We start from the raw sequence: 61,471 nt of genomic DNA, 5'->3' as shown, positions 1-61,471 counted from the left end.
GTTTTGTTTTTTTTTTTTTTTTGTGGTTGATAAAATAAATTGAATTAAATAATTTTAAATCAGTTTTAAAAACATGATTATTTTAAAACCAGCTTCGTACCGAATAATTTTTAATGGATGAGTAGCTTTTGAGAGGATAAAAGTGACTATAAATACCTTTATTTCAAGCCTATTTTAAAACTAATTATGTACAAGCTTTTTAGATTCTCCAAAAATCAAAAACAATTTTTTAAAAACTAATTTATTAAGTTTTATTTTATATAATTACTTCTTCACATAATCAAATCTATCTTTCTCCGGGTTTTTTAAATCACAAATATTTTTATCATCTTAATTTTTTTAGTCTAAAAATGTAAGAAATATTATTATTATTATTATTATTATTATTATTTTGATATTTTATATTCTCAAATTGAACATAATAAATTTTGAATTAACCAAAATTTAAAGTAAAAGATGACAATTGAGCAAATCCAAGTTAACATTTATGGATTGAAGGATCATGTAAAATTCTTATTCAAATGTTAGGACTAAGAACGTCCAATATATAAAAAAAAAATTAGAAACTAAATGGGTAATTATCTCATCAAAATTCAAAATTTTGTATTAACAAAAATAAAGTAAAATAAAAATAAAAATAAAAATAAAAATAAAAATAAAGTAAAATAAAAAATAAAAAACAACGCGTAAAAAGCACGCGCTGAAAACGTCTATGTTCGTCGGCATTGGCATCACCGTTGTATGGTCTAATCCCTATTTTGTCAATTCAGAATCAAAATCACTCTCTCTATTACTCTCTCTTTTGCTCGATTTCAACTCTCTCTATCTACCTGCATCCCGATCATTGACCCGCCAATTCTCCGTTTCCGCCACCGGAAACTCATCTCTCACGGCGGTGGTCCTCAAGAAACCGGCGAAGCCCACAGCCCGCCGCTATGACCGACAACCACCCTCGCCTCGATAACCTCCGCAGTACGTCTCAGCTTCTCCGAGAAGCTACAGCCTCCTTCACATCCAATCTCTTCACCTTTCTTTTTCTCTCTCTCCTTATCCTCTCCTTCCGGGTCGTCGTTGAAAATGGTACCCAATATGTCACCTCCTTCATTGATCGCGACCCTTCCCTCAAAGCTCTTCTCTCTCGCCTTGACATTGCAGGAGAGCAACGCCTTCTACGGACTTCCGAGGACTCGTCCTTGTCTGCATCTGTTGCCCGTCGCCAGCGCCGTCAGCGTCGTCGGCCTTTTCTGCATCTTACCCGCGTTGGAACCCTAGATGATGATATCTTCTCCGGAGATGGGGATGACGAGCGCGGCCTCTTTGGGACTAATCGGAATCACCCACCTAATGCCAGTTTTGTGTTTTTTACTCAATTCAGTTCGATCTCTGGGTTTTCGGATCTGGTCGTCGATGATGGAATTAGGGTTTCGGAAGTTGTTCGGTCGGGAGTGGGATTTAAAGCTCGGAGTTCTTCTTTTTCTAACGATAAGGAAAGCGCTGATGATCAGGAAGAAAAGGATAGAAGAATTGGAGGGGAAAATGTGCACCAGGATATGGATAGGCTTGTAGATTTGCAATTTTTTGTTAAAGGGCTTGAACTTGGTCGTCGGGACGCTGCAGCTCTGTTCTTCTTTGTGAGTTTTCTGTCTGCTGCTTATATCTGGGTGATGCTTGGCTTTCTTGTTACGTATTCATGGGCTTCGGGTATTGTATTCATTGCTGTCCTTAATGATCTAACGGAGAGGTTTGGTTCATTTGTTGGTATGGTATGGGATGGGTCAAGATTGGGGTTCAAGAGGCTTTCTGGGTTTATCTTGATGAGATGGGCTGTGAGAGACGCGCTAACCCAGCTTCTTGGGTTGTGGTATTTTGGTGAAATCGAAGATCAGTATTCATTTTTCAAGCTATTCGTTAGGTTGAAATTGATGCCATTTTCCATAATGTCTCCGTGGATTCGTGGTTATGAAAAAGAGATCTCTGGATTTCTGTTTGCCTGGTTTTTGCTAGATACTCTTGTCGCATTCATCTTTGCTGTGGATGCCTGGGTTGTTATTGTGGATGCAAGGCGGACTGGTAGAGAGATTTTGAAGGAAGGGTGTTATTTGATATTGACCATGTTAAACCAGGCTATTCAAATCAAGTGTTTGGAAGCCATCTGTTGTGGCTCTTTCTTGAGATGGGCTCTTGCAAGAGTTTGTGGAAAAAATGTTGCCATGTTTTTTCAGTCTGTGGGAGAGGTCTATTTCATGGTAGTTTGGCTTACCTTCTACTTTGCTGCTAAGTGTAGAGATGCCAAAGTGCAGGGCCAGAGGTTTGGCCGTAGAGAGTTGGAAGGTTTGATCGAGGGGCTTAGATAATGATGAATTGGCAGCTTTATAGGGGCAAGTTGCTGAACCAAAGGAAAGTTACTGGTAATTTTTCGTTGCTTTGTGCATCCCTTTTTTGCATTTCCAGATATCCAGCCGTATTTGCTTCTGTAGTGTCCCGAGCAATGTCCTCTGTATGTACCTTCTTTCTAGGCTGCATGCTACCTGTGTATATTTTACATCAGAATACTTTACAGGAATCATATCCATCCCGGTGGGATGCCTTGCTGACATCTGTTTTTTGGTGCTAAGATATTTAGGACTGTCCTAAGAATCTGCGCTGTAGATAAAACTATAGGCCTGTTAAGTATTTTCATTCCGTTCAGTATGGAGATTGAACTATATAGGCTTGAATATTGGAAAGTAGTGAAGGTTTCCTATTTGTCTGCTGGCATTCTTAGTATTGTTTACTTAAACTCATCTCTTAAATATTATAACTGGTCATGGTAATTGTCAAAGAAAGCTGCGTGCATGTTGTACACGCACAGTTACTAATTTACTAGTTATGGGCTTCCATCTGAATCAGAAGAAGTCAACCAATATGACCAGAAAGACTTGTAATTATTAATTTAATAGCTATGGGTTTGTATCTGAGATTCTGAGCAAGGTTAATCCAGTATCCTGGGTTTCTTTTTCTTTCTCTTTTTTTCTTTCTTTTTTTTTTGGGGGGGGGGGGGGGGGGGGGGTGGGGGGGTTGACTTGAATGATTATTAGACTGTTGTTGTATCGTTCGGGATGGGATCATTGAAGTTTATTGGACGAGGACACCACCAAGTCAAGTCTGTCTACATTTTTTTTTATGAATCTGTAACTTCAGGAATCAGAGATTAAGGTGAAGGAAGAAGAGGTTTAATCATTTGGTCCATGTGAGTAGTAATGATTTAAGGTGCTGTCGTGGTTAAAGTAAAAACTAAAAGCTGAGATTTTATCACAGCTCAAATTAGTTTGGGAGGGTTGGAAGTGTGATCCTTTTCTTGCTTTTTTTTCCCCTCTCAATATTACAATTTTAAATTATCTGAAGTAGAAAATTTTAGCACCTTTAGTTATGACGTATAGAGTACTGTCATCTGGGCTTGACAGCCTTGGTCTACTTGAAATTAGAGAAACTAACCTAGATTCTGCCGTTCTTGTAAGTTACCTTAGTGTTATTTAACGCTCAAGGGGCATTAAAATGCATTAGTAAGAGTCTTCTGTGTCTAAAGTGTAAGGCAAAAAATGATAGTCCAATAATTATGGTTAGGGTTTTTTTAAAAAATAAAAAAGAAGTCCGAAGCCATAACGCACAAGCCCAGTGCCTTAGAACGGAATAGGATTGTGCACGCTAAACCCAAGCCTTCTCAAGCAAGTGTAGCGCCTAGGCATGAGCCTTTAGAGGCTTTTTAAACATTGGTTTATCAAACTCCAACTACTCACAGTACTTCAACTTAATAAATATTCGTTGCTCCACAAGACAAATTAGTAGAAATACTGCAAATGACAAATTGAAATTGAATCAAATGGATCAACTATTATCTAGTGTAATGTTTTAGCTAACTGAACCGACCAACAAATATAGTTCAAACTAACAAAACTGACTCGATTAATTTATTTATTTCCAATTTGTGGTTTGCACCTTATATTTTAGTAGATTTTCTTTTGTTTGTTTGTTTATTATTATTATTATTTTTTTGGAATGGAGGAAATAGAAATAGGAAGACATCGGATTGAATTGATGGAAATCTTAAATTTATCTGTTTGAGTTTTCATGGAAGGTTTGAATTTGTTCAATTCTCACCAACCAAACCACGCGTGGGAGTGTAGGCAATAGAAATGCTTGGTTTTGCTCAACCGATCTGTTTGGTTTTCACATTTTCCTGATGTGTTGTGACGTGTGACTACATGGTTCACAGTTCACGTTTTATGGTGCATGAACTTTGTAAAGGACAAAGTTAGATATTTTTATTATCTTTCAAAATCAATGTGTGTTCTGTGGCTTGATTTTCTTGGAATCTTTCAAGTTCAACCACCTTTTAAGATGCCATTTCTCTTAAATTCGGGATAATTGTGGGGAAAACTATATATACAGTATAAACATATCTCAATTTACTTTCTTCTGTGCTGTCTAGATAGAAAATTTAAAGGTTTTTTTTTTATCACAAATGACGGATGAATTTTGCTGTTTCATTTGCTTTTGCTTAGAGATATTGAATCTGGGTTCTTGTACTCTGATTTTTTCAGTTGTGATCTTTTCTTTATCAATTTATGATTTAACAAATTTTCGATTTCTTGTAAAACTTTTACATCCCTCCCATGTGGGACCGACCATTTGAAGTTGAAATGACAAACCTAGTATGATATGTGCTACTCATTCGCAGGGTATGATGAGTGCATTAGATAAGTAGGACAAGCTACCAAGCTTGCTTATTAGATAATGTGATCTTCCTTTACAAACTAGGTTGAGTATATTGAGGTCGACCTAATCCCAATGCCAAAGAAAGGAGCTTGGGATTGTCCTTTAAAGTGGCTCAGCTAGATGCCTCCTCAAGTTTACCTTCCATCAATCTTCCTTGGTGTTTCCACCATCGGCTACATGCTTTACAGTACAATAAGAACACAACATCTGTGGACTAACACGTTGTACTGGCTCATACGAAGGAAACCAATGTAAGAGCACATTAGGGAAGAGGCGCGAGACCCAACAGGCATGAAATTCTGAAATGGAATGCTTTGACAAAAAGCATACATGTGATGAGATGATGGGGTATGTAAATCTAGCACAAAATGAGCTCATCTCAAGTGGGAAGACCATAGGAAAGAGAACATCCTAGTGAAGTGGATAGGTGATAAGCTTGATATCGGATGAACTCAAAACACATTTGAAAGAGGAGTTCAAACCTGCATTTTGAGGAAGGGGTGCTGTATAGCCTTAGTTGAACATCTAATTACTCTTGAAGGAACAGTGATCCCAAGGAAGTGCAAACATGCTGTCCTCTAAAGAAGATTTGACTTTCCATGCTAACATGAATTTGATCCAGTGAAGAAATTCTAGAGAGTAGACATTTTCCTTCACAAAAGATAAACTATAAATGCCTTGTTAGGCATGAGCTCATCTTGAAAGAGGATCGGAAAGAGTGGCTTACACCTAAATAAAAAGGTGTCGAGCTACATAAGACCCAACAAGTTTGAACTGTGCAAAATGAGGATGTTGTTAAGATAGGATAGAATTGCGCCCTAAATGGTCATGGATTCAGAACAAGGAACCTTTGGAAAGAGAATGCTTGCTTTTATAAGAAAGAGGGTGATGATTGATAGGCTGTTGCATAGCCTCAACAACGGATGAGCTCCTCTCGAGGATGAAAATAGTAGAAGCACTCTCCCCAAAAGAGGTAATGAGCTGTGATAGGCGTACCTCCATAGGCTCAGTTAGGAAAATAAGCGAGGATCTAGAAGAGAAGAAACTTTCGCACGCAGTTCAGTAGTACATACGAAATTCAGAACCGTTCACTAAGATATAGCCATATCGAGGTAGTGATATTTTCTTTGGTAAATGCGTTATTGAAGTACTTGATGACCCCCTTTTGGAGAACATCAGAGAGAAACCAACGCAGGAAAAAGGGAAATGACCCCAAATGAAATCCTAGCATTAGCACCCTACAGTTCAACACAGCATGTATAATGTGAGCATTCTCTAGCTAATGATGAATATTTGAACACAATAAACCTAGAAGACCTCCCAGTGGGGACTGAAAAGTGGCTAATGTGGGGAATTTTGGTACAATCAACAATTTTGATAGGGAATGTACTTTTACTTTCAAATTGAGGAGATGCTCTTTAATTGAAAGGCATTATGAGCACACACCATTCCTAAGTGTGCAAAGGACGTCTATTATTTTCTCACAAGTCATGATGCCCACAGCCGCATTACACTTGGTTAAAAGTATTTATATGAAAAATTACTGCAATAATGGCAATACCTTCATATGCTTAGGTGAATGGTAGTTTGACTTGGTATACTTTTGATTTAAGATGGCAGGTCAACTTTGAAAAATATCTCATTTTTAATAGTATGTAATTGTTTGTGGGTACTAAAGCAATATCGTTAATAACTACATACTACAATGTGTCAAAATTATCCTTTTTATAAGAAGCAAGTGTTAGATTACCATTGAGGCACGCCGTGCTTCTACTTATTGAGTCCCTTGAACTATTTAACGTTGACACACACCAAGCAAAAAATGAAGAAAAAAAAAGCTCTTCGTTTAGGTTTTATTAACATCTTCAATGATACTGAACACATTGGTAGAAAGCAAATACATGTTCGAGTCCTATACGATGATTCCTCTTCAAGGTCAAATTTTGTCGAGGATTATAAGGAAATGGAACTAATATAATAATGATAATAATTTCTCAACATTCTTGTTTAATATTCCTATTTCTTTCTTTTGACTAATGGGGGGTGGAAGAACAAATCATTGACAAGTTTTTTATTTAAATTATTATTTAAGTTTAAATGCAGGTTTCAATGTCGGAGTGATATTTCATTCATAAATCAAATCCACGAAAATGATTTGGTTTCAAGAGAAAATATTCAATTCAACAAAGTTAATTTCCACAAAACACAGACGGTCTATATTGAAAAATGAGATAATTGCAAATATAGCAATTATATTCAAAATAATGAAGTATATAACAACATTTTAAAAAAGTTGCAAATATAACAAAATCTGTCAAAATCTATCAATGATAGAAATAGATCGGTGATAGATCATGTAACAAATGTTGGTCTATCAATAAACCATAAGAATCTATCAATGATAAAAGTCTCACCGATAAACTTTGCTATATTTGCAATTTTTTAAAAATATTGCTACATACTTAATAATTATTCTAAAATTTGTTACCCATTATAATCATCCAAGAAAAATTATCAATTTCATTGAACGAATAATCTTTAATATAGTTTTCAAAAAAGAAAAAAAAAGATAATATTTAATTTATTAAAATTTTAATAAGACCTTGATTTAGTATTTGTCAATTCCTCCTCCTTCGATAATGTATTAAAATGCTAAGATATCATAAATTACTTCGATTTTCATGAAAAAAAATGAAAAGAGAGGTTGCATCGGCTATGATTCCATTATCGACTATAATTTCAAGGATCTTTGAACCCTAAGGGTGTGTAAATAATCATACTTCTAACGTTTGGACACTACTTTATTTGGCTTTTGCACACCTTCAATCAATGTAAATTAATCATTAAATGTACCTTAAAAAACCATCCCATGGTTTATATTAATATGGTAGGAAGTTACCAATGCCCTGCAAGAGTAGTGAAGAATTACTTTGTAATCCATTCATGTAACCTGCAAAAAATCTTAATAAAACATAAATGATTTGATAACATGACTACTCAGTAACATGAAAGCTTGACTAAAAAAGAAAAAAACCCTATGTAATAATCGCTATTATCTTGGAGAATGCCCCATGGTAAGAGTAAGGGTTTTTACAAGGGATCGTTTTCCATCTTTGTACCAAGCAAAACTTGTTACCTAAGAACGTCCTTGAGATATAACCAAGACAACGATGGACTGTCGCCCCATTTTCCTTTGTGTACTGGTTCTGGTAACATTGACAAGGATTGTATCCTCGTTTAATCACCCGTTGTCGATAGACCTCGAATCTTAACATCGTAGTATACTTCTTCAACTCTTCGCAGGTCATACTTCATGCCTGTTGCAATGGAATGATTCATATGAGAAGATCAAATGAAAATGAAAATCACGGGATGAAGAAAATGATAGAGGATTTGGATGTAGGGCAAAACCCATCGCTTTGACTGCAAAAGCTAGAGCGGCAAAGTGGCCATGGGAGCCCCCACAAAGTGATAATGTAAGCCCAACGCACAGACAGTGCGCCACAATTTGAAAAACCTCTCCCTGTGGAATACCACGCCACCCCTAACTCAAGAGGGAAGCGCTCGGCCTCGGGCTACTTTTTATATGAGAAGATGAAATGCAAAAGGAACATGAATAGACACACGTGTGTGTAAACAAAGATCATACCATCAAATTTTTTGCGGAGAAAATCATTTCGAAGATTAAGCATACGGAAGGCTGCATGAAGATCGGTAAAAAACTTGAGCACCTTTCTTGGACAATCATAGTCTCCAACTGTCACTTGGTTGACAACATATCGTGGCTACAAAAAGGGTTAACACCAAATTTATTATAAGTTATAAATGCAAGGACTTAAGCATGATAGATATTAGATAGCATCTCAAATGGAATAACTCTTCAACTATAATTGAACTTTTTTGTAATCCTGATATAATTATTTTCTTCCAAGTCAAAGTATCAGTACTAAAAGTTCTAAAAATTCTCACCAATTCATTGGACATGAAACATATTCCTGCAAAATAAACAAAGATATCCAAATCAGCAACCCAACATGGCTAAATTGTAGAAGAATCGTTGGAGAGAAAGCATACTGGCTCGGAACTACAGAGCTCCGTTGCATGAAAATTGGACACAAAAAACTCTACATAAACTACCAATTCGAACTCCACTATCAAACCAACATATCCTTTTCCTGTGCAATGCTCTTTACAGAAATCAACCACATCACTAATTCTCCTATGCCATATCTCTAAATTATTGGAACTTGATTCTTTTCTTATAAACATTCATTAATTGAGAGCAAAAGTTATTGTCAAAACTGTGTTAACACAATACACCATTAAGATACTGGTTCTTATCAGAAGAAAATGCACCATCATCACCAATAAGGAAGGCAAAAAAGAAAACGGGTGATGCATTAAGAAAACGGAAGTTTCCTTCCTTCCAAGAAGGATTATATATCACAGATCCCCACACATTGAAGAAATGGCAGTTATTTCTCTCAAGAAAGACCACAGGTTCACAAAACTACAAAATAAACATGGAAGGTAAAAGAAACCGGTGTTTACAAATTACAAACTGCAAGGTTTGCTTCATAGCAATTAGCAACTTGCTTGCCTAGGAGCTTCCGTATAAAAAGGATTGCCAGAGTGACGTGCTATGAAACAAAAATTTGTGATTACATATAGTGAAATAGACAATAGAAATGCATTATAATATAAAAATAAAGTATAAAACTAGCAAAAATAAGTATGTGTGTAATAAAAATACTCCAATGCCTCAAATGTCAAGAGAAGATGAAAGAATATATATATTAATATTCCATTTCTTTATAAGAGGCCCAAAAGTGATAAAGGGGGAATCAAAAGCAAGAAAAGGAAACTAAAAAACAACTAAGTGCTTGACAGAGAGCATCGTCAGGCACACTTTTTATAACCTCTAAATACGTCTCATTGAAACTTGAGGTAAGAAATATATGAAATTATTGAAAGCTCACCAATAAGATAGTCTTCAACATCCAAATTGAAGTCAGATTCATTTACTGCAATTAGACCAAAAAAACAAAGTAATGAGTTCATTTCTAAGCTTGCCATTTCAGAGTAGACATAAAATAGGCAGAGCATATTGATGAAATCATGAACAACTCAATAACGGCAGAAAGTTCTAAACACAAGGATTCAATAATCAGTTCCCTTTGTTCCACACTGGTGAAAGCAATGATATAGAGAAGAGTGACTAGGGAAAAGTATAAATTAGAATATTATTTAAAAGTAAATACTGAGATAACTTATATAGTTAAGATAAAAGGTAAATTGCACTATTGAGGTGAAATAGCAAAAAAAAAAAAGTAGTAATTATGCATGACGCAAAGCTTTTTATGGACAAATTCAATAGACTAAAATATGAGGTTTGAATATCAATGCAGTCAGGGACTCAGGTTATAGACTAAAATATGATTATGATGATAGGCAATTCAATCATGACACAAATGCAGAAGAGAGACAACCATCCTATAAAGTTCATTAAACTCAAACACTTAATTTAAAGTCAAATGTGAAACGAAAAGAAATACATACGCCCAAGTTTTTCCTCGGCTTCGGGGTGCAGAAGAAGTTCTCCCGTTTCTAGCCAATGAATAAAAGCAAGCAACGAAACAGCTGTCTGTGTCTCACTCCTCCAGTCTCCGTGATACCTAAATGAAAACGTAAGGAACGCACTAGCAACTTGCAAAAAACAAGATCCACACAGCAATATGAATCGTGAAAGAACATCCAAGAAAAATGTAGACCACGAATAGTAATCTCACCTATAGTAAAGACCAGGGCTCTCGCGAAGAATTTCAGCAAGTTGCTTGTAGAACGACTTCAATAAACCAACCTGCGCTTTTGGCTTCTCAAGAACCTCTACACCAGAAAATCAAGGAAAATAGAAATTTCATATTTGAGTAATCTGACCATAATGAATCCCAACCAACTACATTTTGGTCTCATGACTCAATATATCGAAAACAGGAAATAGAACGAAAGAGAAACTCTTCATCTCCTTCAATAACCAGAACCACACAAACAAAATCCTCCAAATCACAGAAGCATTTCAACAGCGAATTTCAGTACATCATCATGCAGATAAAAATTCAATACCAGGAGTGAGACGAGACTGATGAACCAGAAGCAAGCTGGCCTGTATCAACCTCGTGGAGGACTCGATCTCCATAGCCACACTTCGAATGCGGTCACGTAAGCTTCCAGAATCTTGAAGTTGAGCTCTGAAATGCTCGAATTGCTTCTCCACCGAAGAAGATGAGGCAAGGGCGTCGGTGTCGGCGTTAGTGCCAGCCATGGTGGAAGAGGAACAGAATGAAGAAGTACGGGTCGAACGGTGACGGCTGATCCGCAGTGGAAGACGAGAAACAGCAATGAATTGGAGGGAATGTAAGCAGAGAATTAGGGGATAGGTTTTAGGGTTTGGATTAGGGTTTAAGGAGTGAGAGAGAATAAAGTAAGCATTTCGAAGCGCTGAGTTCATCGTTCGACTGTGGCAGCAACACTGCTATGCTATTTATTGGAAGCTTTACTATTTTTGTAGCCTATGAGCGCCACTGTGACGAATCTCACATTTTTGTTTGTAATATCTATCTTCCAAGGGAAAAATGTTTTGTTTTCCTATCTAAGTTTTTGATTGTGTATATTTATTTCCTAGATTCTAAAATATTATAATTTTAATTCTAATGGAATCGAATTCTAAGTTGAATTTTATTTCAATTTGGTTCGAGATTTCAATATTTACAATTTTAATCTCAATTTTCACTTCATACTTATTATTGGTCCTCATTGTTGATGTATTTAAAATAATTAAACAAATTATAGTTAATTAAATTTTACTATTCTTCATCGTTCTTTAAATTAAATTTAAAATCTTACGTCATAATTATTTTAAATTAATTAATAAATATTGATCTTTGTAAGTGAGTATTTAATGAACAATTGAGGTTAAAAATACAACATCTTGAAATCTAAGAACTGTATTGAAATAAACTCAAATCTTAAAAGTAAATTGTAACATTTTGATATCTAGGGACTAAAGTTAAACTAAAATCAAAAGGACCAAATGTATAACATTTCGAAATTTTAGACTAAATTAAAACTAAACCCAAAATCTAAGGACCAATTACAAACCTCAAACAACTCACCTCCGCTTCTTCTTAACACCATCTTTATTTAAGTTTGGGTTATTTTGAACTATATCGAATTTAGCTCACAGTTCACCCCAAACTATACTTATATTGGTTATTGTTTAAAATATTTTACTTCAATTTTTTTGTTATCAACTCCAACAATTCATTCTCTCCTAAAAAAAATTAATAATAATAAAATAATTGAGTCTGTTTAACTAGATTTTGGAAGTTATGTCCAATAGATCATTGAATATTTATAGCTATGCTAACATAAGTACATAAAATTTAAATACGACATTTTGCATATCCTTAAAAATTGAAAAAGTAACCAACACTAAGATAAGTTCTATTTAAAATACCTTGGAAAGTTACTTATTATTTATTTATTTAGAAATATAATCTACCTTCTAAATTAAGATAATTGCGAGTATTTACAAATTTTTTTTGTTGACGTTTAAGGAATCATTTAGAATGCAACATAACAAACATGTTATTCTAAAACAATCTTATCACAAAGGCTATTATTTAAACTTAAAATCTACATCTTAATTGGTACATCCATTCATTCATTTTCACACATCTTAATCCACCATTTCAAAAATGCTCATTTTCTTTATTATTATTATTTTAAATAGTCATTTTCTTCCTAAAACTTCCCTTTCCAACTTTTATTTTTTTTATATTATCATATTTCTTTCATTCCAATATTGATTTTACTACAAATATGTTTTTTTTTTTCTCAAAAATAATATAAAATACCGATATTATCTCATTCTTGTCCATATATTAGCATGAGCACATCTTTGTTTATGTACAATTTAAATTTGTGTTTCTATTTGTTTCGTTAAAAATCGAATAAACTTTTAAGATGATAATAGATGTATTGTTTGCAAGACTTATAATATTTACCATGAAAAACTTTATAGTAACTTTATATTATCATAAAGTAAAAGAAAGTTAATAAAAATACAAACTTTTAATTTAATGTGTGTTCTTGATATGCTCCAACTTTTTAAAACGAAATCAACAAATTTAATAGAAATCAAAGTTTATTTTACGCCCATAAACTTCCAATTTTATATAAAACAATTTCGTAATTTTATATTATGAAAAACAACTAATTTATTTGACATAAAAATTGAGTTTTTATAGAAGCATTATGACGTCAGTTTTTATGTTTGTGGGACCCTTTGGACCTGAGATTGAATTGAATTTGAAGGAAAAGGCATATTATTTTTTCTTTTTTCCCTAATTTGATTATTTTCAATCAAAAGTCTCCAAAGGTCGGCCGCTACCCCACAAATCGTAGCCGTTTGATTTTCCACCTTCCATCCAGAGTCCAATCTCGACCGTTCTCTTCGCTTCCACTCTTTGACCATTGCCGATCACCACCGTCGAATACGGCCTCTCATATTAACAGCCATGGGTTTTTGATTAAGACCCTTTTCCTTTTCCTTTTTTCTTTTCCCCCCCTTAAACTAGAATTTTATCGATCGTATTCTTGGAATTGTAGTCTTGTTCGAAGCATGTTAATGGGCAGCCATAGCCAGTTCTTTGAACGAACTCGCTCAGCGTTTAAACGCCGTCGAAAGAGAGAACTATAGTGTTGTTATGTATATGTATATATATGGCAATTGGCATGAATTGCTACTGTTTATTTGATTTTTAATTTTTGCCCATTTTCGTTTTCAATGCGTTCATCGTCATCAGTGGTGTTAATTAGCTTTCTGTAATTGCACACTGACCTGTGAACCTCTTTTTTCCTGTACTACCCACCCATCTTGTTCGTTCGAGCTAAAAGGAGCTTTCGTTCGTGGTTTTTGATCGTACTTGCTGTGAAATTAAGGTAAGTTGTTTGTGAAAATCACATAAATGGATTGTTAATTAAATTACTACGAATGGGTTGCTTTGTGTTTGCTCTTAAGTATTCGTTTCTTGAAATGGTGGAAATTTTGGTTGTTTTTTTTTTCTTTAGTTGTTTGTTTGGATTTGTTAACACACTCAATATGGGAAAACTTGTATGTTTTTGCATCTAGATGGTTCCTTCTGGTTATGAATCGGATGTCATTCAGTGGGGTCTTCGTCTTTTTGATGGTGATTCAGTTTTTAATTCTGGGTATTACGGGGAGATGACAGCCGTAGATGACTATTACCCTGGGAATTATTATAGAGATCATTACAATTTAGAACACACTTGTGTGGAGAATGATGAGATTATTGCACGAACTCTGCAAGAAAATTTGTCACACTTATCAATTACAGACTCCTCTAGATGTCCATTTGAAAGAGAGGATCAATTGCGAGGTCCCATATACACAACTGCTTGGAATAATCCATTTCCAAGGAATAATAATAGTTCAGGTATTCAATAACCCTTTCTATTTCAGTGTTCATTTCAGTCTGTGTAGCGAATTTTTGTTAGCTTGAGGACATTTAATTTCTTACTGCAGAGAGCATTTCTGTCGAGGAAGATATTGAAACTATGGATCCTTCTAGTTCATGTTCTAGTCCTGGGGACGAGGATTTCTCCTATTTATATGCACTTGATGGTGAAGAACTCTGGAGATTCAATCAAGTGATCCCTGTTCCTGTAGGTTTGAATATTTAAAGCACCGCTTGTACCTATACCTATTTCTGCATAATCATTTTCCCTTCACATGTTCTTGGAGGTCTTCAAGATGTCTGTCTGTTTGTTTTTTGCTACCAGTTTCCATTATTTCTTGACTTTTGTATAACCTCCATATGTATTTTGTTATGGTCATACTGTGGGATGCAAGATAATGATTTGTTCTAAAGAAAGGCACTGGACATTTCTTTTTCTTTCTTATCTGTGGATCTTAAATGTTTATCATATGAACTCTGTGTACAGTAAAAGAAACTTTTGTGTGTAATTTCTACAGCTTGTTGCTGTAGTTCTTTGTGGATTCTTAGTTGTGACGATTTAATTTTTTTTATCTGTATGTTTTCTGAGGGTTCAATTTTGGGACTAACCCGTTATGTTAATTGAGCAGCATGTTCCAAGAATTAATGGAGAAATTCCATCAGTTGATGAAGCAGCTTCTGATCATGAAAGGCTGCTGGACAGGTATCTTAAAAATTTGTACTTGAAGAAATTGTTTTTGAAAACGTACAATAAGAGAAACCTGCTAGGCCATAGCCTTCTGTTTTTTCATTACAAATAGATTTCTATTTTCTGTCATAATGTTTGGCATTGCTAATAAAAAGATATTAGTATGATATCATTGTGCTGAATATACAAGTTCCCTCTACAATACTCTGTTGAATTGATTGATATTAGCTATTAAAACTGATGATGAATTTTCCTCTCAATTCAGATTACAAGTGTATGACTTCGTTGAACGAAAGGTTCAAGGTGATGGCAATTGTCAGGTTTGTTGTTCTCAGCTTTCTCTCTCTTCTTCCTTTCCTTTTCCCCAACTGGATTTATATTCATTTTAAAATAATGGTTATGGGTTCAGTCATATTCTTTCTGTATTCTTCCCCAGTTTCGTGCATTATCTGATCAATTATATGGAACACCCGACAATCACGAGCTGGTGAGACAGAAAGTTGTAAATCAGGTTTGTCATCCTAGAAAACAGAAACAATATACTTAATACGAATTTGTTTGGTTATCTTGCATTTTACCACAACTCTAAGTCTTCAATTTGTTTGTTTTCATGCCAAAAGCTTATGGCACATCCAGAGATTTATGAGGGATATGTGCCAATGGCATATGATGAGTACTTGGAAAAGATGTCCAGGTTCTAACAGTTGTGTTGTATCTTTGATTTCTTTTTCTTTTCTTTACTCTCCTTCAAAACACCATGTTAACCTTTTACTTCTATGAAGCAGGAATGGGGAATGGGGGGATCATGTCACTTTACAAGCAGCCGTGGACTCGGTAGGTCTACATAGAATTCATTGCCTTAATTTTCTTTCAACGAAGTTTTTTCTTGTTATATGTCAATATATTCTAGATAATTCCCTTGGTTATCTGCTATTGTATCTGTTGCTTCAAGAACATGATTTGGCATGCAGCTTACAATATGAAGTTCGTTACACATGAATTTCATCCTTGTCTAACATCGCAAGTATCCTCTGATGCAGTATGATGTGCAAATATTTGTTTTAACTTCTTTCAAGGATAACTGCTGCATAGAGATTCTTCCAAATTCTCAGAAGACAAAAGGAGGTAAAGGATACGTATTTGTAGATGACCGGTGATCTTACTATTCTCTTGATTTTTAACTTTCTCATCCCTCGCATCTCTTCTCTTCTTCCATTATATTATTGTATTCTGCTGCAATTATAATTCTCATCATCATAAAGTCATACACTTGTAATCTCGACAATGGTTTAATCCTCGGTTTTATTTGTCATTCTTCATTGTTTTTAAGTTTACTTACATGGAATACTTGGCTCAGGTCCTTCATTTTTCTTCCTCATCAATTTATTGGTCTTTGACTATAGCTATACCGTGCATTTGCAGTGATTTTCTTGAGTTTCTGGGCAGAGGTGCATTACAACTCAATTCATCCTCAGGGAGGTAAATACTATTCTCTGTTCTCTATTGTGTTTCCGTTGCTTGAATTGGTCGTCTGATAAAATAACCAAGAGCTAAGCCTACGAAATGGGAGAAAAAGAAGGAAAAGAAAGCAGACTTGTTTGCTTTAGCAACCCTTGACCCTTCTAAGTTATTCTTCATTACGAGGATGCCTAATGTATATTTAGTTAAATAGAAAGAAATAAAGTGACATTCTGTGAGAAGTTACTTTCATTTTTTTTTTCAAACATGCCAACAAGGCTTAGACGATTTAGGACGTCAATGGTTGACGCTTTCAAAACTTTTTGGGAATATTTAATATATAATATGTTTATCACCTTCGAGGCCTCAGCGATAAGGGACATATTCATAACTTTGTTTGTTTGAGCTTTTACTTTGTTCTAGCTTGATCCATTTTGTTGTTTTGATATTCATTCAGGTATGCCATCAACTGGAGATTCCCCACCCAGTGAGTTGAGAAAGAAGAAAAGATGGTGGAAGTTTGGAAACAAGCATTGATAAGCCCCCTACTGCCTCAGACTCCTAACTTTTTTGGTCCTGTTACTGCTACACATCTATTTTTCAAGCGCGATCCTTTGTTAGGATTTACATTCACCAATATTGGCTAATATTCACATGCCTTGAAGTCTTTTATAACAAAGACAAAGCACATTGATCTTTTCCTTCTTTTTCTGCTGTTGTTCCCCCATAATGCTTAAGCAGGGTTGTTTGTATTTGGTTATTTTTGTAGTTGTATACAGTTTGGTCTAATTGGTTGGAATCTTGAGGGAGAAACAGATTGTAATGATTCTTTTGACAGAAATGCAAATGTATTTCCCTGAAAGTATCAAGTTTTCTTCTTGATATCAGATATGGAAACAAATGGATTTGTCTATCATCATTGGAGACCGTTTTCCATTATTACAGTTTTACAGCAGAATAATACAGCGTTCCCATGTTGACGTTTTCCCTAGCTGATGGTATTAAAAAATTGACATCACTTTTCATTCATAATTGTACTAAAAATGGAACAAAATGATCTTGTTTTGTTCATCAATTCGAGTCGTTTTGGTAGTAGGGTGGTCTTGTTTGAATGAATGGTTTCTTTCGCCCACCCCTACACACTATAGATGAAATGGGTATAGCGCCCCCACCTCGGTTTTCTGTAGGGCGTCTTTGAACGTCTTGGGATTGTCTCATTGCATTTGAATAGCTCATAAACGCCAGTCTTCTCAAGAGAAATCGCCATATTGGATCCTTGAAGAGGCAAATATAATGCATTATGGGCTTTATTAAACTTCCTACCCGCTATCCTTGAAGTTTTTGCACTCTCTTAAAATAGCATCACAACTTTTCGTCAGCAATTCTTAGTTCAAAGACATTCAAACTTTAAAAAGTTGTAGCTCGTTACACCCAGTCTGGTCAAGTTTCAATGCAGTTGATGACACCGAAACTAAAATCCTGCCTCATGAAGGCTGGCGATCAAGGAAGAAAATATTCTATCATCAGGTATAATGCCTTGTGTGTTCATTTCATCGTATAATTTAAAAGCTTCATCAGCTCTACCAGCCTTGGACAACCCAGAGATCATTACCGTGTAAGTTACTTCATTTCGATTTAGTCCTCGTTGTGGCATTTCATTGAATAGTTCAAGCGCTCTATCCACATTCCCACTAGCACATTCCCAATTCATAAGTGATGTATATGTATATGTGTCTGGCATTAACCCCCTTTCTTTCATCTCATCTATCAGTTTGTATGCCTCCTCCATCTTTCCCTTCTTGCAATATCTTTGAATAAAAGTATTGTACGTAACAACACTAGGTACCTCCCCCTTCTTCTCCATCTCCTTCAACAGCCTTTTTGCTTCTGCAAAATTTTCTTCTTTGCCGTAAATGTCAATCAAAATACTGAAGCTCACTACATCTGGAGCCACTCCTCTTTCTTCCATTGTAAGCAATAGTCTCCTTGCTTCCTCTCGCCGATCCAATCTACAAAAACCACTGGCAATTATGTTACAAGTAAACACATCAATCTCAAATCCTTTTTGCTGCATGATATTCTGCAGCCTTAGAGCTTCGTCAATCATTCCTTTTTTGCAGTACCCATCTATCAATGTATTGAATATCACTTGATTTACATCAACCCCTTTGCTTTGCATGTCATTTACCATCATCTCAGCTGCCTCCATCTGCCCTGCCTTGCAGGCACCATTTACAAGGGCACCATAAGTGAATGCATTTGGAACAAGCCTTCTCTCAGTCATTTCATCAAACAGAACAAAGGCCCTCTTCATGTTCCCAAATTTACAATTCCAATTGATAAGGGAGGTGTAAACATACACATCAGGCTCTATTCCTTTCTTTAGCATTTCATCAAACAGCTTCTCTGATTCCTCAATTTTCGAAATTCTTGAATACCATTCAATCAACATTGTATATGTTGCTACATTATAATCCACAACATCCTTCTCCATCAAACTAAGAATCTCATTAACACCTCCCTCATCCTTAATTTCAATATAACCATTTAAAAGAGTATTATATGTGATAACATTGGGCTTAAATCCTTTACAGACAAGTTCATCCACCAAAGCTTTAGCCCTTACAACCTCCCCTTTCTTACACAGCCCATCAACCACAGCCGTCCACGAAGAAACACGTATTTCTATGCCCGAATCGACTATTTGGCGCAAGAATTCTACACATAATTCCATATTACCAGATCTCTTCAAAGCAAGTAAAAACTCAAAACATGATCTCTCCTCAATCTCAAACCCGTTCTTTCTCGCATAATCAAAAACCTCCAAAGACGAATCAAACATTCTTTTATCCATGTATACTCTAAACAACATATCACAAAAATTTTCAACAAATTTCGGCTCATTAAACTCACCTCCAATCGAAGAAACGATCCGCTCAACATTGCTCCAAAGATTTCCACCATTAACGATGAATTTCAACACATTTTTCATTTCCGCGAACTTGCGAGCTCGATACAACCTACAGACGAGGATTAAATGTGCCGGAAGATCGGGTTTACAAGATGGGTTGCGTCGGAGAAAGTTGAAGAACCTCAAACAGGACTTAGTAGGAACATTTGGATCAGATAAAATCGATTGTGTTACCCGCGAATCAAGTTTTGAAAGCAGCGATGGGGTCGTTTTGAAGGGTTGAAGGCCAGATTTCAGAATTAGCTTCGCAATGTTCGTGGCTATCGCCTGATTCGACATGGGATAGGAGATGGGTTTCAACCGACTTTGTGGTTTTTGTTATGAAGATCTTCTATAATGAAATTTAGTACAAAAATTTGAAGTGAATCTAACGGAAACTCTCTCTTGTTCATCAAACAGAGCCAATCTAGTTGAAGACCCAAGTTTCGGCGGGTACATTTGTGACAACCGCCGGCCGATCCACTAACCTAAAATTTAAGATTGATTTACTACTTGAACACTATTTATTAATTTCTTTCCTTTCTTTTAAAACAATAATAAAAGAGAAATTATCGAAAATAGAATATTTTGACAAAAATAATTATAAATTTTTTTATCTTTTCGTAGTTTATGATAAAATCTTAAATTTTAGCGAAAGCCTTAAATTTTAAATTGAATTATTCTTTTTAAGTATCAAATAGTTTTTTGTTTTGTTTTTTTTTTTAAATATATGGATTTGGGATAATGTATATCTTCGAAATTCATGGCATGAGTTCATTCTAATTGAATTATATGATATTAATTAGGTTCTTATATCGGTAGGTTTGTACAATCTATCAACACTAAAACGTATCTAATTACTAGATTTCTAACTTATTCAATTTTTTTGGAAAAAGTTTAGGAGTTATTTTGACTTCAAATTATATTTTATAGACTTAAGGGTTCTATCATGTTAAACTCATAAATTAACAATTGTATTGATTTAAACCGACTTTTGTAAGTGTATTAATTTACATTCTTCTTCATTTTTCTAATTTCAAAAAATCTAATGTAAAGCTTATAATTGTATCAACAATTTAATTGACTCAAATCATGTGTTTTACATGAAATTGATTTAAATGTAAGTTTACAATTAAAAAGTAAATGCATTGACAGTTCTCAAATGAACTTATAAATAAGTCTAAATAAATGTAACAAAGAGGGAGAGAGTTAGACATGAATAAAATTTATATTAATTCATAGTTTAAATGGACAGTAAGATAAAATAATTTAGGGCAGCAAAAGTGAAATGAAATATTTGTTGAGAATGTTATTTAAAGGGAAAATGGGTATGGGGAATTTATTATTTTGACCGAAAGAGGATGGGAATTTGATGGCAGGGTGGAAATTAAAGACCAATCAAATTGAACACAAGCGCACGTGTGGATACAATTATTGTTTCTCGAAAAGCGTGTACCAATTAAATATTTTCTCACTTTTTTTAGTTTTATTATAACGTTGTATGTATTTACCAATTTTAGGTTATATATATATATATATATATATGCACACATTTTCACAATTATACCTGAATATTATCAAAATATTGTGTGTGTATATATCCTTCTTAATAATAAATATTTCATATATATACTTTAAAACTTTAAACTTTGAAATTTTTAAATTGTTTTGTTAATTTAAATAATAGATATGGATGTAATAATTGGTCTCCTGATTAATGAAGTCGAAAGACCGTGAATTAAATATTTCCTAATTTTTAGTTATATTTTGATGGGTCACAAATGAATTTTTCAAGGGATGTTTGATAGAAATTTTTTTCTTTTTAACTTCATCATCGTGCTTTTTACAACTCAATATATGTAATAGCGAAAACCATCCAACTTTCTACTCCTAGAAAGAGAGATAAATAGTTAAAACACATCTTATCTATTTAGTTATTTTCGGTTTGACTAAATTTTTTTTGGAGGGTATTAGGTTGAGTAGTAAGAGTTAAATACTGTTTTTGTTTAGTCTCAAGAGGAATTTGAGACAATCCACAGTTAAGAAAAGATATCAATTTTAGTTGTATGTCTTATTAAATTTTTTGGTGCGATATTTCCTCTAAATTTTAACTCCATTTCTTGTTCAAAGGGTTGTCTGAATGATGTTTTGATAGGCAAAAGAATTAATTGCTTTGCTGCAAATTGGAAAGTGATTTGAAAATTACTCACAAGGACACCAATGTTTAATGATTGATGAAGGGAAAAAGAAAAGAAAGGAAAGGCATTGAAAATAAGAACCCTAGGAGAGGGAGTGGGGCCATTGGGGAGCTGAGCTTCCAGCTAGAAGCTTTGTAAATATTGTTTATTTATTAAAAGAAAAAATGGAAATTAGAAACCACTTTGGCTCAATATTCTATACTATTTTTGCCTTATATTTTTCCAACTCATTCCCACACTAAATTTTATTTTTCCCCTTTCAAAGTTTCTCTCTTCTCCTCTTTCTATAAATTCCACTCTTAAAACCCTTAAAACCCAAACTCATTTTCACCCCACAAAATCCATCTCCCATCAGCTTAAAACGCAGTCGTTTTCACGTAGTTCCACACCCAAAATCAAGGCCATATTTTTAGGTGTTTTTGGCAAATTGAAGGTGACGACCCACAGAAGGGAAAAAAAAAGGTTGATTTTTTCTTTTTAGAAGAAGAAGAAGAAGAGATGATGAAAGAAAGCAGCAGGTATTGCAGAAGGTTGAACAGTAGTAGTAATGGAAGAAATGGGGAAAATGGTGAAAATAACAAAAAGAATAATGGGTTTGAAGATGATAATGCAGGTGAGTGCAAGTCTTTTGGAGAAAAGTGTAACAATTTGGTGAAGAAACAAAGGACTAAATTTTATATTCTTAGAAGGTGCATTGCTATGCTTGTTTGTTGGAGAGACAGAGGAGAGTCTTAATTAGAGAAACTTTTTCTTATTATTATATATTTTTTTAACTTCATTTATAGAGTGAGTACTGTGTAAGATCATATGATATATATATATATATATATATATATTTATATATAGTGTTTATATATATTTTGTCCTTTGTTGGAATAATGTGTATGATATTTTATTTTAGTAATATAAATAATAGTTGTGATAGATTTATTTATTTATTTATATTGTTGTTGATTGATTTGTGGGTATGTTCTTATTTGGGGTTTAGTTTTGATTTCTCAACTGGGTTCTTTTTTGGGTGTCCTTTTTTTTTTTTCAAAAAGAAAAAAAATCCAATTATAGCTTTATATAATATTTTTCTACTTTAATTATCCTTCATTCTCTCTTTTTTGGCCTTTTCATTTGGGATGCCATTTTCTTAATCCAAAAATTGGCTCTTTATGTTTTGTTTGCAGATACATTAATTGGTCTCTTCTTTGTTACTTTGTTTGCAGTGTTTTTTTTTTTATTACGACGAATCATGTGAGAATTTAAACATCGAACTTTTGAAAATAATAGTCATTCTCGACTTTATTTAATCTCCTTAACTCTCTCTTCTCTTTATGGTTTCTTCCCATAGTCTCATCTCTCTGATCTTTTTTCTACTTTCATTTTGTTCAATCTTCTTTGTCAAGCTCTTTTTAATTGGTTGGTTTTTCCTCTTGCTCATATCCTCTCACAATTTCTATCTTTCAAAATAGCTACGTCAAGATATTTTTATCATCAACTATACTAAATATGTATCGAAAAAGTATTTTGTTTTGGTGTAGTAGAGATATGAAGAGCACATTAAGATGTATCTTTTTTTTTTTTCTTTGTTATTGATAAAACAATAAAATAACAGTCATGGATTTGTCCGACATACCTAACCATTTCTCTCAAACAATTATATCATTAACAATAAACCAAGAGCAAAGTTGTAATTATAATTGAAAAACATATAGGACAATAACAATAGTTTAGGGCACTTATAAATAAATGCAAATTGATTGATTTGATTTGAAATGTGTATATATTGTGAAGTATATATGACGATGGCAAAACACTTTTGTTCCCTCAAACCCATCAGCCACCATGTCCCATCCCCAACTCTCTTTCTGTACTCTTCTTTCTATAAATTAAATTGATTGATATTAATATGAAAAAAGAAAACTTAAGTACTAAAGTTGATTTTTAGAGTAAGTTCAGTTGTTCAAAGAGCAAAATAGAAGTTCTTGTTCAGAATAAGAAGTTTGAGATACGCACGATTAAACAAATTTAATTCACTGATTTATTAACTTCTTCGACATTACGACTAAACAACTCTCCACTACTTGTCAGAATAAATAAGTATGCTCACTTGTTCAAGATGCTACTTAGAACACAAACGTTATTCGTAGAATGCTAAATACAAAAATAAGGACATTATATTTTATTGGTGAGGTTATATAAAATATGTTACCGCAAACTCGAAACTAAAAGAGACAATTTTTGAGAAAAATATCACACTTCTCTAATAGTAAACTAAAACTGAAAACAAATCATAGGCTAACTCTTATTTTACTTTTATATTACTTGAGCTCACAACCTTGTGAATGAGAGATAACATACTCTTTTTCAACGGTCGATTTATCAAAACTCTATATCATACCATTGTAAAAAAATTTGAAAAGATATTATTTGAAGATGAGAGTTTTCGGAAGGTCGCCGACAGCAAGAATCGTTGAAGGGGTGAAAGAGATGGGAGTAGTGCGTACGGTGTTTTGGGTGCAAAGCTTTTTTCACCCCTCTCGTGTGGCATTCTAAATAAAAACACATATCCACCACCACACACTTCATATTCAACTCTTTTCCTTTTCATTATATTGTAAATTTCAATATCTTTCTTGGGTCCCATTCCAATTCTCCACCACTTTTCTTTTTTTCCTTAAACCCCCTCCTTTATAGCTAAAAGCTTCCTCTTTTGATCTTTACTCCTTTTTCTTTTTATTTTACTTTCAAGAAATTTTCTGATACCCTCAACTCATTGTTATTAATTAACAATATCCATCAGTATGCAGACACATAGACAAATTGGACACTATGTAGGTTGAAATAATGTTGGAGGAAGAAGGAAAATGAAGAGAGAGTAGGAGACAGATTTTGAGAGAGAGAGAGAGACATATGCATCACAAATACATTTTGAATTTGGCTGTATTAAAACTTTGTCTGACCAAACACAAAACCCAAAATTAAATATGAGGTTCTTTAGAAGTAAATAAGGAAAAATTTAGGGGGGAAAATTGAAAAAAAGAATGGGGGGGATAGTGTATGTAATGTTGTGGTGTGAATAAAAGAGGTAGGAGGAGGGACCCAATTGTAAGATGAACACGTGCAATCTGCAAACGTTGAAAAATGAAATTAAAAATGAAGAAAAAGGGCTAAAAAAAGGATTTTTATATAATTGAAGATCAGAGCTACAACTGGTGACAATGTTGTTATACGTACGAACCAAGCATGACCTTTCCTAGTGCCCATGCACGTGTGCTTTCGCATAAAAAGTCGGACATTTTCCCCCCTCTCTTCTTATCTCCCTCCATTCATAACTTTGCATCCCATCTTCACTAATATCATCAAACAATCCCTTCCTTTTACAACATTTAAATCTTAAAATAATTTTTTTTGGATATTGACTACGATTTCTTTGACTTTTTATTTATTTATTTATGTTTTTACTGATACTGGACCAAGGTATATATGATGGTTATTTAAGTAATTATAATTGAAATTTTTTAATTAAATTATTACATTTCTTACTAATTTTTTATATCATTAATTACATTGAGACAATTTGAATTTTAAAGTATTCAAGTTTCTTAGTATAAGGGAATAATTACCTATCACATTATGTATTTATACAAGTTAAGCTTGAATGTTCAATCGGAACATATTCATTATGCAGGATATTAAACAAAAAAAAAAAAAAAAACTTGAAATTTATAATATTCATTTAAATATAATACTTATAAAACAATATAACGATCGTTATTATAATAATTATACTGTCCCGTTTGGCTTTCTTAAAAAGTGAATATTTATAGTTAATTTATATTTATATATATTCAGTAAAATTTTGGGTATTATTATGGGTATTTTAAAAACAAATTCCAATGTAATGTTAAGGAATAAAATCATCTCAAAAATTTTAGTTCATCAATTTTAGGAAGAAATGAAATTGTTTATTATTATTAAACTCGGAGTCCGAACCGAATTAATTTACGTACTAAATATAAGTATAGAAAATTAATTTCCCAAATCCATCTCACAACTACAAATTATGAAACTTGTAGCCAAGATTAAGTAATCCATTTACCCAGAAAATTTTGGGAAATGAGGAACCACATTTTGCTGTCAAGTCTTATGCTATGTTTCGGGCACAAACATCAACAAATTTAATAATTCAATCTTCTATGCTCAATTTTCAAATTGGTCGGCTTGACTACGACGACTCTAAAACTCTCCCATACATTTAAAACCTGTTCATATGTGTTCTTTCTTAGAGTCCCCTTCAGTTCATGTTAATTTCCAGTCTCACCCTTCTAACCATCGACCCTATATGGCAGCCCTTCCAATAATAAAGACTGTATTATGGTTTTATGGTTTCCAGAAGAACCTGTTCATGTGAGGTGTTATAATGAACCCAACAAAGATGTTATATTATTATTATAAGCAGCTTAGGTGAAAAGAAACTCCTTTTGTGTGTCAAGAATGATTGTAAATGATAATCACATTCAAATAAAAACTGGATTCTGTCCAATAAAAAAGCGATCCATATGAAGTTATATCATACTACCAAGTCTAAAGCATAAATGGGGTTGGAATCTAAATGCCATACTAGTTATAGAGATCATCTTCATCAGCCCCACCAGCAGAAGTTGCAAATGGGTCGGATGCAGCTGGTGCTGAGTTCTGCTCGAACCTGAACTCGGCTCCAAACCCTCTTGACTGCTGAAGTGTTTGCGCAAATGCCTGGTATTTGCGGATGTCAGCATCACTGACACTCCTTCGGGCATACTTCATAGATTCCTCAAAGTGAGCGGCCCTGATCTCGGCCACTTCATCATCAGCATCCTCCTCCATTGCCTCGGGGTTCTCGCTTTTCCTTCTCTCCTTCTCAATGTCCTGCAAAAAAGCATTGATAATGATGATCACTACAGCTGGCTTTTGCGGTGGGGGTGGGGGAGGGGTTGGACTGCACGCATAAAAGAAAAGAAAAGAAAAGAAAGTTCATTCGAAAGTAAGAGAAAAACCTTCTCAATGTTTTCTCTAATTGCATATTTGCAGGCACGCTGACAAATTTCTGTAATATCAGCACCACTGAAGCCTTGAGTGTACTTGGCAAGGGCTCTGAGTTCCACATCTTTTGAGATTGGAGATTTCCTCAAGCAAGCCTTGAAAATCTGAAGTCGAGATTCTTGGTCAGGAAGAGGAATATAAATCAACTGATCCAGACGTCCAGGTCGTAAAAGAGCAGGATCTATAATGTCTGGTCTGTTGGTGGCACCAATGATGAAAACAGTTTTCTTTGCAGACATTCCATCCATTTCCGTAAGAAGTTGGTTCAGTACACGATCAGCAGCACCTCCAGCATCCCCAACGCTACTACCTCTCTGCAAGTATTGACAATGAGAAAAAAAAGGTCTTAAGAACCCGCCAAAGGAAACTAAGCTAATATTTTCATATACACGGTTTACTTTAATCCATCATTATTCCTTCTGTCAAATACTAAAAGGAAAAATGAAAAGATCTTCATCCATAAACATGGTAACGCACTTGTGTAGCAATTGAGTCAAGTTCGTCAAAGAACAAGACACAAGGAGCAGACTGCCGGGCCTTGTCAAAGATTTCACGAACATTGGCCTCACTCTCTCCAAACCACATCGTGAGCAACTCTGGGCCCTTGACGCTAATAAAGTTTGCTTGACATTCATTTGCAATAGCCTTTGCCAGAAGAGTCTTTCCACATCCAGGAGGGCCATAGAAAAGAACTCCTTTTGAGGGCGACATCCCAAATTTCTCAAACTTCTCAGGATGTTCAACTGGATATTGAACCGTCTGCATAAAATTCAAAAAATGAACAAAGATTATCTCATTGAAAAAAGAAGAGGTTCTGAAGAGTGATTGGAAAATAATAATAATAATTAACCTCTTGGAGCTCTCTCTTCACATTCTCAAGACCTCCAATATCCTCCCATGAAACATTTGGTACTTCAACAACCTGTTCAACAAAACTCAAGCCCTTAGGATACATCCGAACAGATGATCTGAAAGGTGGGTGAAATGCTAAGACATCGGGAGCACTGGCAGTCGTTTGAACATGAATAGTACAAACTACTTACTGTTTCACGAAGAGCTGACGGGTTGCTGGTTCCAAGAGCTGTCTGGAAATGCTCATTTGTAACTGCCATTGAATTGAGTATCTCAGCATCTATAGAGTCATCTTCCAAATCAATTACATCCATCTTCTCTCTGATACATTGAAGAGCAGCCTCAGTACAGAGAGCTGCCAGATCAGCACCAACATACCCATGCGTATCTTTAGCAATCCTCTCCAAATCAACCTGAATTATATAGTTCCACAGAATTTTATGAGCTCTTAGTTATCACTAAAAAATAAAAAGATCAAACGAACAGAGGAGAGAGAAGAAAAGGAAGAAGAAGAAGAAAGAAGAAAAGAAAGAAAGAAAGAAAGAAAGAAATTATAGGGGAACTAACTTCTTCAGCGAGTTTCATGTTTTTGGTATGAATTCGTAGAACTTCCAGACGCCCAACTTCATCAGGAACACCAATGTCTATTTCCCTATCAAATCTTCCAAATCTTCTCAGAGCTGGATCAATGCTGTTGGGTCGATTTGTAGCCCCAATCACAATGACATGAGCACGAGACTTCAGTCCATCCATGAGGGTCAGTAGTTGTGAGACAATCCTTCGCTCAACTTCCCCATTGGTCTTCTCACGCTTGGGAGCAATTGAATCAATTTCATCGATAAAAATTATGGACGGTGCATTTTTCTCCGCTTCCTCAAAAGCTTTTCTGAGGTTGCTTTCACTTTCACCAGCCAACTTTGACATGATCTCTGGTCCATTGATACAGAAGAAAAATGCACCAGTTTCATTTGCAACAGCACGTGCAATCAAAGTCTTCCCAGACCCAGGGGGTCCATACAGCAAAATTCCCTTAGGAGGCTTCACACCAATTGATTTAAACAGCTGCGGATGCCTCAGTGGCAGTTCAACCAATTCACGAATCTGAGCCATTTGTTTCCTAACACCACCAACGTCATCATAACCAACTTCATCTAATCTATCCTCATCCTCCCTTTTCACAGGCTCTCCATCACAAAAGATCTCAGTGTCTGGGGCTACCACACAGTATTCAGCTGGATCTGTCTCAATAACCTTGAACTCTACACTCCTCATTCCCCCCCTCACAAGGAAGAGATCACCCTTCCTCAAAGGACGATATGCCTCCAAGAAATAGGCTGCAAATAGAAGACAATTGGAGAGTCTTGAAATGGCATATTACAACATCGTAAAGTTAGATAAAAACGCAGACATGCAATTAGTGGGTATTACAAATATGCATCTTAGAGAACTGAAGAACAGATTGAAATCAGAAAGCCCAAGCCAAGATCATGCATGCATATGCCAATAATAGATATTATTATAAGATCAATGAAATGCTTGAAGCCCACGAGTGGGTTGAAAATTCTTATTAGAATGGGAGAGAAGAGAAAAGAGATAGGATGTCAAACATATGAAACCGCATGGGTATAGTTTATGAAGGAAGTTGAAGATAGGAAACTTACGTTTCAAATAAGCATCAAAAAGATTTCCAGTAACTCCTTCAATAGTATCATCCACAGGAAGAATGTGTACACGCTTCCCATACTTAACATCAGCACATTGGTGCACAGAGACAACATCACCAAGCCTAACCCTAAGATTGCTCCTCACGACCTTGTTCATCCTTATTTTAGGCTCATCACATGTATCATCAGCAAGAGCAATGCATATTGTGTCCTTCCTCTTTTTACCCTGAATCCAAAATAGAATGTAGAAATATATACAAATTAGTATAACTGAGAAATAATAATCACAGGTCCCTCCCATTAAAATTGAAAAGGGGGGAAAAAACCAATGATAAGCTTCAACATGTAATTATTTTAGAATCTATTACGAAAATTGCAGTAAGTTGAATAGAAAGATAAGCAATAAGAATAAGGTGTATTTTTTAGTTCAGAAGGTTCCAATACAATATCATAGGATTGACTTAACATCGCTTGTAACTTTTCATCCCAACCAAAGACATGCAAGCCAATATGAAAAGATAGAACCCTGGCCTAATAGATTCTGTTCTCTCACTAGGTTACCACCTTAAATTGATTGTCGTACCCATATTCACTTTGTACAATCAGATTTAACACACTCTATTGTGCTAACAAATGTAAGATAGTTATTCAAGTTCAACACATATCAGACACGTAACCATCAGAAACAGGTTTCTTAGGTGGTTCTGATATGGTTGATTAACACGTTCTAGGATACATCAAGTCACAAGTCTGTTCCTTTTGTTAATCCTTAATCGTACTGTCACATTTTTCATGTATCTAGTATGTGCTAAATCAAAGGAGTAAAAATCTTAAAAGCATTTAACACCGATAATAGCTTTATAATGCAGGTACAATCCTAAATCACAGAAAACGTAGAACAGTTAAAATACAATATATTTTCATTACAATTCTAAAAGCCAAGAAATGGCTAAAAAGCAAATAAAATAAAATAAAATAATACTGGGCCACATCTTCGAAATTCCCCACAATTCTTTCAAAACTTCCTTAACGTTTCCTATATATTTACATTGCCACCATTCCTCAACTTATTTTACGTCTCATAGATACCTGCAACTATAAGGAAAGATTAGTATGGCCCACTTACAAATTACCATCTTTGTTCTAGTGCAAAACATCCAAATTCCAATATCGTAGAGCTGATATCCCAACTTTCATAACCTATTTGATAGTGTATCAGATGGAGGACCCCGCGGAGAACCCACAAACAATTGATTGAGTTGAAATAGGTTAAGAATCAAGACTCGTATTCACAACGATTAGCAGTAAAATGGAGGAAAAGACCAAGAACAGTTATGTATATAAAACATTTCACTACCTAAAACGAATATCAAACAGAAACCCAAAAGCCCAAACGAAACTAAAATAAAATTCCCCATCGGGGACGAAAATGGTATATCCGGATCCCAAGGTATTTCACAAACTTAAAACCTCAAAGAATCAAACAGAAATTTGTAAATCCATAAGGGTTATACAAGTGGTAGCGGAAGAAAAAATTCCAATTAATCAGAAGAATGCAGACCTTAATGAGGATCGTATCACCACGGAAGAGCTGAAGCTTCTCCATGGTATCAGGATGAAGAGCGACAACAGAGTTATCATCGTTGATAGCTTCATCGACGACAAGACGATTAGGGGCCTTCTTCCGCTCCAAAATGGCGGTGCTAAAGTCCCTCTTGGTACCCTTGCTGGAGAAACACAAAAATCAAAAGAGAAATGGAAAAAAGAGTAAGATTGGAAAATGCGGATCTGGAAATGGAACAAGAAAGAAAAAGAGGCTTACGAGTCAGAGGATTCAGGTTGATTGGCCATAATCAGCAGCAGAAGTGGAGGGGAGAAGCAAAGAGAATCAAAAAGGAGAGAAATTTTCCGTCGAACTTAGCGATATTTGGGGAAAATCCTCACACAATTTGCGATATTTGTACCTGACGAAGAAGAAGAGAGATTTCGCCCTTTTTTTCTTGTTCGAAAAGAAAGGTTTTTCTTTTTTTCTTTTTTCTTTATTTTGGTTATTAAAACGTTTTCTTTTTCTATCCCCAACTAATTTGAATAATGTTTTCCACGTAATTTTAAACTAAATAATACACATGATAATCTTTTCACACCCTTTTACTTAACCCATCTTAATTAGGTTAAAAAATATATATATACAATTCAACCTATGACCTTACAAATTAAAAGTAAATTTTATTAACATAGTTTTTTAAAAAAATAAAAATAGTATAATGAATTCTAAAAGTAAAAAAAGAAAAAAAAAAACTAACGCAATTCACATTTTTTTAATTTGTACATTCAGTATATATATATATATATATATATATATATATATATATATATATATATATTAATCTTTTTACATATGTTTTATTTGAATTATCAATACCAATAAAATAGTAAATGAATGGAAGCTTAAGGCAAATCGTGCAAGCATATCAATTATGTGGTCAATTATTATATTGGATAAAAACACCTATTGCCTTTATTAAGATTAAAGGCTCTTGAATTTGAAATAAATAGGCATATAGTCTCAATTCTATTTAGTGACAAATTTATTTTTGGATTTATCTACTTAGTTATTAGAATTACTAAACTACATATGCTTAATTAGTTAAGATCTCTATCACCCAAAAAGAGGTGACAAAGTTAAGATCTTAGACAGATTTGAAAAGGAAAAATCAGGGAAAACTAACAGTTAGATATTGAAAAGAAAAAAAGAATACAAATACCTTTTTCTTAGCTATTGATTGATAATAACCTTTTTGATACCCATAAATGGTAATCGATGACTATATTATAAAAAAATTAGTTATATTTTTTTAACTAATTACAAAATATCCATCTATCCATAAGCAAAATTCATCGAGTTCTTAATTATATTGAAAAAAAAAATTGTAAACTTTTGCAATTCAATTCATAAGTGATAAAGATATATAAAAAAGAATTTTCAAATATAAAAAAATAAGCCAAAATATTTACCTAAACTTATATTATGAATTTTGCACTAATACCTATATGTTCGCCTAAGCAACAAAAATCAATCAAAACTTTTCCTCAAGAATTAAAATGAAACATTTTCAAATTTCAAAGGTGTTAAAATGAAACATTTCATTTTTATTTTTTTTTTTGGCAAACCATTACAGGTAGGTTTTGGCCATCCATAAAACCAAATTTTAATTATAGCATTAAGAGGATATAATTGATCTCATACCGACTCTAAGGAAGGAAAAGAATAGTAAATGTAGCCAACATTTGGAAGAATTATTTCATTCTAGATGGATGCTTGAGAATATATTTTTCTAATTCTCAAGCCCACCTTGTCGACAGAAATCACATGACAAAAAGCACAAAGAAACATAGGAAGAATAATCACAAATTTTGCCAATTGGGTTGAAGATGTTCTCAGCTTTAGCTGTGTACAATTTACAAGAACTGAACACACAGCCCTCATTTAAAAAAAAAAAAAAAAAAAAACGTTAGAAATAAGTAGATTTTTCTTTCCATGTCTATTTTGTACAAATTGGGGAACCCCCAAAAGCAAAGAAATTTTTAGATACAAAACCAGATTGTGAAGTACTTACGTGGGCAGCACGAGGCTTTGGCCATGTTCTCCTCCCTCCTCCTCCAGCTAAAAATTAGAAACTTTATATTCTACTTAGCTCTACAGCATAATACCATGGCTGAATTTCGGATCCAAAATTACAGAATCTCTTCTTCTTTACTTCTCTAATTTCTGGATTCAAAAGCCAAAACCACCTTGGCTTCCATCTTTAAAAATAATCAGATAAGGAAGGCTTTCTGAAGCTCAGCTGTTGAATGCTGATGGTTCTTTCTTGTCAAAGCCGAAAAAGGAGCAATTTTGAAATGCGTCCAAACTGCTTGCTATTAAACGGTTCAAGCTGCTAAGGCTATCGCCTAAAATTAATTCCTCGTTATGGTACTTGTTAGTCGATGGCAAGTCCAAATCCAAGGGGCCTAAAGAATCAGGCTGAGACGACAAGAAACAACAAAAACAAAAGTTAGCTTTATTCTGTATGTGAAAAACAATCATAGTTCCACAAAATTATGCGAGTGCTCATATGGCAGTAATATTAGTAATTAGTTAGGTAGTTTTTTAGGGAAGTTTGGTTGTAAATACAGTGACTAGGAAAAGAGGAGGATAATAATTTTTATGGGTGAATTAAGGCTGGAGAGTGATTCTCAAGAGATTGGCAGGACCCAAGTACCTCAACCTACTTGGTTTATCTTGTAGTTTTGTTACCATTTATATCTCAATATAGTCGGGTCCTATCATGAAACAACCAAGAGATTTTTCAACATGGGAAGAACATAAACATACATACCCAATAGATATCCGCTAGTTCATCAATATCTTTTGTTTCCGCAATCTGTGGATCAGACTGACACTCGTCCATCAGGTCTCCTTGAATGTGATCCTCTGTCCGGCTCTCTGATCCAGGTAAATCCTGTGTAATAACAAAAATGAACATATTTTAGGACTATATCCACTTCCAAGCAATAATTTCAGTTCACCAGTAGAAGCTATGATGTCTAAACAAGGCATTTTCAAAGTAACTACCTCGGTCATGTGGCTGTATCCCATGGAATTGGTTCTAGCAACATGTTTGCAACCTCGTAATGAAGAGAATGTGAATGAACTAGGAACCTCTTGAAGGGTAACTGGATTCTTTTGAAATGAGAAGGCATCACATGTCTCTTCAGCATCCCATATGGAGGATGCATGAGACGCCAAAGTTGGTTGAGTAACTGTCTTGTCTTGCTGTCTGGATATATGAGCAGCAATTGCAGCATCAAATGAATCACAGCTGAATGGAATCTGCTGAAGACATTGGGTGCCTTCAGCAAGAGGTGTGTCAACGCAATTGGCATCCACATCCTGAGAAACTCCTGAAAGTAGATCTCCAATGCTTATATTTGTAAGGCTGTCAGCCCATTCCCCAGCTGATAAGGAAGTGCCATTGCTTAACTTCAGTTCATCCTGGTTATACAAAGGAGGAAACCATTTAGTCTAAAAGAAACTACATGTTATGAGAAAGAAAAAGTTGGATGGAAGGGCCATAACAATCATCATGACTAAAACAAGAAGATTAGAATTTTGTTATAGAATATCATGGGCACTAAAAGGAAAAGAAATGTACTGGCATAATCTAGTTAATGAATTCTCTAGAATTATGCTAATGCTGGAACATAAATTTCACCCCAAAAAAAGATCCAGTTTGTCCAATTCTAGAACCGTTGATGGGAGCATACTTAACAGTATATTATAGATATAAGTTTGATGGCATGCCACGGCAATAACTAGTTTCATAACTACAGCAAGAATATAAGATTGTAATTTTATTAGAGAATCAATAGCACTAGAAGGAAAATAAGACTTGTATTGGCCGATTCCAGTGGATATTGTTAGGATTTTGCTAAACACACACACACAAGTGTACAATGAGATAAAAATAAAATATGGAAATTCAGTCGCGATTAATTCAAAAACAAATGAGATTATCAACTTCGTGAAGATGGAAGTACTCAAGTGTACAATGACAGAGAGACAAGTGCAGATGGAGAGAATAAATGAGCCTCAATAAACTAATGGCAGATACAATACATGAGATTTATAGAATATTAACCAGCAGAGCTGAATCCATTTCTTCTAAAACCTCGTTGGAGGGAAAGTATCAGAGTGCAAATTTCATGGTCAAACAATGAAGTACATAAAACACAATTAATTATTTAAAGAGAAACCAAGTTTTTATAATGAAAATAAGCGTTTTAATTGAGGGGGAAAACCCCAAAAGGAGAAAAACTAAAGGAATACATATAGGGCAGCTAATTATTTAATAGTTAATTAGGAGTATAACCATCAATGAGATAAGTACGAAGCAGGACAATGTTTGAGATTTATAGTTAGAGAGAAGAAAAATACCACATCATCAGATCGTTGGATGATAGTTCTATCAGCCGCATTCTTTTTATCCCATGACATATTTAATACAGGATCAGAGGACCTCAGTAGATCATTTGGACGTGCAGAGATGCACCTCTCTGACTCACAGGGGGCAGTCGGAGTTGACATATTCTTAGTGAATGTACCCACTTCATCCTTATTAAAGTCCACAGGTTGAGCATCAATTGATGCTGCATGCACAATTCTTCCCTCAATATCCCTGGCATCCATGATATGATCATCTTGAATGCAGTATGCTGGCACAGACGTCTGTAATTCAACAGACTCATGTTCTGCATTAGAACACCAACCATACCTTCAAAAATATTTCAGGTCAGTTATGTTGTTACTTGTTTATCTTTTTTAGTAGAAATCCAAAAAGGGACAAAATAAATAAACCTTAAACGAAAAACTTGGGGCCTTCCAATTGTTGCATAGACATCACCGGCACTCTCAAAGGAGTCTTGTGTCCATCTTTGACAATCTGTCAGGCTTTTTCTCTGGATACTGTAAGGAAAAAGCATAAGCTCTCCATGAGCAGCACTTGAATTGCCCCATTTGCGACTTAGATGCTCTAAAACTGATGAAATTTTCTTGCGAGTACTGAGAGTAAGCTCCAAATATGGATTGTGTTTATCCTGAACAAAAGAGGGCTCAACATTGTAGTAATGTCCAAATGCTTAAAATATAACATGTTGATGCAATCTCTGAGTCTCACCGATTCCAAGGCTCTACGAGTCCCATCATCAACTGGGAATAGCTGAAGCTTCAGCTTTATAGAAGCAACATCAATCAAGGAATTTGGCTGAAGAGGGGGCAATAATAGCAAGGGGCTCCCAGCAGGATCGGTACTTTTTTTCCCTGGAAAAAGTTCAAGAGCAATCAGTCACAACAGTGAAGAAATTTCACACATTTTCGTTCATCCTTTAACGTAGGGTTAGATTTTGCATACTACCTTTCATATAAATTTTATAACAAACATATAAGAAAATAAAAAGTAGATGGCTTGCACTCACCTAAAGTATTTTGATCACGTAAAACGTCTTTATTAGTGATGGTGCGCTCCAAATGCTCAGCAGCATCAGCAACCAAAGACACACCTGCTATTGCAGCTTTTTCCCATTTTTTATACGCAGCTGATGATACACCTCCTTCTAATTAAAAATATCCGATGGATAAATATTACTTGGTTAATATCGACTGTGCAACCCCAAATATTTAGCAACTTTAACATCTTTTCCCACTTTTGACGAAATCTTAGTTGATGAAATTACATAACATCTTATTTGCATCTTCACAACACTTAATTCCTACAAAAATCCTTTTTTTAATAAATTTACAAACCTGATCTGATATAGCAGATTCAAAAAGTTGGACAAAGGAAATGCCTTAGAAAAGGAGAATTTAATAGAAAACTTTTTTTTTTATAGGAAACAGAGAAAACTTAATAAAGAACTCGATCTTCTAGAATAAACCAACATAAGTCATAACCCTCTCATAGAAGAGCTCGCACCTGATTTTCTTCTCTGCCTTGATGGTTTAAGGACTGTGGGATACCCACCATTGTTTCCACGGTTAATACCAACATTCACATTGCGTCTTGAAGTTGTTTTCCTGGGGCCCAATTTTGGAATGTTTTGAGTGTCGACTAAAACTAATTTAACTGCACGGCCATCATGACCTAATGCTCTACTCTGATTTGAGACAGCATTAGGTATAGGTGGAGGGCAGTTTTCTCCCTGCAATGGGCGTTTTCTTACATTCTTCTTCCGATCTTTCAAAAGTTGATGCTCCTTCATGTAAAAGGGAGTTGGTCAGTCCAGCAGCACATGAAGAAGAGTTTCAAACATAGAAAGGCACCAAAGGATGGGAGGGATTAGATAGTTCTGACTAACCAAGGCTTCAACAAAAATCTTGAAACGTCGGGGTTTCAGGTGAAGTTTTGAAGCTTTGCAACTATATTTTTCCAGTAACGACCACCTGTTGGGCAAAATATAGCGAGATAAATCAAAACATCATTTTATACTATTTTCTCAAAATATCTAGCTTCTTATATTATATGTGAAGTACTCAAACTGCAGAATGAAAATAATAATAACTCATTAAAGTACTACAGAAATTACAAATTTCCTCAAGCATCGGTCCACTCACTCCAGATACACAAGGGCCAACATTCCCAACAATGATGTCAAATGGATTATGCCCGAAGCCAAATTGATTTTCATAGTTCTTCACACATATGCCCAGCAAACAATCAAATGACAATATCCACTCACATTTGGGGAGCATAGGTAAGATTGAATGAATGGTGACCACATAATAAATAGTAATAATTACCATCGAAGCATTGCAGCATTAGTATCCTTAGAGTTTTTAGCATCCAAACATAACCCAGGAGCCAACAGCTTATTCATTCGCCTTACTAGACGGTAATAATAATGTCTGACCTGTTTACAAAATTATTTTACATACATAAGAAGAGATTAGAGTACAAATACAAGGAAAATTTTCTAACAGAATACCCTCTATAACAAGCACCTGGTCCTTGTTTTTGCTTTGGACATGACAAGTGATCTTTTCAAAATTCTGCACAGAATGCATGATACAATCAGAAGACATCCATATTAACAAATACGCAAAGTGAGTGGACAGCTACATACCTTGCCAACTTGCCGTAATGCAGTGAAGAAACTTTCCTCCTCTTCACGTGTCCAAGCAGCCCATTGTCGAGTAGGCTTTTTGGCTGCATGAATCAATAAAGAAAAAATTAGAGGCAAAATTTTTTCAAGTGAGAAGGTAAAGAAAATGATAACAAAATACCAGGCAGAGGTTCTATGACATGATCAGGAGTTGATGCTGCAATGCCTTGATCTCCAACATGAGCAATGATAGTCTCTGAATGAAGATGTGTCTCAGAGTTGGAGGAGACAATTAAATCTGTCTGCATTTTATATTTTTCAAATAACTATTTACTCTTGCCCTTCATTGACTTCCAAATGATGCTATTAAGCATCAGCTACCAACTGCAAAAAGGGGTGGTCATTTCAAAATCAAAAGAGAAATCATATCTTCTTACAGAATTTTTTTAAAAAGCTATATATCATACGAGAAAGAGTAGCACTTGAAAACAGATTGTCTTTATCCAATTTAATCATGTATAACATCAGGAGAACACCAGAAAATGTTGACAATGGTAGAGCTTTCCACTGGGCTTCACATACTCCAAACAATTACGCAGTAAAAGTAAAACATAACGAGTAGTTTCTTGTGTCCAGCAATTCATAAAACATCAAATGGAATAAAATGGAATAAAATGGAAAAGTATAACTACGACCATTACGACATAACTCATGATTACTCTAGCTTTGCAAGCATCGCTATTTATCCAAAATCCTGTAGCACAAAAATGATAAACAAAACCTAATTGCATCAATTCAATCAAACCCTACCCCAAATAAACTTATAGCTCACAAACTAAAATAGAGGATGTAATCAAACTTTGGACTAAAAATTCAGCACTATCAGGCAGCTAAGAATTCCCAACTAATTCAAATCGTTCAACCCTAAATTAAATCCGAAGAACGATCACTCACCAAAACCTCACATGAAACAACTAATTAACCAAATTACGTTAAAATTCCTTTAATTCAAATCACAAGCAGACAATCAAAAAAAATATTCTAACAATCTCCACTCCATTTCTAGGTCATCAGAGACGATTTAGGGTTTCGAACTGCATCCACAGTCAACTGAAAAAAATCTTCAGAAAATCAACAAGCGAATCGAATACGTACACTACACTGAAAATACCTCAATTGGATCGAAAATATCGGACAATCTGTAACGCCAAAAGCTTCGAATATTATACGAAAACGATGAAAACCGGAGAGGATTTTCCGACAGCCGTCTACAGTAGAGGGATGAGAAAGATGAAAACAAAAATAAAAAATAATAATAATAATAATAATAATAATTTTACTTTGTGAAAAGAGAAGAGGGAAAAACAAATTGAAAAAAAAAAAAGTGTAATTCCTCAAAATGCTAAAAAGAAAAAACAAATTGTGAATTTGATGGGAAGGATCTGACTTAAACATTTACTTCCCCTACTTTATTTTCTAAGGCCATTTATTTATTTTTTTGACACAAAGAGAAAATATTTTTAAATATTACTTAACTTTATGACAAAATAATAATAATAATAATAATAATAATAATAATAATAATAATGTATTTTCTAACATTTATTAAAGAATTAATACAAATACAACTTAATATGGCATATTGTGGGTAAAGTTTTAGAAAATAGATCTAGACTTATTAATGGTTTAATTCTCTTACCTTTTCTTTTTCATTCGACGGTTTTAATACTATTCAATCACTTGAGCTAAGGTTGTATGGAGAGATTAGATGATTAATTAATAAAGAGGTTGAATAAGATGGATTAAGAATCATTTTTCTTTTCCTTTTGAATATTATTTAATGTGGGAATCTATGTGTTTGAAAGGAAAGAAGAAAAAGTAAAGGGGTTGAATTTGAGAAGCAAAATGGGGATCTTTTCTTTCATCAGAAGGATTTGCTCATTGGGTTGCTGGGAATATGTTAAAGGGGTTATAAAAATCGAAACTTGGAAAAGGGATGGGGAAGGTTTTAAATGCTCTTCCTTTGGCCCCTTTTCCCTGCCAATTTGTATATATGGAAAGTTTTACTATTTTTGTTTTATTTTAGATTTAAATACTATTTGGTTTTTATTTTGTCCATGTTAGTTTTGATCAATTGATTCTTGAAGTTTTAAAATGTAACATTTTTTGTTCCTTAAAAATGAGAATGAAATGACCAAAATAGTCACTTTTTTTTTTTTTAAGTACGGTGATTAAAATGAATAAAGTATACCGATGGTATCTTTAAATTTTGCTATATTTCGAAAACTATTTTGTATAGAGTTGGATAAGAAAAAAATAGATATAAAGTTGTCATATTCCTAATTGTTGGCTAGCTTGCAACAATAGCATAGCAGGCTGCAGCACCACATTGAATTTATCAGTACAAAAGTGGATGCTTGAAAACTGACCAATTGGTGAACATTGAATGAAAATGAGAAGAGAATCTTGGTAGGAAAATACAGATTATTGAAGGAAATGATGCTCAAGAAAGTGACCATTTAGTGAACAGTTAATGGAAATAACAAGAGAATCAAGAATATTGATTATTAAAGGTGATCTAATTGATTGAGAACCAGACAAGAAATGAGTCTTTTGTTTTCTTTTCTTTGCAACAAAAGGCAAGGCTTTTCCTCTAACATTGAGTCAAGCTCTTCGGAATCAGGCAACATGAATTATCACACTAGTTTCTTTGACATATCAGCTTCTACACTATAAACTTGGTTAATGATAACTGCCTCCGTCGATTAGATAAAACACAAGGTCGAAAGTATATGAACTTGGAGACCATGTTAGGTCGTACTTTCATGGTTTCTTAGAGCTTCATTGCTGAATAACCATAACAAAAGCAAATTTATCTAGTCAGTTGAATGATTTATTCGTTGTTGAATTTGAGAGCATTAACCTAAACATAGGATGCCCACGATCTAATACGTGTTGTTCCCAATCCGATCTGACTCCAAATGGGTTCTCACTTAGCCATTCTTCCCCAAATTGTTCTTGCAAAACACCTAGTTTCCCTTTTCCATATAGTAAGAAAGCTTCCCTCATTCTCAAAGCAACAGCTTCAACATCAGATTGAAGAAAGACCTAACAAATAGGAATCCAGTCACAACGTAACAAGAGTAATAATCATAATATCACATAAGAGAAGTCCAACATCCAAGATGAACCTTTACTTGAAGGAAAAAAAAGGTGAAGATGCACTGAGAAAATGGTAGTACCTTGCCATTAGACGCAAGCAAGTCTGCCACTGCCTCCACTAATGACCTTTGCAACATTCTCCATCTGTGCTCCGGTTTATTGAAATCGGGGTTGGGACACTGTATAAACAGAAAGTAAATACATTTGGTACAGAGGTGTGCAATTAAGATTTTAAATTGTCGATAAAGCTAGCACTATGAATGGCTCGTATAAAGCAATTAATAGTTAGGCTTTTGTAAATAGCAGTGCCTCTTAAAGGCTTTAACTTTCAAGAATGAAATCAGTTTGTGGCTCAAAGTCATGAAGGTAGTGAATTCTACGAGCGATCTGAATTTAGAGATATTAGCTGGAAAATTCCAAGTGCGTAATATAGCAGAGTAAGATAAACAAACAGCATTCTATAAGTTCTCAGCATAAATAGCATAAATATCATGGCTAGGAAGGATCAAAATCCAAATATTACGGACAACACGATCCATGAGGGTTTTGTACCTGTATAGAGACAAGCACCAACTCCCCTGGATAACTACACACAATAGAACGAAACGTTGACGTTGCATTCGTCGCAATAAAATGCCTGATACCATGAGAAAAAATCGAGATAAAATTTAATTAAGAAACAAAAAACTCAATCCAAAGTTACATGTTAACTTAGCATCGGGGGACAGGGGATGCTTCATTGATATGCCTTTTGGCTCAAGTATTTAGAAAAGCCAATTTCAGTATAACCTATGCAATGTCAAAAATAATAATAAACAAATAAAGGCCTTACCCATTCTTCATCTCCAATTGATGAACAGAATGTAGACAACGTTTCACAAGCTGAAATGGTCGTACAAGTGTGAGATAATGTATATGGTTAAAGTTAATGCTGAAAATGAAAAGAAAGAAGACCTTTTCATTAATCTCTAAACCAAGAAAATTGTGATCCTTCCTCCTCCTAGCCATTTCCAGAAGAAACATCCCATTACCTGGCATTTACAACTTACAACTTATCGGCTAACTTCATGAATAAACAATTAAATGCAATAGTCATTGGCTTCTTTAAACTTGTACAGTTGTACCAACAAAAGAAAAAACCATTCACTTGTACCAAAAATGTCAGAATGCATGGAAGATCCCGCATCCCCCCCCCCCCCCCCCCAAAAAAAAAAAAAAAGTATATGATAAGAAGATAATACCACTTCCAATGTCAACCACCAAAGGCAGAGCTGTATCACAAAACACTGCATCCCAGTTAATCTCGTATGGGTATGCCTGCATGAACAAATTGTTTCACACTAGTTTTAGCTGCTCATCCAGATCCATGCTTCAAATCTATCCTATAGTGGGGATGTCTTCAATGGAGTAATAGTGTTCTAAAATAAGAACTTTCTGCACAAGAAATGATGATAAATGGAAATTGCAGCTTGCAAAACTAGACAACACGTGTAATGTTGAAAAAATAATCATCAAGCAGGACGTGTGAATACGACTTATGACATTCCCCCTATAAGTTTACATTATGTTCTGCTCTTAGCTGAAATAATTTAAACACATCATTTGTTTTTCAGAAAATATAATAAAAATGCCTAAAAACTTACTCTATCCAAGGCCAAAACACCTGGAAGTTGTTTCCCTTTAAAGAAATCCCACACAACTGAAGCATTCTCAAAAACATTATAAGCAGATAGGGTACTCGATTCCTGCATAATTGCTTTGCATGCAGTGGTTCCAACAACAGTTATATCACAATCCCTTTGGGCTAGATCATATAGCTTTCTTGCTAATCTAGAAGCTCCACGGGCACTTTGGCTTGAATCACTGAATTTCACAGGTCCAATCCATATAATTTTCTGCAACATAGTGCTCAAAGTGTTAGCGATCCTCACTTGAGTAAACAACAGATAACTAATAGTTGATGCTTTAGAAAAATGATTGCAGAATGATGCATTAATGAACCTCTCCAACTGTAAGTCCATGACCATAAGTGCTAAATCTTAGGATCTGTAATATTCTCTCTGGAGATCAATGCTTTCATAATTCCATCATTCAAAAAATGCCAATTCTTCTTCTCCAACCCTTACCCAAAGATTTGAATCCCCACAAATTGAAGTTTAATTGCACAGGCATATACATTAAAGGAATAAAAAAGTCGTAGGAGCAATAAAATGATCAAATCCCTACAAGAATGAAAGTAGATAGTGTTCCATTGATATTCAAATAAAGCAAATATTGAAATGATTTGATCTATCCTAGTTTTTCTTCGAATGCCAAATATTACAGCAGTTTTCTAAGTAAAAGAGAAGTTGGACAACCCGAGGTGCTAAATCATAGATCTATTGAGCAAGCCGAGGAGCTAAATCATAAACTATTGGACAACCCAAGGTGGTAAGTCATAAAACTATGGTTCATAGCTACCACTTACCAGGCAATGAAGATACATGGGATTTTAGATCAAGCAGAAGCAACTTTTGTAACTTAAGGAAATTCTGAATTCTACCTTGCTATTCATAAGCAGGGCATTTATTTCGTCCAGTGATGTAGGACCAAGATCGACTGGTAGCCAACCTAGAAGTGGAAGAAGTTAATATAACAAAACAACAAGCTTTTAAATTCAAAGTGTCAAACGTTGAAAAGGATAAATATTCGTTCAAGTTGGGGAAAATGAGAACTTACCGTCTGGAATATCATGAGAAGCAAATATTTCTATTTTCTTTGAAGTGTCAACATTCACACACCAGAAGTCCTTGGGGTATACAATTTGTACCCTTTTATCAAGTGAAAACTGGATTAGGTCTGCAGCTTCCTTACATACACCATGATTCATCAATCTGTAAGAAACAGACAGCCCTAAGGCTTGCATGATCTGAAATGACATCATTCCAACAAAGACCAACGCAGAGCATGTTGAAGCTAAAACGTGCAAGGCAGCCAATTTGTCTAAGAGGTTACCTCCTCCAATCTGCATCAAAAAGTTCATAATACATTACATAGAATCGTTTTATGGCTGATGAGGGGAAAATCCATATCTACTCAAGTAGTGGAGAATATACAATTGCAACATAAGGTTGCCTCTTGGTTTCTGCAGCCTTTTTTAACTGGCATAAACGTTCTTGAAAGTTAAAGCCAGATAGGCAGGTACTGCAAAAACGAGTAATCCCAACTGTGGACGCAAGAATTCTATGAGATTGGGAGAAGGAGTCATTAACAAAAATATCAACACCTAAAGATAGCATCTTGGAAAATTTTGAGCAATTGGCAACTTCTTCTTTGAACATGGAAAGATTCTCAAGAAGGAGAATATCAGCTTTCTCAAAGCCTTCCTCGGTTAACATCATACTATACGAACTGCACTTTACCGGGCAAACTTTGAGTTGAAGAACAGAGGACAAGTAATCTGTAATTGCAAGCCATCAATTAGTAAGGATAAAGTAAAATCTAAACATACAAAAACCATCTGAAGTCTACAAGTGGAGCTCTGTTAAGGTTTAACTTTCATGCATTATGGTTGTCTATTTACTTCAATCATACTTCGACATATTCATGTAGAATCAACATAATGAATTATCTCCAAAATAATAATAATAATAATAAACAAAATCATAATGAATTATCTCCAAGTCTATTCTAATAGGAGAGAGTCCAATCTATCGTCAATGATGCAAACCATAGAACTTGAAGCACCATCTCTAAGCCTGCTCAAATTGAAATTCTCTTTTGAATCATATCTTACAAATCCATTCAGGCATATCCAGTGAACCAGAGGAAATCATCCCATGTTCTAATGCACGTGCAACTCACATCACACATTATATTCCATATCTAAGGTAGGTTATAGAACTTCATTCTTAAAATGAAACAACAGTGTACTAAATCGAAACCAGGAAACGTCCTAGAATGTGTACCCACGACAGACTTTATATCCAGATGTCTTGCAGCAGAGTTTGTATTCCAGTTGGTAGCAAGTATCACTTTTGCTCCATATTTGTGCAAGTATTTAATGGTGAACACTGCATTCTTCATCGAGTTAGTCCTTAGGTCCATTTCTTCCAGTAGCAATAAGGTTGAATCAAACCTGACCATTACAACTTTTCCGGCAAGTTCTTCCCTGGGAAACTCTCCAAGAGTTTGTACATGTGGAACAGCCTCTAAATTCCACCAACTGGAAGCGTGGTCCTACAAGATCCACAAATGTTTATTAAGACCTCAAGCCAGTTATACACAATACATAGAATGATAGAACATGTGTTGAACTTTTAAACGGCATACTTCATTTAAGGCCAAAAAAAACAAAGAAATCAAACCAAGTTTAAAAAACTCAGACAAAGAAAGTAGGATACTGAAGGCTCTGTACACACAGAGAAATAAAATCCTAAAGTTCCCTTTCCATCATTAAATAAATTGGATGGCAAAAACTGAGCCTTTTAAATACCTCCGAGTTCACCAAGTTCTTACAATAGACTGCCCCCCAACTTCGTGCTGAGAAGCATTTCAAACAAGACATACTTGTATAAGATTAAGGCGCAAACTCAAAGTTTAATATATAGAGAAAATTTAACTTTGTACCTGGGGTTGACATTAAGACAGTATGATATCTGTCATATTTGGAGAAATATGGAGACAAAGTTTGACGATATAACTTGGCTGGATCTTGAGCAACTGCTTTAATAACGAAAAAAATTCCTTGAAGTGGATTTAAAAGCTGGCCCATCTCCTTTTTCCTTATTCGAGAAATGAGAATTCTGCACTGCAACGAACCTATCATAAAACAACATTTAGTAGAGAACTTTCAAAATTGAGAATGAACCAAATAGTAAGGAGGTGTTTAGTCTTCCCTAATGAGAAAGATTTGTGACTTAATATAATCCAAAACACGAGTAACCATATATGATTACACACTTTTCAACACTCTTCTGATTCAAATAAGTAATTCTGGTCGCATTTCAGCTCTTCATAGTCTCTGAGAGCATTGGGAGACTCCAAGTACGTGGCGTATCGATAGTTGATTCCAACTAAACTATGGACTTATTTTGAACTCTAAAAATGTTTTTCAAATTAAGTGGCTAGCAAAGAGTACGGTTGTAAATTGTAATAGTTTTTAGAATGAATCATACTGATAATCCATGAAAGTTTCTGGCAAAGTTTCTCCTGAAAACTAAATAAAATACACCTAAAATAAAGCTCTATATCGTGGAAAATAAGACCCGTGATATAAATACTCCATTTGCATGTTTTCTTTTAAAAGGAAATGAGCTTACCAGTTGGAAACCTTTCTTAGAGGCTTCTTCGACCAATTTGCCGGTCATCCGTTGTCTTTCTTCTTTCCTTCAGGTGTTATCTCCTTACAGACTTCACTTTTCTTTTTCTCTCTCCTTCCACGTTTCGTTTGCGTTTTTTCCTTTTTTGAAAATATTAATCTTTTTTCATTTGATTATTTAAATATTTTATTTTGAAAATATTAAATAAAACCCTTTTCTTTTTATTTTGAGTTCCACGGTCTGGCCTGGTCAATACCTAGTCGGGAAAAACTTTAGTCAGTTAATTAAAATGAGTTTTCTTTTCCTAATCTCATCAGTACTAAATTTCCACGAGATAATTTGGCTAGAAATTTTTGAAGATAATTTATAATAATTTTATTCTATACAAAAATTTGGAGGTTTAAGAATTATTCGAACAGCTGAAATGTAATCAAATCACTGAAATTCTACGAGGGTGTTGGAATCCTAGTAGGAATTAAAAGCGGAACAAAAATTAAACTAAAAACGGCATAAAATAAGTAGCCTAAAATACTTGTTTGAACTAGACCTATTTTGAATCAATTTAAAAAACGGTAGATTAGTCTTTCTATCTGCATTGGTGAATGGTTTCAACAAGGTAGCTTATATCTTACAAATAGGTTAAGTTTGTCAAAGTTCGGCTACAAAGTAAGGTCATAATTATCAAATGTAAAGAAAGAGAATGAATGAAACAAGAAAAAGAGGGGAAGAAATTAATTTTTTGAGTTTAGATCACAGGTCAATCTGCCATTGCAAAATTGAATAGAGAAAAGAGAGATTCAGAAAGGGCTTTAAGTTTAACACATTGAAGCAAGCAACTGGCAATAATTATGATTGATTGAGTTCTTCTGGCTTCTCTATAGAATGTTTGAGAATGTATTCAACTCTCCTCTTCTTTTCATCTCTTTCGTTATTATGCTTTTGATCTCTTTCGTCGTTTCGTCTAACCCAAAACACGGATTCCCTAATTCCTCCCATTTTAGAATTCGAATTCATAGATCCTCCGATAAATGTTTTGCAAGTTTCTAACTTAAAATGAACAAGAGGCCTCGCACGAGGAAGAATCTTTGCCTTCTCGTCTTGACTATTAGGACAGCCACCGCCTTTTATCACCTCAATGGCAGGAGCGAACACCTCTGGCACAGACAAATGGCTTATCCCATCCTTGGGACTAGTGTTTTCATAAGGCAATCCAAATCCATCTTCTATCTCTTGAAAACATGTCCCAAGTAATGAATTACTTTCATCTCCTGAAAACTCAATCTCGCCATTGCCACTTCTTTCTGAACCGCAGGAAACCAATCTCTGTTGCAAACCCAACAAAGATTTCTCCGCCTTCCTTCGTTGCCTTGCAAGTTCTATCTTCTCGGCACGCAGCTCTTTCGGCTTCCTCCTCCATAAAGCTGAATGACTGTACGTATGGGCATCAGGGAATGCTGGCAACCAACTGGGAATATGTTTGCTAGGTGGGGTTTCACCGATCTGAACAAAGGTAGGAATTGACTCCCTTTTTCTGATCACAGGGAAACATGGTAGTGGATGAGCGAAAGGGATCTCTTGAACAGAATTCACATAGCAAACAATGTTTTTCACTGACCCCGATTTGGCAAGACAATGATCTGATTGCCAAGCACCCAGAAACCCTTGTGATGATTCCAACTCTTCCAGCCCTCTGATTATATCAAAGACATTGCACTCTATTCTACCAGCTAAATTAGCATAAAATGTTGCAATCTTCCCTAACTGATGAAGGTATTTAATGGCAATGTCGGCCAGTGTGTCTAGAGCAGACTCCTTAAAGCTTTGAAACCCTACACTGTTACACATTTGAGCCACAGCAATTTTGGACACCTCTCGACCAAACTCATTGCCTCTGCATTTCCTCGAATCAGAGCTTTGTTGTTCTTTCGACTTCATGTTATTACCAACTCCATCCCTCATTGCCTCTGCATTTCAGTTTTCTTCGAATTTTGTCAGCATTTCAATTCTTCTTTAATTCCCCAAGGTAACGGTGGGTTGAATTACAGAGGGCAATTTGAAATCTGAAACCCGAGAAGAGAAATTCCGAGAACGAAGACGTGCCTCAGAGTTGGAGGAGACAATTAAATCTGTCTGTGTTTTATACTTTTCAAATAACTATTTACTCTTGTCCTTCATCAACTTCCAAATGATGCCTTTGAGCATCAGAGACCCAACTGCAACAACGGGAGATCATTTCAGAATCAGAGATTTTCGTATAGAAATTTTTTTGAAAGGAGATAAACTATACGAAAAGAATCCCACTTGTAGACAGGATGTCTTTATCCAATCTAATCATAATCACGTATACCATCAGGAGAAACACCAGAAAATTGTTAACGATGGTAGAGCTTTCCGCAGGGCTACACATACTCCCAAAAATTATAAAGTAAAAGTAAAACATAAAGAGTAGCTTCTTGAGTTCGTTAATTCATAGATCATCAAATAAAATAAACTAGAAAAGGTATAACTACGACCATTGCAACAGAAATCAAGATTTCTCATATATAGATAGACTTGCTAGCATCCCTTTTTATCCAAATCCTTTAGCACAAAAATGCTAACAAAACCTAATTGCAGCAATTCAATCAAAGTCCTGACCGATAAAAAAAAGTTACAGCTACTCAGTAAAATATAGGAATCGGTCAAACTTCGGACTAAAAATTCATCACTGTCAGATAGCTGAGAATGCCCAACTAATTCAAATCGTTTAACCCTAAATTAAACCAGAAGAACGATCAGTAACCAAATTACAAGCAGACAATCGAAGACAACTACTCTAATAATCTCCACTCCGTTATTAGATCATCGGAAACGATTTAGGATTTCGAACTGCACCCATGGTCAAGTGAAAAAAATAAAAAATAAAAAAAAACTCCACAAAATCAACAAGCGAATCGAATATGTACACTACACTGAAAATACCTGAGATGGAATCAAGAAACCCAATAATCTGCAACGCCAAAAGCTTCGAATATTCTACGAAAGCGATCAAAACGGGAGAGCAATTACCGACGGCCGTCTACGGTAAAGGGATGAGAAAGAAGAAAAAGGAAATTAAGAACTAAAAATAATAATTTTTGTGCTTGACAACGGAAGGGGGAAGATAATTTTGTTCAAGAAATAAGTGTATATTAACCAAAAAAAGAATCTTGGGATCATACATTTTCGTGTTTTGCGCCAACAAAACTATCAACGCTTCGAATTTACCTGCCCTAATGGTTGTACTTAAAATAAATTATCAACTCATCTAATAACTTAGACATTCTATAGTCGTCTTGAATTAGAAGAAATACAAGCAATGTTCTAAGCATAAATAAATATCATGGCTATGAACAAAAAGGTAGATAAAGATTCTTTCTTTTCTTTGCATTATGTTTTTGTTCTCTTGTTAAAAATAATTTGGTCATTGAAGTAAAACGTACCTTCAAATAAGTTATACGAAGGAATTTGAACGTTTAATCATAATGATGTAGTGTATATTAACTATTATCTAGTCACGTCCGATTCAATTTCATATAAATAAAATAGCATATTTGAGTTAACGAGAAAAAAAATTTCTGTTTTTTTTCATTATTTATTTATAAAAAAATCTTAAACTTAAAAACATTAATCTATTTAATTATTTTTTTGTGTTAAAAGTGACGACAATGTTATACATAAAAAAAAGTTTGTTTAGTTTAAACTTAGCACAAATGCCTGCTAAACATTATTAACTACAATTTCAAATTTGTATTGGGAACACTTTTATTGTTGATGTTTCTTTTCAACATATGATTGATTGTTGCTCAACGATATAATTGTGACAAAATTGATTGATAAAATAGACTCTTAGTATAATTGGGAACAGGTGGTTGTTGAAAGCTTCGATGTTATTGTTGGTGGGCATTAGAGTTGGTTGATCGAAGTAGTTGACTAAGCATGATTGTCAACATCAACTATGATAGAATAGAGTTATATAGTTAGTGGATATCATATTTTGATGTTTTTGCATAGTTTACGAATCTACAAATCGAAAAGAGATTCATGATTAAACAATTTGGTATACAAATTATTACAAAATACAAACATAAATCGTTATAAATAGTAAAAGTGAAAACTATTTCATATGATAAAAGAACTTAATCGCATTTGTAAATAGATTTTGATATATTTATGAAAGATTTGTTGGAAAATCGCATTAAATTATATTAAAATCGATTCCCATAGGAAATTTTCATATCTATGGAAAATTGATTTAAAAAATAGGTATAAAATTTGTTAACAATAAATTATAAAAAATGAATAAAAAGCTATTAGGTGTAAAATTGAATAGAGATACAATGAACTGATGAAGAAGTAATTTGGCCTTTTTATTATATATATGCCGATGCCGTTAATATCACAGAAGCAGGACAGGTGATTCGAATTTCATAGATCGAACAAAAAATTGTGGATTGTGGAGCTAAGCAAGGAGAAGATCCCATCTATATTGCTTCACCTTCACTTTGGAAGTTTTCTTCGCCTCCGCCGTCATCAACATCAACTCTTTGGTAGCTGAGATCCGTCGAGTCGAGATGGGAGTAGGTTTCGTGGTCGGTGTTTTCGGAGTTCTAATTCTCGCTCATGCTGCTTATTCCACCATTCAATGTATGCCCTAAAAAACCCAATTATCATACTCTCTATAATTCTAGGTTTTCTTGCTTCCTGTTGTTGGTAAACGTAAACCCTACACTTCTCGATTCATCTTGTTTTGATTGCAGATAGGAGCTTGTTGAAGATCATGCAGGAAGAGTTTTCTGGCCCTCCGTTTCATGTATTGTCATCGCCGTTCTTTTTTCTTTATATCTTTTAGTTTTGACTCGATTTAGCATATCTCACTTGATTTGAGGTGTTTTATAATTAAGGAAGTTCTTTCTTTCCCCCAATTTTAGGTGGCAATCGAATTGATTCTAGGGTTAGTTTTGTCCATGTGGGCTGCACTCACCGTGCCAGGGAAGTTTCACTCGATTAATCCAGAAGCCGAGGAGAATAGGTACGTTTCCCTTTCAAATTGTGCTTTTAATGATATTACCCATCTCCATACAAAACGGTGATTGTTTAATATATTGGATTTCGTTTGCATGTTAAATGTGATAAGGCTTTGGTGCTGAGGGATATAAGCCGTTTCACGATCCATTAAAGTTGGCTCTGGTAGCAGAACTCTGCTACAGGTTGTCACGAAAATTAAACAAATCCAAACGATCAGCCCAATTGTCTTGTTTTGTGATCTGTTGATATATTCTTTTGGGAAATCAATTTGTGGATTCTGTAATGCATTTTATTTGAGAATTTTTAATCAAAGAGAAGTTGGGTTTGCTTCCCATTAACTCAAACAAATATGTTCTACTAATATCAAAAGTGGCTAACTGTTCGATGCAACAGACTAAATTCGCTGACATCTGCATTTGTGTTGTAATTCTGCAAGAATTTTGTTGCGGGAGTAGCAGCATTTTCCTTGTTGTGACAATGCTTTTACAATGTAGTCTATGGTTTTTCAAAAATGGAAAAAGAACAACGATTCCGAGCAAATGGTAAAACATGTGCGGAAACCTAATTGGACAAGTAACCAGGCCCCTCGCCCTCATCCAGGGTGTCTGGCAAGCTACTGCTGTGCCTTGTACTTGGGGGATATAATTTAGGATCTAGTAGGTATTTTTGTTTTCTTTGAAGATTTTACGAAGCTGCTCCTAGATTCTTAGAGAGAGTTAGATATCAATTCATTAAGAGTTCTAGAGAGTTTATCTATTTGGTTTGTCCCCTATATTTCCATAGAACAGATTCCCATCCCTTCAATTTGAATGTTGTTCAAGTCCAGAATATTCCAAGAATATAAAGTTGTTACTGTTACTACTATTTCCAAAGAAATTTAAATTAATTTTCATGTAGATAAATGTTTTTCTCCATTGCAGGATAGTTTCTCTTCCTGCGAATCAAGATTTTATGGTCTTCAACCACCGAGGCAGACTATTTCCCAAGGAAGCAGATTTGAAGCTGAAACACTGAGATGTCTATCATGATTAAAGTAGACCCTGGGGAATTCAAACTGGAAGCAGAAATGGACGTTAAAGAGAGCATAAAGGAGATATTGCTGCGCTCCATCAATCTAATGTTTCTTCACTTGTTTATTATTTTGGATACTGTGAGGTTTTTCCATGTTTATTTTATATTCTCTGCCTCAAAACAAGGTTTTTCCAGTGTTATCGAACTAGGCTCTTGAATCAATACAAAAGATTAGTATGTGTGTTTCTGAAGTCTGGCTAAATGAGATTAGTCTTTCTGTCTGGCAATGGTAAATCAATATGGTAGCTGATCAATTGAATTAAGATTCTTTTGGGTGGGTACAAGTACATGGTCCTTGGTATAAACTGAATTTTGTATTCTGATGCAAACTTGATTCTTTCTATATTGAAAGCACAGAATAATAAAGGTCATCCTATTGGCTTCATTTGCTATATGCATTCATTCCAACAGTTTGTCTCCCCAAATAAGAAATGCTGTATCAGTGCCAGGTTAGAATGATCAAATGTGTAAGAGGTGAGTGAAAGTGAGCTTCAGAATGTGATTTATAACTCATTGGAGATCGGGCTGTTGGATTATGATTGGTTTAGATCTTCTGGTTTGTTTATGGAATAAGAAATGCATTCAATTCTCCTTTCTAAATCTCTTTCGTTATTGTGGTTTTGATCTCTTTGGCATCATCTTGTCTGATTCAGAACCATCAGTGAACTCTACTTCCTTGCCATTTTAGCATTCAAATTCATAGATCCTCCAAGAAATGTTTTCCAAGTTTCTAACTTGAAATGAACAAGAGTAGTAGGAAGAATCAGGTCTTGTCAGTCGTCTTGACCATTGAGTCTTCATCGACTAAACTCACTGCCTCCGTATTTCCTTGAATTAGACATTGGTTGTTCTTTTGACTTCATGTTATTCCCATTCCCCATCCTTCAGCATTTCAATTTTCTTCAAAATTTCGCCTCAAAAGATCAAAATCCAGTTGCCTATTGGAAAGACGATTCAATTCTTCTTTAGGTTGAATTAAGGAAAATTCAAAATAAATTTGAGAAATGAAATAAAATCAAGAGTGATAGCGTAAAAAAAAAATAAAGAAAAAAACTTAAGGATCGTTGAAAAAGTTGGGAATAAACCAACACAAAAAGCTAAAAATAAGCGCTAAAACCGTTGTTAATAACTTTGCAAACTATGGAGATGAGAAATTTTGTAGTATTTGGATATCCAACAATCAAAGTGTTGTAATTGCCAATAACCTACAGTAGAAGGTGGAGAATAACAGATGAACCATAGACATTCGACTCCGTTTGAAAGAGTGATTAAACTAACACTCAGGTAAAATTAGCCATGAATCATTAAAGAAATTAATCAATCAAACTAATATAAACAAAATAAACTCAAAATAATACATGTGAAATTTCCATATTATGCCAAATTCACTTAACTTATGTGTAATTAAAATTTGTTTAAAAAAAATAAATAAAAATACACCCTAAAAGTTACTTTGAATGGTTATCAAATGCCCTAATTTTATTACAAATGACTTTAAGTTTTAAATTAAAATATATTGCAAACGCACCCTAGTTAATAAATATATAGAAAGGAGTAAAAAGAACAAGAACAAAAGAGGGTGAAGAAGTAAAATGTGCTTGGAAATAAAATAAAATAATTAATTAATTTAAGAAAAATGGATTAAAAGAAAAACTCACATTTTTTCATAAATTTTATATATGCCCTGATAACTTATTTACAATTTATTAATCATGGGTCATCTCGGTGCAATTAAAGCTCCAGATAGAATAACTAAAACCAAAAGTCTTTCAGCCCAAGGCATATCAGGGTAATGTATGTCTGGGATCGAATAAAATAAAGACAAAATTTTTTCATCCCGAGCCATCTCGGTATCACTAGGGTCCGAGATCCAACGACTAAAGGAAGAATTCTTTCATCTTGAGGCAATGACTTGTGTGATCGATTTACTGCATGTTGATTACGATAATTTTGTTATTTTACATTGTGGTCCTGTGAGTTTTTTTTGTTTTTTAAATTGTTTTATATAATGTAAATATTTGTTCGATTTATTATATTTTTGAAAAAACTCCATAGCTTTGCTCATTTTTGAACAAGTTGTAACCTGTTACTTGAATATTGTGTTGATTGAACTAACGAATCACAATTCTTATTTCTTAACTTGCCTCATAATAAGATTGGGCCTCGGATTTTATTGGGCTTAATCTCAATCAGAGGCCGTGGACATTTGGGCCTTAATCTCATCATAAAATGGGCCTCTTCTTCTCACCCGGCCCGTTAATTTGCGTTAACACAGATGGGGTACCATGGCGGTAGATACTAGATAAGCCGATAGGACCGAAAACCAGAAAGTTCTGAGAAGCCAAAGCGAGAGATAGAGAGACGAAGGAATGGAGAAGTACTTCGGAAATGCTTACAGAGGCGACCCTGGAGTTCCACACACCGACCCAGGTCGTTTTTTCAACATTTGGATTGGAGCCGCCGGGTTTTCTGTTCTTACATGGTTCAATCCCTACATGTGGCAACTCTCCAATCAATTCAAGTACTTCTTTCTTTTTTTCTTTCTTTCTTTCTTAGTGAAATGTCTTGATTCTTTAAACTACAGCACTGTTAGTTTGAATGCTTGCTCTTCTCTGCAATTTTCCTTCCTGCTTCATTACTTTGTTGTTATGTATTGATGTTCGATTTCTATAAGAATAACTTTACATTATTTTTGGTGGGTAGGGTTTGAATTTTTTTATAATTAAATAAATCCCAGTTGACCTTATCACTCTAGAAGTTTTAGGGACTGTAGATGACTCAGTTTCATTGCGTGTATAGTGATAATTTTCTCACTTATTGTTCAACTGGCCGTGAAATTCGAAATTTTGGTGTACAGTGATAAATCTTTATACTTATTGTTGTCTGTATAGAAATAAACACCTTTTGTTCTACGGAAGAGTTGATTCTGTTATTGGAATTTATGTTTCTTGTCATTGGAATTTATGCGACCCTCCAAAAAATAAATGTTGCCAACGCTTCTATCTGTACACGAACTAAATTTTTTAGTTTGAAACTCCGACACTCCAGACACTTGTTAAACACGAATAAGACACTCCAGACACTTGTTAAACACGAATAAAAGACTTGTTAGTGCAACAGATGTGTTAAATTGCATAGAACGCTACATAAATAGTCTAAAAAGACATATATATAACAATAGTCGTGAAATACACCAAACTAAGCTTTTTTTTAAGTATATACATGCATGCATTAGCTCATTTATTTTAGAAATTTCTTTTGGTATAAAAATGATATATAGTTCTAAAATTTATATTTTAATAAACGTTTCCTCCTCGTTTTCTTTATTCCTTTAACAAAAATGACATGACACCATGTTCTGTAACATTTGTATATGTGCTTTTCTTAGTCTACAAAAATATAATTAACTTTTCCTATGAAGTATATGATCTATCATAATTGTTCTGATTTTCTTCTTATGTTCTATGCTAATCTTGTTTACTGATTCTGCTTCTTTTAGTCTTGAGAAGCACTCTCGTACATGAATCTGATATAGCGGATTTTTATATCAGGTTTATGTCTCATGCTATCACTTGGTTGGTTCATTATGTTGTCCTATTGCTTAGAACTCGAAACACAAATCTAATTTTGGTATAAATATGCATTATGGGTTGTAATCTGCTGATATAGGAGATATTGGCATCATTACTTGATGCTTTTTGTACACTTCTTCTTTTGCATCATTCCCATTAGAGATCATGGGTGTGCGCTGTGATTCTTTATATTGTTTTTGCTGTTACTGTTTTGCAATCACTTAGAACTCAAAACACGAATCTAATTTTGATAAAATGTGCATTCTCAATTTGTAATTTATAGTTGGCATGACAAAGCGTTTTTGTTTGAGCAATACCACTGGAAAAAGGCTCGTGAAAAGAATCAGCCATACCAGTTCAAGGTACGATGTTCTATTTCATTTTACATTGAAACAACCACGTTTAACTTTTAATATCTCATGGAATGGCTATGTTGTTCTTATAAAATTTCCATTGCTGCAGTGGAATCAATACATGGACAAGGACCACCGGGATTCCTATTATTTTAACTGGCCTATTTACTTTCCTTAGGTTTCTGATTATGTAAGAAAACTGTTGCGTGACTGCTTAGTTATTTTCTTCGTTTGGGTGGCAAAGACAGATTACTATTGCACCAAGACTTGAAGGGTTATGAATGTGTGGAATCATATTTCTTTTGGCTCGTTATTCAAACGGCATGCATGTGGTCATTCTATACTGTAGTAATGATTTTGACAATGGAAGAACCGTACCAAATACCTTTTCCTGTTATATGATAAAGATCTGAAGGGACGTTATATAATTTATATCATTCTGAAAGGGAACATAAAAACTAAAAAAACTGGGTGGTCAGATGTTCAAATGAGATTTTAACTTCCTCTTTCATGATCAATAGATAATATAACGTAGTCAAGTGGTATTATATTATCATCTATAGATCTTAGATTCTGATAACTTCTTGCTTATCTCTTACCATATACTTTATTGCATATAATTCCACGATCTTTCTAAAATTCTTAGATCTGATAGAAATGATCAAAGCTATTATTGCTCAGTCTCACATTTTGTAGGTGGAATGTTCTGATTCTAAGATGAAACATAACCCCAAATTTTCTCATTTTTGGATTTCTTAGCAAAGCATCACCATTGCATTATGTGGGCCTGGATTGTTTAGTAGTCAAGGCCCAAAGTTGAATATTTTGGGCTTAAAGCTCTGTTTGATAAAGGATTGTTACCCCCTTTTGAAGCAAAACCCACAATTTCAGCTTTACATAACTATGCATAAAGGGAAAAGGGTCCATCCAAGGAAAAGCTATTGAATCAAAAGATGAGAAGAAAAAAAAGGGAAAGGAAAAGAAAAAAAAAAGGTAAACACTGCTGAGGAGAATTTGAACCAAGTTTTGGAGAAGACCCATTCCACTTCCATTAGCTTATCTAAATACGAGAGTCAAAAATCAGAATGATTATGGTGACCAACTTCATTCTTTATGATTATGATGATATTCTCCAAGATATTCTTCATTCTTCTGTACATTAATATATTTTCCTTTGTGATATTGTACTTTCAGAACCGTCCTTAATTTATACTGAAATATACTATTGTACTTTCAAAATCGCTCTTAATTTATATTGAAATATATTTTTCAAATCAAATTGCATAGTTGTTACTTATAAAAGGCTTTATGTCGAAAGAAAGAACATAACTCAATTGACATAGTTTCTAAACTATTAATTTTAGGAACGATATTGAAATATTGCTCGACATATGATTTACAAGAAAAACTTTCAAATGTCTTTTCTTTCTTTTTCTCTAAGAATTCACTTTTCTTTCTCTCTAAGAATTCACTTTAGAACTTTTAGCTACGTAGAAGTAGAAAGACATAAGCATAGAAAGAAAGAAAAGACATAATAATATGGGTATTTGGTAAGTTGAAAAATGAAGAGAATTTGGTGCATGAATTAAAATCTTATTTCAAAATTCAAAGTTCAAACTATATGACTCTTTAAACATTGTGGGTCCAAATTACTAATTAGTGGTTACCACTTTTTCACTCTCTCTCTTTTTTCATAAATTTAGTGCATCACACGTGTTTGGTTTTCTTCCTTCCGTTTCTTTGTCAAATCATATTTTCTTCTTCTTCCCCTTTCTCATCTTCTCAGTTAAAATACCATTTTCCACTCAATCAAATTCTTTCCATTTTAATTTATATGTTCTTAATTATCTAATTCCAATCCACTGCCTTTAATAAAGTTTCAAATTTTCATTTCTCACTCTAATTTTGAAAACACATCCATATATTATATTTTCCAAGTTAGGTTAGAATAACCGAAATTTAAATTTATTAAAAGCATGGAGTTTAAAAATAGAAATCAAAATGGTATTTTTAATTTAATATCGAGTTTCTTTTCGTTAAATACATGGATGTGAAATAGATCAATAAAAAGACACATTGAGTTTAGGTGATTTGTGATACGTGATTGTTTTGATCTTCTTATATTTTTTGTTTTGTTTAAAAACTTTTTTTATAATATTTCTTCTATTATATAAAACCGCTCTCTTTATTATTTTTTTGACAGTCAAGAAAGGAAAATATGGTTCATTCGTAGAAAAACATATCGATATATCTATTTTTGTGCAATTCACCCAAATATCTAATCATAGATTGTCAGAGTTGCATTTTAAGTATTTCTTTCAATAGCATGTGATAGTTAATTTTTGCAACTTTTTTTTTTGTTTATATTCATTATTTTGTATGATAGAGATATTTTATTTATAGAATTCCAAAATTTTGTCCATACTTATTTGTAGAATTAATGAAAATTCTCCTTTCTAAGTGACCATTTTTGTCCTGTACATGAGGGGCAATTTTCATTATCACAAGTAGCAAAAACAAAACTTTACACTGTTGCCACATATAAATATAAAACTATATCACCAATATTATTTATAATTTTGATGAAAGTGAATATAAATATAACAACAATACTCATACACAATTAGAACAAAAAAATTTATACCTAAAGTTAGTGATGTGAGTGAATAATTGACTAAACCATACAATCAGTTGTATTATGTCTAAGTTTAGGGGTTGCTTTGTTTCAAACTTTCATTCCATATTTTCTTGTAATTCAAACTAAAGTGTTTTGTTATTTTATTTCCTTTGTAGTTTGTTTTTCATTCCAAAAAAATGATAACTTAAAAGTCCAAATATTATCAAAACTATCATTGTCAATTCCAACATAGTTTTTGAAATTGGGACTTGTTGATAAAACAAACCATTAAAAGAAAATTTGATTGAGACCAAATTTTTTCTTCAAAGATATGGCTTGACTTAGATGAAAGGTGAAGATTTTCTAGTTTGATCCTAATCTTTTTTTAAGAAAAGAAAAACTCAAAATGTAATATATTTGAATAATTTATGTATAAATTATGCAAAATTAAGAAAAAGACAAAATTATCTTAAAAAAACATCATCGTATATGATTATCAACTTTACATTGTTGAATGTACAAGAGAAACAAATTGTAAAAAGTATTTAAAATTTTGAATCTACACCTCAATCATTATCAATGAAATAGTTTAATCATAACAAATTAAATCAGTTTTTTTTTTCATTCAACATTGTAATATTTTTTTCTAAAAAATATCTTTTTTAGTCCCAAAATTTCAAAGCCTTTGAATTTTATTCCCTTTTCTTGGTTATATCTCAAAACAAATATTTTCATTTCATAATCTAAACTTATCTTGAAATTTTAATATCTATCGATAATCTTTCTCTAATTAATTTTTAATTTTTATAAACTTCTATCCTTTTTTATATCTATTATTATCAAACTGAGTATAGCTTAATCGACGTATTGATTTATTAGCTATCTAAAAATTTAAAATTTTTCATCTATATTATACATTTATACTAAAAAATATCGAATCACTTTCTCTATATATAATTCTTTCTAAATTTTAATTTCTTTGTTTTTTTCATATTTAAATCTCTCGTTTAACATATTACTTCTTTTTAATATCGTTATCAAACACATAGATTTTATGTCATTTTTAAAACAGAAAGAAAATTCAAACAGATATTGATCTGTTTTATCCATCTTAAACATATAATACAAAAAAATAATAATAAAATCAAAATCAAAATGGAAATATCTGAAGGGAAAAAAGCAAAAAAGTTAATTCAAACTCGAATCCATGTTTATTAAAATGAAGGTAATTAAGATTTCAAAGTTACATCGAACATTTATTAAATGTATGTCTCAATAATTATTCTTAACCAATTCGTTGTTTCAAAAATTTGATTCATACCCACAATGATTTTTCTTAAGCCATTAAATACCAAACAAAGATATTTATTGATGCCAATTGTTTTGGTAGTCAATTACGTTATTATTAAACCGACATAAAAGGCCGCACTCTAAAAAGGAAAAGTATTTATAGATTTATTGTCCTATTTTTACAAATTTGATGAGATGTTTTTCAAAAACTCAAACAAACACCTTCATTATTCAAAATTCAGAAACTAATTTTTTTCAAGTCTAAGTTTGATTTAAAAATTGTTTTATTATACTAAATTACTATTCATTATAATTTCTCATAAAAAATATGAAGATTTATTATAAATAGTAAAAAAATTAAATTATTTATAAAATATAGCAAAAAAAATTACATTATTTACCAAATATAACAAAAAATTATCAAATGAACTGAAAATTTAATGATTTTAATATAATTTGTAAATAGTTTTAGTGTTTTTTTTTTTTTTTTTTGGTTATATTTGAAAATAGTGAAAGAAATTCAAAATTTAAAAAATAGAAAATAGAAGGCATTTAATTTATATAAGGACGGGGGAGATAAATTAGTGATGAGTAATATTAGTAATGGAAGGCGGCAAAACCGAAAAGGGAAACTGAGAAAACGCGGGAAGCGTAAGGTGAAGGGCAACGAAAAGGGGAAGAGGAAAGTAAAAGAAAACATAATTTGGCGTCAAATTTTCAAACTTCCGACGTGTCACTTACGTGGATAGGGTCCCACAGGTTTCCTCCTTGCTTGTCTGGCGGCTCGGTTGGTTCACCCTTCACGGACTGGTTTTTCTTATACTAATATTCCTTTGGTTTCCTACCAACACCAACACCAACACCAGCACGTGTCTTTTCCAACTCCTCCTTTCTTCTTTTTCCTCTTACTTTTCTTTTCCTACCTTTTCAATTTTCATTTTCAACCATTTACGCTTTTTTCTTTTCTAATATATATATTCTTTATTTATTACGTTAAAGGTTTAAAATGGTTTTTGGTATTTATAGGTTCCTTTGGTTGGCCATTCAATTTTTCTTTCTTTTTCTCTTCTTTTTGTTAGTTTTGAAAGTGGTTTAATCTGATTCTTTGATTTCAAACCGTATAAAAATATATAATTACATTGAATAAAGATAAAAGCATTTAGAAAATATAATATGTCATTTAATAAACTCATTTTAGAAATATGTACAATCTAATGTACATTATAGATTGTGTTATACAAATTAG

The 61,471-nt window shown here is 33.9% G+C and overlaps 11 protein-coding genes across 16 annotated transcripts; 5 read left to right on the top strand and 6 right to left on the bottom strand.

The window, feature by feature from the left end:
- The first annotated feature begins 736 nt into the window (after positions 1-736).
- Positions 737-2,757, top strand: LOC103486487 (uncharacterized). Its single transcript, XM_051084178.1, has one exon. It carries the CDS (start codon positions 936-938, stop codon positions 2,352-2,354), a length of 1,419 nt encoding a protein of 472 aa, XP_050940135.1. The 5' UTR covers positions 737-935; the 3' UTR covers positions 2,355-2,757.
- A 4,913-nt stretch (positions 2,758-7,670) lies between these two features.
- On the bottom strand, positions 7,671-11,356 carry LOC103486488 (uncharacterized). The gene is made up of 7 exons (XM_008444467.3): positions 10,879-11,356; positions 10,545-10,641; positions 10,315-10,430; positions 9,735-9,779; positions 8,725-8,750; positions 8,405-8,540; positions 7,671-8,072 (listed from the first exon to the last, which is right to left on the bottom strand). The coding sequence occupies exons 1-7, from the start codon at positions 11,261-11,263 to the stop codon at positions 7,993-7,995; spliced, it is 885 nt and encodes a 294-aa protein (XP_008442689.1). The 5' UTR covers positions 11,264-11,356; the 3' UTR covers positions 7,671-7,992.
- A 2,011-nt stretch (positions 11,357-13,367) lies between these two features.
- LOC103486490 (OVARIAN TUMOR DOMAIN-containing deubiquitinating enzyme 10) lies at positions 13,368-17,302 on the top strand. 3 transcript variants are annotated; one of them, XM_008444470.3, is made up of 11 exons: positions 13,375-13,758; positions 13,949-14,273; positions 14,363-14,502; positions 14,924-14,997; positions 15,248-15,302; positions 15,419-15,493; positions 15,603-15,676; positions 15,768-15,816; positions 16,023-16,107; positions 16,405-16,461; positions 16,898-17,302. In XM_008444470.3, exons 2-11 carry the CDS (start codon positions 13,949-13,951, stop codon positions 16,975-16,977), a joined length of 1,014 nt encoding a protein of 337 aa, XP_008442692.1. In that variant the 5' UTR covers positions 13,375-13,758; the 3' UTR covers positions 16,978-17,302. The 3 variants fall into 3 exon arrangements, with proteins under 3 accessions (XP_008442693.1, XP_008442692.1, XP_016899741.1); XM_017044252.2 differs by having other exon boundaries at positions 13,376-13,758; positions 14,175-14,273; XM_008444471.3 differs by lacking the exons at positions 16,405-16,461; positions 16,898-17,302 and having other exon boundaries at positions 13,368-13,758; positions 15,954-16,091.
- Positions 17,303-17,331: 29 nt separating this feature from the next.
- On the bottom strand, positions 17,332-19,869 carry LOC103486489 (pentatricopeptide repeat-containing protein At2g32630). The gene has a single exon (XM_008444469.3). The coding sequence runs from the start codon at positions 19,688-19,690 to the stop codon at positions 17,912-17,914; it is 1,779 nt and encodes a 592-aa protein (XP_008442691.2). The 5' UTR covers positions 19,691-19,869; the 3' UTR covers positions 17,332-17,911.
- A 1,992-nt stretch (positions 19,870-21,861) lies between these two features.
- LOC103487131 (small polypeptide DEVIL 16) lies at positions 21,862-22,323 on the top strand. The gene has a single exon (XM_008445353.3). It carries the CDS (start codon positions 22,087-22,089, stop codon positions 22,321-22,323), a length of 237 nt encoding a protein of 78 aa, XP_008443575.1. The 5' UTR covers positions 21,862-22,086.
- A 3,751-nt stretch (positions 22,324-26,074) lies between these two features.
- On the bottom strand, positions 26,075-31,246 carry LOC103486491 (cell division control protein 48 homolog E). The gene is made up of 9 exons (XM_008444472.3): positions 31,000-31,246; positions 30,739-30,904; positions 29,175-29,403; positions 28,081-28,847; positions 27,705-27,926; positions 27,512-27,583; positions 27,139-27,420; positions 26,616-26,975; positions 26,075-26,487 (listed from the first exon to the last, which is right to left on the bottom strand). The coding sequence occupies exons 1-9, from the start codon at positions 31,026-31,028 to the stop codon at positions 26,200-26,202; spliced, it is 2,415 nt and encodes an 804-aa protein (XP_008442694.1). The 5' UTR covers positions 31,029-31,246; the 3' UTR covers positions 26,075-26,199.
- Positions 31,247-32,570: 1,324 nt separating this feature from the next.
- On the bottom strand, positions 32,571-39,149 carry LOC103486493 (TSL-kinase interacting protein 1). Of its 3 annotated transcripts, none has more exons than XM_008444476.3 (14): positions 38,986-39,149; positions 37,996-38,198; positions 37,836-37,918; positions 37,714-37,761; positions 37,513-37,622; positions 37,071-37,155; positions 36,689-36,968; positions 36,192-36,326; positions 35,894-36,036; positions 35,575-35,813; positions 35,155-35,491; positions 33,793-34,212; positions 33,557-33,679; positions 32,571-33,201 (listed from the first exon to the last, which is right to left on the bottom strand). In XM_008444476.3, the coding sequence occupies exons 2-14, from the start codon at positions 38,120-38,122 to the stop codon at positions 33,019-33,021; spliced, it is 2,313 nt and encodes a 770-aa protein (XP_008442698.1). In that variant the 5' UTR covers positions 38,123-38,198; positions 38,986-39,149; the 3' UTR covers positions 32,571-33,018. The 3 variants fall into 3 exon arrangements, with proteins under 3 accessions (XP_008442698.1, XP_008442695.1, XP_008442697.1); XM_008444473.3 differs by having other exon boundaries at positions 36,192-36,329; positions 38,986-39,143; XM_008444475.3 differs by having other exon boundaries at positions 36,192-36,329; positions 38,970-39,102.
- A 1,225-nt stretch (positions 39,150-40,374) lies between these two features.
- LOC103487132 (phosphoglycerate kinase, cytosolic-like) lies at positions 40,375-46,443 on the bottom strand. 2 transcript variants are annotated; one of them, XM_017044259.2, is made up of 14 exons: positions 46,277-46,443; positions 45,585-45,776; positions 45,451-45,497; positions 44,924-45,194; positions 44,072-44,415; positions 43,695-43,980; positions 43,519-43,586; positions 42,620-42,871; positions 42,218-42,293; positions 41,931-42,007; positions 41,809-41,858; positions 41,529-41,613; positions 41,057-41,155; positions 40,375-40,922 (listed from the first exon to the last, which is right to left on the bottom strand). In XM_017044259.2, exons 2-14 carry the CDS (start codon positions 45,727-45,729, stop codon positions 40,695-40,697), a joined length of 2,028 nt encoding a protein of 675 aa, XP_016899748.2. In that variant the 5' UTR covers positions 45,730-45,776; positions 46,277-46,443; the 3' UTR covers positions 40,375-40,694. The 2 variants fall into 2 exon arrangements, with proteins under 2 accessions (XP_016899748.2, XP_050940133.1); XM_051084176.1 differs by lacking the exon at positions 45,451-45,497 and having other exon boundaries at positions 44,924-45,028; positions 45,099-45,194.
- A 538-nt stretch (positions 46,444-46,981) lies between these two features.
- On the bottom strand, positions 46,982-49,509 carry LOC103486494 (transcription initiation factor TFIID subunit 8-like). Its single transcript, XM_051084177.1, has 3 exons — positions 49,238-49,509; positions 48,422-48,489; positions 46,982-48,292 (listed from the first exon to the last, which is right to left on the bottom strand). Exon 3 carries the CDS (start codon positions 48,233-48,235, stop codon positions 47,123-47,125), a length of 1,113 nt encoding a protein of 370 aa, XP_050940134.1. The 5' UTR covers positions 48,236-48,292; positions 48,422-48,489; positions 49,238-49,509; the 3' UTR covers positions 46,982-47,122.
- Positions 49,510-50,598: 1,089 nt separating this feature from the next.
- On the top strand, positions 50,599-52,584 carry LOC103486496 (membrane magnesium transporter). The gene is made up of 4 exons (XM_008444481.3): positions 50,599-50,941; positions 51,055-51,107; positions 51,226-51,326; positions 52,243-52,584. Exons 1-4 carry the CDS (start codon positions 50,869-50,871, stop codon positions 52,334-52,336), a joined length of 321 nt encoding a protein of 106 aa, XP_008442703.1. The 5' UTR covers positions 50,599-50,868; the 3' UTR covers positions 52,337-52,584.
- A 2,082-nt stretch (positions 52,585-54,666) lies between these two features.
- On the top strand, positions 54,667-56,715 carry LOC103486497 (uncharacterized). The gene is made up of 3 exons (XM_008444483.3): positions 54,667-54,914; positions 56,249-56,327; positions 56,428-56,715. Exons 1-3 carry the CDS (start codon positions 54,763-54,765, stop codon positions 56,494-56,496), a joined length of 300 nt encoding a protein of 99 aa, XP_008442705.1. The 5' UTR covers positions 54,667-54,762; the 3' UTR covers positions 56,497-56,715.
- Positions 56,716-61,471: the final 4,756 nt, after the last annotated feature.

Source organism: Cucumis melo, chromosome 4 (genome assembly GCF_025177605.1).
Source record: "Cucumis melo cultivar AY chromosome 4, USDA_Cmelo_AY_1.0, whole genome shotgun sequence".
In the NCBI taxonomy this organism is placed as follows: domain Eukaryota; kingdom Viridiplantae; phylum Streptophyta; class Magnoliopsida; order Cucurbitales; family Cucurbitaceae; genus Cucumis; species Cucumis melo.
Note: the sequence above shows the minus strand (reverse complement) of the source record. Positions and strands in the feature narration are given on the sequence as shown.

Excerpts from the sequence above, each read along its gene's own strand:
- LOC103486487 (XM_051084178.1), top strand. The coding sequence starts at position 936 with ATGACCGACAACCACCCTCGCCTCGATAACCTCCGCAGTACGTCTCAG.
- LOC103486488 (XM_008444467.3), bottom strand. The coding sequence starts at position 11,263 with ATGAACTCAGCGCTTCGAAATGCTTACTTTATTCTCTCTCACTCCTTA. Across the intron at positions 10,642-10,878 it reads TCAGTCTCGTCTCACTCCTG|AGGTTCTTGAGAAGCCAAAA; the intron begins GTATTGAATTTT and ends TTTCTGGTGTAG. Across the intron at positions 8,073-8,404 it reads TCTCCGCAAAAAATTTGATG|GCATGAAGTATGACCTGCGA; the intron begins GTATGATCTTTG and ends CCATTGCAACAG.
- LOC103486490 (XM_008444470.3), top strand. The coding sequence starts at position 13,949 with ATGGTTCCTTCTGGTTATGAATCGGATGTCATTCAGTGGGGTCTTCGT. Across the intron at positions 15,677-15,767 it reads TACTTGGAAAAGATGTCCAG|GAATGGGGAATGGGGGGATC; the intron begins GTTCTAACAGTT and ends TCTATGAAGCAG. Across the intron at positions 16,108-16,404 it reads TTCTCAGAAGACAAAAGGAG|TGATTTTCTTGAGTTTCTGG; the intron begins GTAAAGGATACG and ends GTGCATTTGCAG.
- LOC103486489 (XM_008444469.3), bottom strand. The coding sequence starts at position 19,690 with ATGTCGAATCAGGCGATAGCCACGAACATTGCGAAGCTAATTCTGAAA.
- LOC103487131 (XM_008445353.3), top strand. The coding sequence starts at position 22,087 with ATGATGAAAGAAAGCAGCAGGTATTGCAGAAGGTTGAACAGTAGTAGT.
- LOC103486491 (XM_008444472.3), bottom strand. The coding sequence starts at position 31,028 with ATGGCCAATCAACCTGAATCCTCTGACTC. Across the intron at positions 29,404-30,738 it reads GTGATACGATCCTCATTAAG|GGTAAAAAGAGGAAGGACAC; the intron begins GTCTGCATTCTT and ends TTTTGGATTCAG. Across the intron at positions 27,584-27,704 it reads CGTCAGCTCTTCGTGAAACA|GTTGTTGAAGTACCAAATGT; the intron begins GTAAGTAGTTTG and ends TTTGTTGAACAG.
- LOC103486493 (XM_008444473.3), bottom strand. The coding sequence starts at position 38,122 with ATGCAGACAGATTTAATTGTCTCCTCCAACTCTGAGACACATCTTCAT. Across the intron at positions 35,814-35,893 it reads CTCGTAGAGCCTTGGAATCG|GATAAACACAATCCATATTT; the intron begins GTGAGACTCAGA and ends TCTTTTGTTCAG. Across the intron at positions 34,213-35,154 it reads TCCAACGATCTGATGATGTG|GATGAACTGAAGTTAAGCAA; the intron begins GTATTTTTCTTC and ends TTGTATAACCAG.
- LOC103487132 (XM_017044259.2), bottom strand. The coding sequence starts at position 45,729 with ATGGGCCAGCTTTTAAATCCACTTCAAGGAATTTTTTTCGTTATTAAA. Across the intron at positions 42,872-43,518 it reads CCCTGCTTATGAATAGCAAG|AAAATTATATGGATTGGACC; the intron begins GTAGAATTCAGA and ends ACTATGTTGCAG. Across the intron at positions 40,923-41,056 it reads TGCTTGCGTCTAATGGCAAG|GTCTTTCTTCAATCTGATGT; the intron begins GTACTACCATTT and ends CCTATTTGTTAG.
- LOC103486494 (XM_051084177.1), bottom strand. The coding sequence starts at position 48,235 with ATGAGGGATGGAGTTGGTAATAACATGAAGTCGAAAGAACAACAAAGC.
- LOC103486496 (XM_008444481.3), top strand. The coding sequence starts at position 50,869 with ATGGGAGTAGGTTTCGTGGTCGGTGTTTTCGGAGTTCTAATTCTCGCT. Across the intron at positions 51,108-51,225 it reads TTTCTGGCCCTCCGTTTCAT|GTGGCAATCGAATTGATTCT; the intron begins GTATTGTCATCG and ends CCCCAATTTTAG. Across the intron at positions 51,327-52,242 it reads CCAGAAGCCGAGGAGAATAG|GATAGTTTCTCTTCCTGCGA; the intron begins GTACGTTTCCCT and ends TCTCCATTGCAG.
- LOC103486497 (XM_008444483.3), top strand. The coding sequence starts at position 54,763 with ATGGAGAAGTACTTCGGAAATGCTTACAGAGGCGACCCTGGAGTTCCA. Across the intron at positions 54,915-56,248 it reads CAACTCTCCAATCAATTCAA|TTGGCATGACAAAGCGTTTT; the intron begins GTACTTCTTTCT and ends TGTAATTTATAG. Across the intron at positions 56,328-56,427 it reads ATCAGCCATACCAGTTCAAG|TGGAATCAATACATGGACAA; the intron begins GTACGATGTTCT and ends CCATTGCTGCAG.